Source organism: Lactuca serriola, chromosome 6 (assembly GCF_051521515.1).
Source record: "Lactuca serriola cultivar US96UC23 chromosome 6, Lser_US96UC23_V15, whole genome shotgun sequence".
Lineage (NCBI taxonomy): Eukaryota > Viridiplantae > Streptophyta > Magnoliopsida > Asterales > Asteraceae > Lactuca > Lactuca serriola.
In genome coordinates this window covers 172657123-172729211 of record NC_136413.1, presented here as the reverse complement: position 1 = coordinate 172729211, position 72089 = coordinate 172657123, and the positions used below count along the sequence as shown (strand labels likewise).

Here is a 72089-nt window from a genome sequence, read left to right as displayed (position 1 = left end):
AGTCCATATGGTTGTTGATAACTCATAGTTGTTATATATGTTTTGTTGTGATGTGTTGTATGTGATACTTTGAGGAACTCACTAAGATTTGTGTTTACAGTTGTGGATTAAATGTTTTTCAGGTACTTTATCAGTTCGTGGGGATGCGAAAACATGACAATATACACATGTCAACAATTTTATTATTGGAGATTCCATGATACTTTCTTTATAACTTTGATTTATGGATTTCAATTATGAACAAATGGTTTTGGTTTGAACGTACCTTTATCAAAATGAGTGTTTTGCTAGTTTAAAAATAAAATTTTATTTCGAAAAATTAGGACATTACAAGCTGGTATCAAAGCTCTGGTTTGAAGGATTTTGTTGAGCACTCGTGTAATTCCTAACTCAAAATAAGGATCTGAGGATTTTTACAAACATTTTGAAGGAATGAATTTAAAAGGGGGAAAAGAAGACACATTGTGTACTGTCAGGCGTCAGCCGAAGCTCGAAGGGAAGTGATCTCCTAATATATATATATATATATATATATATATATATATATATATATATATATATATATATATATATATATATATATACTAGTAGCGTATCCTAGCAATGCGGCGGTGACGAATTATTTTATTCTGGAAATTAGTTTTCGAAAGAAAGTTAGTTGTCGTCAATTTTTTTTTCCTTTCAATTTGTTTCATTTCGGCGGTTATTTTCCCGTCTATTGCTCTTCATTAGTATTAAGTCGGTGAATATATATGTTTAAATGATTAGCTGTCTCTAGACGGACAATAACAAAAAAAATTATTTTTTTATCGGCAGTTGATTTTCAGTTTCAGCGTTAAGTTTCTATTTTTTGGAGTCATGAAAAATAGTTGCTTTTTAGCAACTCAACGTGACACAAATTAATATATATATATATATATATATATATATATATATATATATATATATATATATATATATATATATATATAAAAGAACGTTAGGAATAGGAAACTTCTTAAGTGTTTGGCAAGATTGGTCCCTAAGGTTATGTATGTTTGTTCCTTTTTTTTGTCAATTTTATTTGTCACTTTTGGTCCTCCAACTTATGTTGGTTTTAAAAAACAACTTACAACATTGACTATTTATCTTTATGTTTTTGTTCACAAACAACCATTTCCCTTTCGTTTGAATTTTCATAACCCTCACCTTCTGTTACATGTTATTAGTATTTAGTCTTTTGGCAGAAATGGTCCCTCATTATTATTATTATTATTGTTAGACAAAATTACACGATTGGTCCCTATGGTTTACCAGATTTAACACATTGAGGACAACGATGGAAACTGAAATCACTCTTTTACGCCTAATCCTATTTTTTATTAATTTATATTTCTCTTTTTAGTTTTAAATGAATGTTTTATTTATTAGAAAATACATACTCAATACCATAAAGCCACCCATCAGCTGCCATCACCACCACCACCGCCGCCAAAATTACATAAATGGTCCATATGGTTTACCCGTCGTCACAAATTCAGTCCCTACTACCTTAAAAGACCAAATTACCTTCACATTAACGGACAAAAAACAACAGTCTATATTTTCCGGATTAGTTTTCCGGCCGCTGTCATACATGGTAATAAAGTTCAATTTGTGAGACCATTTCTTTATTTTCCTCATTTATTGCAAAAAATACTGATTTAGATTTTTTTATTTATGTAATTAGATGACATTGTTTATCTTCCTTTACTAGATTATCTCAATACAATTCAACATGCTATTTCACAAAACAATATGTTCCGACCCCGGCAACACCGGAGAATCTTTTCTAGTTACTATTATATAGATTCAAGTAGTTATTGAAGCCTAATTTAATTTTTGATATTGTGTAAATGTGAACACATATGTTTTTCTATTATTATTATTGTTATAATTATTGTCGTTATCTTGTATATATAATTATTGGTTAACTTAATTGTTTCCTAGGTTCTTTTCAAACATTCATGATTAGTTTGGTTTTATGATATTTGTTCACTTATACATAAGATATTGAATACTATATGTTGAAAAATATATATGTAAATTGAAAATATTAAGAATATAGATCACAGAAAGAATTTGTAATTTAATTATCATAAATATATGAAAATCAAATTAAATCTATTAAAATCAAATTTATTTTATAGTCTTATCATTTTTATCTAAAATTTATATTCATACTTATTTTGCTATAATCAATCAGACTAGATAACCAATATTTGATATATGACGTTCATCTTTCATGTATGTTGTTTAGTACATGTTCAAATATTTTTATTAATATCGAATATTCTTGACATTAAATACATTTTAAGCATACAAAATCGTAATAAATTAATATAAAATATGTTAATATAAAGCTAAATGATAATGTTTATTTTTAACAAATACGATAATTATATTTATTTATAATCTTTATAGAACAATGATATAAAACTATTTTCTAAGAAATCTTTAATATAAATATATAATAACAATAATATTTTTAATTATTAATATAATATAAGGCCCATTTTTTCAAATCTTAAAATAAATTAAATATAATAAAATTCTATATAACCTATTAAAGGGAAATCTCCAAAAAAGTCCCAAAGTTTTGGGCCAATTTATGATCTAGTCCTAGATTAAAATTCATTAATGAAAAAGGGCAGAAAACTGGCTATTGTTATCAATTTAACCTTTTTTTACCTTTTGTAGCAGGTTACTGCTGCTGTGGCATGCCAAATGGACTGTTTGGCTGAGTTGGCTGCTAATGTGGCAAGCTCTTTCTTTATAATTTTAAAAAATCTGATTTTTAGAGAAAAAAGGGGAGGGGAATCGAACCCGTGATCTCCCCCTCTCATACCTTACATCTTTCCATCTAAGCTAGAAGCATTTTTTGCTAATATTTCTTCAAATGTAATTATAAAGTCTTGATAATTTACCCTTAATTACCATCTAAATATTTGCATCTTCCTCCCTCTAACCCTTCTTCTTCCCCAAATCTTTCTTCTAACTTTGATTCTCTCATCTCATGCCACTCTTTTCACAGTCAAAGCCTCTCTCAAATGGGTTTCCAAGAATCGTAATGATTTCACCAGAACAAACATAGTCACCATCGATGTAGGTGGTGAACTCTTTCAAACAACCATAAAAATCCTAACCCTAGATGGTCCGATAATGTAACGTCCCAGAATTCGTACCAAAAATTTTCTTTAAATCATTACCAAAACCATATTCATAAAAACATATCATAAGTCATAACATGAATTCAGAGTATCATTTCCAAAACATATTTTCATTATCAGAGTAAAACATCCCAGGCTGACTAATCAACGGTGTGTGCCATGCGATCACTCCGAGCTCTTCCCTCCGCTACCGGAAGTACCTGAAACCAAAACTGAAAACCGTAAGCACGAAGCTTAGTGAGTTCCCCAACCTACCACATACCCTGCACAAACACTTACAACATATACTGGGCCACGCCCGCTACTATGGGCCTCGCCCACTAACTCGGGCCTCGCCGCTCCAGGCCCCGCCTGGCTTCGAGCCCCGCTCGGATACAGATCTGTTTCACTTAGGCCTCGCCTGTCACTAGGCCTCGCCCGCTAACATATACTAACACATAAGCATATCACAATACATAAGCTTAACATATACTAATGGATCCTATCCTAAGGCCTCGCCTATTTTGGGCCTCGCCCTTGTCCTGCTACTGATGAGTCATGGTACCCCGTCCGTGCTCCTACTGATAGTGAGATACGGGCCCAGCCCACACTCACTTTTTCCCTAACTTGGGCCTCGCCCCTGTTCTCCTGCTAATGAGATGTGGAACACCGTCCACACTCTGCTATTGGTGAGATACGGGACCTCGCCCACACTCACCTCCCTACCAGGCACATACAAGTATCACACAGACAACAAGTATACTCTATCATGCAAACCATTCCTTGGGCACCCGCCCGCTATCGATGGACCTTGGTCCTAATTATCACACTGGCATACCATGCCTAGGGCTAACCCCTGGGTCTTCCTACTCATATCTACATGGGTCGGCATTGTGGCCTTAGACCCATTCACACAAAGGGAAACTCACCTTGTACTGCTGAACTTGCTGGTAATCCCTTTGGCCGCTGTCTAACAACTCTCTTTGAACTGCTGCTCCACTAGCTCCCCGAGCTACCAATATCAATATAACACTTATTCTAACTGTCCTCCGAAAGTCAGCTAAGTCCGCTCTGGTCAAAGTCAAAGTCCTGGTCAAAGTCAACCTTCCAGGTCAACCCTACTCGCCGAGTCTGCTTACTGACTCGCCGAGTTCCTAGGCTCAGAATCCTTCCATTCGTGACTCGACTCGACGAGTCAGCCCCTGACTCGCCGAGTCTACCGATTTCCGAGCTTGTCCTGCCCAACTCACTGAGTCTCCACTCAACTTACTGATTCGAGTCTTAACTTGAAGGGTTTGGGGTTTTGTGACTTGACTTGCCGAGTCGAAGAACAGACTCGCCGAGTCCAAGAACAGACTCGTCGAGTCCAAGACAATCTTCGACAGACTCGCCGAGTTGTTCATCCGACTCGTCGAGATCCTCCTAATCTTCATACTACTCGTCGAGTCCACTCGAAGGACTCGCCGAGTCTATTCAGTCCTTCATACATTCAGAGGCTTTTTGAGTCATGCATGGACCCCAAACTGTAGATCCACTCCTCCAAAGCCTATCCCTCACGTAAAGGTGCAAACTTTATGTGTAGCTAAAGAGATCTAGGCCCAAAACACTCCAAACTCGGGTTTAAGACAACCATGCTTCACCTACACCCCCAAGACTGATACTTTATGATTCTCTAGGCTAGAATACACTTAGATCTGAAGTAGCACCTTCAGATTTGGGCTCTAACTCGAATTGGTTCAAGGACATGGCATAAAAGCCCCAAAACTCATAACCAAGGTAGATCTAGATGAAGAAGGGTGAAAATAACGACTTAATACCTTCAATAACTCTGAAAGGTGACCCAAACTCTGGATCTAAATCTAATCCTTGAAGCCCCAATGATTCCTTCCTTCCTTTTTCCTTTAAATCGCCCAAAAATGGCAAGAGACTTTAATATGCAACAATGAAGGCTGAGGGTTTTAGTTTCTGGATGAGAGAGGCTCTAAGGAACCCTAATGGATAGAATAAGACGCTTAAATAGTACACAAAGTCCTGGATTTAGGGTTTCCCTCTTCAGACCGGGCTCGCCGAGTCCTCTTTGCCGACTCGCCGAGTCGGCTACTTAATCGATCCCCCGGATCCCGCTTCGAATCGCCGAGTTCTTCCCTGGACTCGACGAGTTGACCCTTTGACTTAGGGTTTTCCTTTCCTTTCTTGGTGTTTCTGATTATGGGTGTTACAACTCTCCCCCACTTAAACTAAACTTCGTCCTTGAAGTTTCCCTACAGCCAAACACCTTGCAATCTGCTTTCAACACTCTTCTTGGTAGACCTAACATCCGCTGACTACCTTTGCCGGCCTTCCGCTCGGTCATTCTGACTAACATTAATCCTTGCGGATAATAATCTTGGGTCAACCCTGACCCTGAACATTTTGGGAACACAACTTACTCGACTGACAATCCTTCTGATACTCCCTGAGTACTGAAACTGAACCCATAGGGGTTCACCCCCTCTTTCCCCGTGTGTTTTCTGGCCTTCCCAAGGCAACGTTCCAACTACCTCCCTCTGCCAATGTGAAGGTCCTAACCTTCACCGAATCCGTTACTCCCGCTACATTCAGTGTGGGTCATACTGCCAGTACCCACAGGATACTTCCTACTACTATAACTTAGTGTTGAGTATCCATCGCAGCGAGTGGTTCAGATAATCCTTCGAGTAAAGGATTCATCCCTGCAACGGTTAGACTCAAACGAGAGCTGTGCAACAGGGTCAAACCCTTCCCTCTGAGATTATCCAACCCTGCTGTGAGATGCATAGCACCCCCGATCAAGTAGCTGCCTTATACCATAGTCTGCTTACCAACACTGCCACTGACTAAAATCCTACTGACCCTCGAGACCACCCTGGTCCCTACTAATCTCTCAACATTTGGATTACCGGCTCCCACCGGTCGCTAGCCTCAAGACAAACTCCTAGTCGCTCTCAGCGACTTCCGAAGAAACTTCAGCTATCAAATACTGCTCCATCTACTCAGCCACTCAGGCGCTACTAGACCTGGGATCCTCGATCCCCTAACTGGACCCTAAGGTCCTAACCAGGTCCCACCTGTGCTACTACAAGCTCACGGGCCTCGCCTACGGGTCTCACCCGAACCATACTACTGAGCAACCCTGCTCTCATGTCTCATCTACACTGCTACTCACCTACGGGCCTTGCCTACGGGTCCCACCCAACTACATCCTGGAGAGGCCTCTCCCAAGGTCTCACCTCTCTAGGGCTATATAGGCAAGCTCCCTACTATTCTCACCCACTACTTATTCTTGATCCCTACCTGATCACTAGGAGATAAGGGCCTCGCCCCAACTCCGCTAACGAAGCTACTAGGGAACGCTACGACTTACCCGTAGTCTTACAACACCTTCCACCACTGACCGCTAGTGAATGCTACGACTGCCCCGTAGTCTTACAACACTTTCCACCACTGACTGCTAGTGAATGCTACGGCTGCCCCGTAGTCTTACAACACTTTTCCACCACTTACTGCTGGTACGAAAGCATCCCATGCTATCAGTTCTCAAGATCCTCATTCCGACTCACTCGAGTCCTACAGGCAATCCTCCAACATGAATTCCTAACCACTTACTAACCATCACAATTACACGAACTAACCGATGGGGAGTTTCTCAAACTCCCAACCCTGAACCCCTCAGCCCATCAATCGTTGTGCCACTTCCATTCCTTCTCTACGGCCGCGTACTCATTCTGGATCAGCGTGCTCATACCCTTGTACGCTCGGAGGGTTATCCCCTACTTTGATCCTGCTTATATCTCGCTGCTCAATGCTTAAGAAAAATTCTCATATCTTCTCTACTATCCCGAAATTGATCTGCTGACAACCCAAGCTTGCCACAGCTAGGGATCTAACCAATTCGTTACCCGATAACACCTTCCTGAATCTAGCGGGACACTACTGATTCCCACATAAGCATGCTATAGCTACTGCATTCTAGGTGACTCGCTCCAATAGGGCACAACCCCTAACTACCATTATACTAACCCAGGCATGCAGATGGCATATAACTAAATCACAAGCAAGTCACACAATTCTAAAATACTTATATCCATAACGATGCTGAACCATAACAATATAATCATGAGCAAAAGAAATTAACAGAGAAGCGAAAGACACACACCTGCAACGTCCAGCGCTGCTCGCGCCTCCATGGTAGTCATCTGAAAAGCCCTGCCTCCTACCACAGGCGCCTCCGCTTGGCCCTGGCGGCCGTCTGTGATCCTCAAAGGTGCAGGGGCAGGTGCTATCACTCGTCCTGCCAAAAGCAAACTGGGGCATTGGGCCTTCTTGTGGCCCCGCTGACTGTAGTGAAAACATATCAGGTCTGATCCCTGTGTAGTGGTAGCAGTACAATCCCTGCTAAAATGACCAGTCCGGTCGTACTTGAAGCAGCCCGAATCTCCACCACTACCACTCCTGCATGCACCCTCGTGCGTCCTGCCGTACCTCCCGCATCGGCCGCGGCTCTGGTAATCCCTCGATATCGAATCCGACCCCTTGGGCCTTTTGCTCGAACCCGTGACTGCTTGAACCTCATCCGACTTCCTCTTCCGGATCTGCTCCAAATCAATCGCCCTCTCTCTAGCTCGTGCGATCATATCATCCAACGTTTTGCAGCTAGACCTGCTCACAAACTGCCTGATGTCATCCCTCAACATCTCGTGATATCGGGCCTTCTTTATCTGCTCGTCCGCGACATACTGCGGAACAAGGAGGGCCCTCTCCCTGAACTTGGCGGTGATCTCCGCCACAGTCTCAGTAGTCTACGACAAATCATGAAACTCCCGTGCCAGCCGCTGCACCTCAATAATCGGTGAAACTTAACCCTGAACCTAGCCGAAAAATCGCTCCATGTCATCGCGTCCAACGCGACATCATTAGCAATGGCATGAACAACCTCCTCCCACCAACCCCTCGTTCTGTCCTTCAGAAAATAGGAGGCGAGTCTTACCTTGTCCCCCTCGGGACACCGACTAGTACGGAATGCGTTGGCAACATCGGCCAACCACCTGCTGCTAGCGATGGGTCCCTAGCCCCATGATAATCTAGTGCTCCGCAAGCTCTAAACTCTCGGAATGTCATAGTACGCGCTCCCATTAAAGTCATTATCTCGGTACAAAAGGCTCCCAGCCTCTCATCCAAGATCTCCAATATACCCTCCTTGACCGTGCCAAAAATCATAGGAGTCTGATCTAAGATACTACGCGTAACCTCAGCTGATATCAACTCTCTCATTCGCTCCTCGAGCTGCTCGGCCCCTGAACCCGAGCCTGATCCCTCTCTGGCGCCTGATCCGCCCACTGGTCTCTCTCGCAATGTCACCATGCTGAAAACATATCGCAATACTATCAGAATACTCGTCACTGCTGAGGAATCATACACACACACTACAAGTTCCCCGGTCTCGTCTCGACCTTTCTCGAATCGAGTACGGATCCTCTACTCTCAGTAGTACGGGCCCATACTACCTTCCACATCTATCCGTACTTTCCTCAAGAACTGCTTCGATTCCACCAGGTCCCTTTTTCTACTACTACTGCTCCCAGCACTATCTCATCCTAGGCTTACCCTAGGAAAACCTCTGACTCCACCCAAAACAGTCCTCAGCTGCTGAAGGCCTCTTTACGATGCCAATTAGCCATCACCTGAATACCATCACATGTGAAGAGGCTCAGATAATCCTTCGAGTAAAAGAAACGAGAGCTGTGCAATAGGGTCAAACCCAGTACTCTGAGATTATTCAACCCTGATCACATGTGACGTGATGTATTCACCTAATGGCTAATTCCCATCACTCAGAATCCCACAATGCACAAAGCAGGCAACATTCAGACAAGGGAAAATCTAACCATAACATACTCAAGCAATCATAACTTCATATCAAGAATCTGTACTAGTATGCAACATAAGCTCATAAACTCAGGCATAACCTAAACAGGCTATCCTACTACTGTCTAATCAGCACTATCATGCAGCTCAAAGCACATATAACAGGCACATAAGGCATCCTCCCTAGATCCTTAGTCCTAATCTAGCATGCTGTTCTACTAACTGATAAACATAACATAAACTTGTATGGGTATTTTGGGGTACTTACTTGAACTCGGCTGATTGCATGCACCATGCCCTTTTCTGTTAACAAAATCCCTTTTCTTTCTGAATTCTTTTCGCTTTTCTAAAATTGTTTCCTTTCTAAAAACTCTTTTTACAAAACTGTCTTTTCATTTTGAAAACTTTTAGACCAATTCCTTAGTTTGACTTCAGACACACCCGAGAGTATGTCCGAATCCCTCAAACCAAGGCTCTGATACCAACTTGTAACGTCCCAAAATTCGTACCAAAAATTTTCTTTAAATCATTACCAAAACCATATTCATAAAAACATATCATAAGTCATAACATGAATTCAGAGTATCATTTCCAAAACATATTTTCATTATCAGAGTAAAACATCCCAGGCTGACTAATCAATGGTGTGTGGCATGCGATCACCCGGAGCTCTTCCCTCCGCTACCGGAAGTACCTGAAACCAAAACTGAAAACCGTAAGCACGAAGCTTAGTGAGTTCCCCAACCTACCACATACCCTGCACAAACACTTACAACATATACTGGGCCACGCCCGCTACTATGGGCCTCGCCCACTAACTCGGGCCTCGCCCGCTACAACGGCCTCGCCGCTCCAGGCCCCGCCTGGCTTCGATCCCCGCTCGGATACAGATCTGTTTCACTTAGGCCTCGCCTGTCACTGGGCCTCGCCCGCTAACATATACTAACACATAAGCATATCACAATACATAAGCTTAACATATACTAATGGATCCTATCCTAAGGCCTCGCCTATCTTGGGCCTCGCCCTTGTCCTGCTACTGATGAGTCATGGTACCCCGTCCGTGCTCCTACTGATAGTGAGATACGGGCCCAGCCCACACTCACTTTTTCCCTAACTTGGGCCTCGCCCCTGTTCTCCTGCTAATGAGATGTGGAACACCGTCCACACTCTGCTATTGGTGAGATACGGGACCTCGCCCACACTCACCTCCCTACCAGGCACATACAAGTATCACACAGACAACAAGTATACTCTATCATGCAAACCATTCCTTGGGCACCCGCCCGCTATCGATGGACCTTGGTCCTAATTATCACACTGGCATACCGTGCCTAGGGCTAACCCCTGGGTCTTCCTACTCATATCTACATGGGTCGGCATTGTGGCCTTAGACCCATTCACACAAAGGGAAATTCACCTTGTACTGCTAAACTTGCTGGTAATCCCTTTGGCCGCTGTCTAACAACTCTCTCTGAACTGCTGCTCCACTAGCTCCCCGAGCTACCAATATCAATATAATAGTTAGTCTAACTGTCCTCCGAAAGTCAGCTAAGTCCGCTCTGGTCAAAGTCAAAGTCCTGGTCAAAGTCAACCTTCTAGGTCAACCCTACTCGCCGAGTCTGCTTACTGACTCGCCGAGTTCCTAGGCTCAGAATCCTTCCATTCGCGACTCGACTCGCCGATTCAGCCCCTGACTCGCCGAGTCTACCGATTTCCGAGCTTGTCCTGCCCAACTCCCTGAGTCTCCACTCAACTTACTGATTCGAGTCTTAACTCGAAGGGTTTGGGGTTTCGTGACTTGACTTGCCGAGTCCAAGAACAGACTCGCCGAGTCCAAGACAATCTTCAACAGACTCGCCGAGTTGTTCAACCGACTCGTCGAGTTCCTCCTAATCTTCATACTACTCGCCGAGTCCACTCGAAGGAGTCGCTGAGTCTATTCAATCCTTCGTACATTCAGAGGCTTTTTGAGTCATGCATGGACCCCAAACTGTAGATCCACTCCTCCAAAGCCTATCCCTCACGTAAAGGTGCAAACTTTACGTGTAGCTAAGGAGATCTAGGCCCAAAACACTCCAAACTAGGGTTTAAGACAACCATGCTTCACCTATATCCCAAGACTGATACTTTATGACTCTCTAAGCTAGAATACACTTAGATCTGAAGTAGCACCTTCAGATTTGGTCTCTAACTCGAAATGGTTCAAGGACATGGCATAAAAGCCCCAAAACTCATAACCAAGGTAGATCTAGATGAAGAAGGGTGAAAATAACGACTTAATACCTTAAATAACTCTGAAAGGTGACCCAAACTCTGGATCTAAATCCAATCCTTGAAGCCCTAATGATTCCTTCCTTCCATCTTCCTTCAAATCACCCAAAAATGGCAAGAGACTTGAATATGCAACAATGGAGGCTGAGGGTTTTAGTTTCTGGATGAGAGAGGCTCCAAGGAACCCTAATGGAGAGAATAAGACGCTTAAATAGTGCACAAAGTCCCGGATTTAGGGTTTCCCTCTTCAGACCGGACTCGCCGAGTCCTCTTTGCTGACTCACCGAGTCGGCTACTTAATCGATCCCGCTCCGACTCGACGAGTTGACCCTTTGACTTAGGGTTTTCCTTTCCTTTCTTGGTCTTTCTGATTATGGGTGTTACAGATAACCTTTTCTCTAATCTCTTCAATTCTTCTAAACAACCGCACAATCCCTTTTATTGATAGAATCTGAATTGGTTTCGATTCTTTTATCTCTATTAAGAACAGGGAATCTTCCATCAAAAGCCAAAAGCTTTGAGATTCAAGATATTGTTTTTGAAGCGATGTTTTATGGGGTTGGACATCTTTTTGTTCAATCTCAATCAGTGTCGGTTTCAGATAGGTTTGGGTGGACGTACCGACGAATTAGAGAAAGAATTCGAGTTTCAACAAGGTTTTTGGGAAGAAAATGGAGGCAAGACTAAAGGTATATCGAATGGTCCTGTAGGCTGATGTGAGGAGGAAGACGAAGGTTATAAAACTTTATAAATAAAGTTAATGAAATAATAACAATTAAGCTTTCTAGTTCACATGGTAAGATGAAACGTTTGGGAGTGGGAGGTCACGGGTCGAGTCCCCTCCCCCTTTTTCTCCAAAAATCAGATTTTTTTTAATTATAAAGAAAGAGGATGCCACATTAGCAGCCAACTCAGCCAAACAGTCCATTTGGCATGCCACATCGGCAGTAACCTGCTACAAAAGGTAAAAAGGGTTAAATTGATTACAATAGCCGGTTTCCTGTCCTTTTTCATTAATGAAATTTAATTTAGGACTAGATCATAAATTGGCCCAAAACTTTGGGACTTTTTTGGAGATTTCCCCCTATTAAACACCATAAATGATCTACTATCTTGTCACGTTTAATGACCATCAAACCAGTATGCCAGAGACATCTTTTTGATAGTGTTAAAAAAGATTTACTGCTTCATTATATCTTTTTGCAGTTTTGAAAACTAGGGTATGTGACAACCCAAAGTTATTCCGTTACATTACCCCGTTACCGTTAACGGAATATTCCACTGTATAAAAGTTCCGTTAATATGAGGTCGTCAAATAAATAAATATTTTATTTATTTATATTATGTCGTTATAGTCGTAATAAAGTAAATAAAAACACTTAAGTTGCATTTCCATTTAATTGGAAAAAGTTAGTTTTTATTATTACGACCACTAAATCGGGTGCGACCAAAAGCCCCGTATAATGGCAGTATCGGGTAGAATTCCACTGAGCCTCAACTCGAGCCCCTATATAAGGGGGAGTGGACTTCATTCCACTCTTTTCCCACTCCCATATCACCCTCTCTCTATACTCTCTCCCATAAAACTCGTTTTAGCCTCAAATCCGCGAATTTCCGCCTCCTTAACGTAAGTCTCTTTACCCTAACCCATTCTAAACATCATGACTTGTTATTATAGCCCAAAAATCGAACTTAGAAGCTGTTGGAAAGGAGTTCACGGCCTAAGAGCATGCTTAGGCCGTAAACCCCAAAAAAGAGGCCAAAATGACCCAAAAATGTCCCTAAAAGCTTGGAAACTAAATGGGGATTTAGCCTAGGAGTGTTTAATCATCAAAACACAAGTGTTTAGGGCATAAAAGAGAGTTTACGGCCCAAGCACATGCTTAGGCCGTAAACACCTCAAACCCTTGCAAAAATGCCCCAAAACACTCCCAAACCACCCTTAGGCTTAAGACATAAATTAGGGACATGCTATTTCGGGTTTAGAACAATTAAACACTAAGAAATGAGGGGTAAAAAGGAGTTTACGGCCCAAGCAAGTACTTAGGCCGTAAACACCCCCAAACCTCACCAAATGAGAGTTTAAACCCCCTAATTGGCCTTATACCTTCACTAGAAAATGCTAGGGTTGAATCAAGGGCTTAAAATCAAAGTTTAAGGGGGTATATGAGAGTTCACGGCCAAGCCAAGAGCTTACGGCCGTAAACTCCCAAGGGGTGGTCATTTGGACCATAAACTCCAAAGAAGTGCACTCTTGGAACCCCAAACACCCATATAGCCTTGAATAATTACTAGGATTGATATAAGGGCCTTAAACTTCAATGAAACCAAGAGGGTAGGAGTTCACGGCCGTGAACTCCCATAGGGGTGGTTCATGGGCCGTAAACTCCCATATTGTCCCTTTAGAAGCCCTAAATCCCTTCATACAATTTAGTTTTGGACCTAGCAATATTCCACAAGCAAGTTAAAGCCTTAAAACACCCTAGAAACCCCTCACCATGAGTTTACGGCCGTAAAATCATGGGGAGTTGTCCCTGGGCCGTAAACACCATAAGGTGAGTTTACTCTTGGAGAGTAAACTCCATTCCTAAGCCATTCACACCTTTAAATGTTACCCAGGACACCCCAAACACTTAACCAAAGTGTTTTCCGCTCTTTAGGGTGCGTATTCTTGTTAAATTAGTATTAAATGTACTAATTATATGTGAACATATGTTATCATATGTTAAATAGGTCACTAAGTGTGTCCAAGTCTTCACTTGACACCGAGCACCCAACCGGCACCTTCGTCGGATCCACTTACACCAGGTGAGTTCATACTCCTGAATGAACCTTTTAAATGTTTTTACATGTTTTATAGGGGGGGGGGAATACAAGTTAAACATGCCAGTTATCATATCAATCACATGTGATTGATAACCCGCATGCACAAAGATTTACCACAATGTAAACTGTTTTTCCAAGTAGGACACTATAAATGGTTTTCTAAAAAGGTTTTCACTTGTTCAAAACCCTTACTCATACTGTTTTATCAAAGTTCATTTTAAACTGATTTATGAAAGGTTTCCAAGGAAATCCTTAAGGTTTTCAAACTTATTTTAACAAAGAATACCAAATTGTGATTTTCTTAAGTGTAAAGATTTTTCACGATTTTCAACAAAGTCCTCTTTCATATCGTATACTCTTACTTATTAGACATCGCTGTTTCATTTTCACTTAGTTTGAACTCCTACTTGATAATGTCTCCACTTCGGGATACACTTATATTTGGTAATGCATATACATCACGGTCCAGTTATTCACACACTGTTCGGTTATACATCTTGATTCGGTTATTAACACATTGTTCGGTTATACATCTCGATTCGGTTATTCACACACTGTTGTTTATACATCTCGACTCGGTTATTCACACACTGTACGTTTATACATACGATTCGGTTATTCCACATTGTACGTTTCCACTTGTTCCACACTCAGTCGTAGTTAGATGTATGTCTGTGCTTGTATAGGTGCATATAAACAATCATTGAAGGACTTAGCAAGGCTTGTCCGCCCTATTTCCTTTTCTTCGTTGAGATGTGGTCTGGTGGGATCGGATGGCCGTCCGAAGGTCGTTTGATTCATTAGTTATATTTTATGTATATGAACATAGACATATAGGTTTACTCTAGTCAGTCTAGTTATGAGTCTCTACCTCTAGTTCAACACTTACATATGAAACCCACTACCCACTATTGGGATGCATCTTCGGGACACGGCCTTCTCCGTCGTCTAGTTGGTAACCAGAGTCTCCTGTAGGGAGAGTGGACATTGTGTGTATAGATCTATATGGGATTGACACCCCCGCACCCTGACTGCTAGCTACAGTCCACGGGCCACCAAGCCAAGGGGTGACAAATGTCATATTTTATAGACGCTTGTAGGGCGTGTCACACCCCCGAACCAGGCGGCGGAAACGTTCGGGAGCTGTCGTGACTCAATTGAATACCATAACATTGAATATATATGAAACGTAACAACATTCGTCACCATGCATTAATATAGTACAACCAGTAAAGTTTACATGAAGGACATTGTTTAAACATTACGTTCCCAAAAATAAATTGTTCAGTTCGTTAATAAATAAACTGCAAGCCATCACTGTGTACGATTTCCTTTGATTCACTGGTTCCCTGAGAATACAAGTATTTTGAAAAACGTCAACATGTGAAATGTTGGTGAGTTCATAAGCGGTATTTGAAAAAAACAATGTTTCGTATCGTTTGAAAACCACCAGAAAATCCGATATTTTCTGAAAAGAAAAGCTTTTGAAAACGTTTGTGAAGATCCATAGGTATGCTTGTTTGTTTCTATACTTGTAAAAATTGTTCATAAAAGTGGTATGCATTTCGAATCTGTATGTATTGAAAAACCCTAGGAAAACCCGATGTTTTCCTAATTCTTTGAATTCCATGAAGTTACATTGAAACCATTGCAAAGCGTGTAGTGTCAGTCCCAGGCGACGTTGGATTATTTTTGAGCATGATTAATTGCTACAAACACGCATTACACAAACGACCAGTTTATAGCTATACTAATGATCCCGTAGGCGTCGTCCGTACTAATCACGTTATCCAACCGCCCTGACTACGTGTAGTCCCACATCCGAAGAGAAAGAGGACACGAAGGCCTCGATGACTCCATTAACCGGTTGGGGATAAAAAAAAATGTACGAGGGGTCCCAGACCCGCCTCGCATGAAATGTCGACTTTACTAGCAATACCAAAGGACCCTTGGGGACCAGTAGTATACAAGCCATTGAAAGTCCTTTTACGTTGTGTTAGATCGGTAAAACCCAACACTTCGTAAGATAGAGGTCTTCGGGCCTTAAGATCAGGTCATTGGGCTAGCTAGGCCCAACAAACAAGATTTTACACTTTTGGGGCCCAAAGATGGTGCGTAGACGTCTGTGCACACTCGCATGTATATTGAATTCCCAAACGTTACTTGTATGAATCGTAGTGTCGTGGTGTTAGTAGTTTCGGATTTTTATTGGTTCGAGACCGAACCAATTCGTTTAACAACGACTTTTGGTATTGTTGTGTATTGTATTTCGTCGATAGTTGCGGTGCCATTATTTGATCAAATTGCGTGTATTGAATTAGCCTTGGAAGTTTTCTGTTTTCAGCCTCTCATTGTTTGTAAAATTTACTTTTTCGACCCTTTAATTAAATAACTTTCCGGTTTGGTCCTTAAATCATTTTTCTTGACATTTTAACACCAAAAATTATTGAAATTGATATTTTTCAGCATATTTTTCATTGAAAACAGTTTAAGTCCCTGAAATTGCAGTTTTCTCGGTTATAACCCTTCTTTTTCGCAACTTTGACAATTTTGGCCCAAAATGGAAAATTTTTGCAACTTTGGTCCTTTTAAAATTTAAAAAGCATATTAAACCTTTGAAAAGTACTTGGAACACTAATAGTCCACTTTTTTACAGAAAAACACAGTTTTGGCCCTCCAAATCAGAAAGTTTCGCATAATGGGCCCTATTGGGCCGAAAATGTCATTTTTAGCCCATTAAGCTTGAAATTTATGTTTTTAATCCTCCAACAAGTATATTTTCAGAAAATACATTATGGAAACTGTTTTGACTCATATCCCCCATCAGATTTCGAAATATTTCAATTTGGGCCCTTTAACTTTATATTTTTAGCATTTTATGTCCAAAAATTGAGTTTTTAGCCCAAAGAAAATGTTACTAAGCCATTTAGCTATTTTTCTTGAAACACTTTGTATGTAGAAATATACTTGATGCAAATATCATTTCACACAAGGTATATCTCGGTTTTGAGGGGTTTTATGGCTAGATCCAACATTATAACACACAAAAACACACATATAAGCATGGAAATCATACAAGGCATACAAAACACATATAGATCTACACTTTCACTTGTATTCCCCCCCCCCCCTCCCCACAAAACTCATAAAAACAGAAAATAGGGGGTATGAAGCTCACCTTGTCTGAAGCTTTCGGTTTTTGAAGAAAAGATGGAAGAAAAATGAAGTGATTTTCGGCCCTAGCACCTTTCCTTGGTAGATCTCGAGTTTGGTGACTTCTAAGGTGCATGATCACAAGTTGGAATAGATTTAGAAGAGATTTTTGATGGAATGAAATAGCTAGATCATGGATATAAGTAAAAACTTACCTAAGATGATGATTAACTTGAAAGATCCTCTTGAAAGCTTCTAAATTTCGAGATTTTTGAGTGGGGAGGGAGGAGTGTTCTTGAGGGAGTTTGAGAGATTTTTGTGAATGTGAGTGTGTTTGAGATGGCCGAGAGTGAAGGAGAGAAGAGAAGAAGTGATCTTTGAAGTGATACTTGCATGGAGGTATGTGATATCTTGCATGGAAATCCTTTGGTTAATAGTGAGGTGGCATGAGAAAGTCAAACCTTCCTCTTGGGCTTGATTTGGGCCGAAAACATGGAAGGAAAAAGGAAAATTTGGGCTTTTTGCTCCTAAGCCCAATATTAGAGTTAGTTTGGGTGAGTTTTAACATAAAAGAATATAGTATGATTTTTTTTTCCATTTTCTTGTTGGACTAGTTTAGGGTATTCATGGATCAAAGCTTTAATTCATTTCATTCTAGGCCCAATATGGCCCAAAATTTTTGAAATAAATTAATGTGGGTCCAATTAGAGCCCAATTAGGGTTCTAAGCCCATGATAGTCAAATTGGAAGCTTATTGGTCCATTTGGATCCAATAAGGAAGTTCTAGTCCAAGGGGGACCTAAATAAGAACTTCTAGAGTTTCCGATTGTTTGATGACTATTTGTAGTACTTGTATGTGTAACAACGCAAATTTTCAAACAAATTTTTCATTTTTAAAATATAATTATTTCCATTCAAAACAAGGCATAAATAGTTTAAGTATTCTGTCAAACACAAATATTCAAAATCCCAAGATCATAAAAGCATTCTTCAGTGTGTATCGATCACGCCGGCGCCTTCCCACGGTCCTCGCTAGTACCTGAAACACATACATAACAACTGTAAGCATAAATGCTTAGTGAGTTCCCCAATATACAACTTACGCACATACGCCTTTCCAGGCCCTGACCTTCCGGTCATCAACACCACGCCTTCCGGCCCATAACATATTCGCCTTCCGGCCCATAACATATTGCCTTCCGGCCCACATAACATACATAGCACATACAACAAATATCTTACCACATATAGCATACATATCACATATCGTAGCTGACCTTCCGGTCACACAGTCAAACCCTTCCGGGTACAGTATAGTGAGAAGACTCACCTCGTGAATGCTGAAAGCTAGCAAATCCTGAAATCACTCGTGCACAATCCGACGAGCTACAACCTTCCTATAACATCACATATCTCATTAACACATATATCTTCTAAGTGTGACTATCCCTAAGAAGTCAGACTTAGGTCAACTCTGGTCAACGGTCAACGGTCAGCTCGACCAGACTCGGCGAGTACCATGGCAACTCGGCGAGTCTAGACGTCCTCCAACTCTCTGGGATTCCCTATCTACTCGTCGAGTATCCCCCTTGACTCGACGAGATCCTCGTGGAAGAATCGCAGGGCCACCCCGACTCCACTCGCCGAGTCTGAAGAACAACTCGGCGAGTCCCAGTGAATCTTCAAGCTACTCGCCGAGTCTGAAGAACAACTCGGCGAGTCCTAGTAAATCTTCAAGCTACTCGCCGAGTCTGAAGAACAACTCGGCGAGTCCATGCCATGCAGACGAGCAACTGCTTCCTGAAATACGTATGGTCCCGAGATATACAATCATGGGACTTTCTGGACTTCTAAACATCTTATTACTGGGGTATAAACGTCTGGGTAATAACATAATAACCCATCTAATCACTAAATGGGTTTCATAAACCCTAGATTCGTATACACATCAAAATAACACAAATGGTCCGAGTATTACCTGAAAACGCACTCTCTGTGTCCCCAAACCTCAGGACTCGATCCTCCTTGATATTCCTTTGGCCAAACTCTTCTTCTTCTTGCCTAACAAGCTCCTCCAAGTTCCAATAGCTTTCTCTCCTGCTCTAGACGTCCACAACGATTAGGGTTCTTCTCAATCGGCCAAAAGACGGACAATGACGGCCTAAGAGGCGTTATATACGATCCAAAACCAAACGGCTAGGGTTTCTGCTGAACAGCGTCGACTCGCCGAGTCCATATCTGGACTCGTCGAGTCCAGTCGCGAACCCGCGACCAAGTCTGCGGTCCTACTCGGCGAGTCTGGCTCCAACTCGCCGAGTCCCTTCCTAAAATGCCCCCAAAAATAGTTTTAAAGCAATACCTGAAATTCCGGGCTGTTACAGTATGATGTATTTGATTGAAGTTTTTGATGTCATAATCATAGGTGTCACACATGTTCTTAAATTTTTGATTCACATTAACTTGAGTGTATAGATTACATGACACAAAATTTTCAGTTGTGACATCATCCCCCCGTTAGAGGGAATTTCGTCCCGAAATTCTGTTTGAAAGCTAGATTTGAGAATGCTAGAATAGGTGAGGGTACTTTTGCTTCATTTGATCTTCGCGTTCCCACGTGAATTTTGGCCCACGCTTTGCGTTCCACCGTACCTTCACGATCGGGATGCGACTCTGCTTAGTACGCTTCACCTCCCTGTCCATGATTTCGATTGGTTCTTCGACGAACAGGAGATTCTCATTGATTTCAATTTCGTCAAGAGGAATGACAAGGGTTTCATCTGATAGGCACTTCTTCAGGTTAGAGACATGAAACACGGGGTGTACACCGTTTAGCTCCGCGGGTAGTTGTAGTCTGTAGGCTACCGGACCTATTCGGGCGACGATTTCGAAAGGTCCAATGTATCGTGGGTTCAGCTTTCCCCGTTTTCCGAAACGTATAACCCCTTTCCAGGGTGAGACTTTTAACAGTACTCGATCACCGACCTGGAATTCTAAGGGCTTTCGCCGTTTGTCGGCATAGCTCTTTTGTCGGTCACGCGATGCTTGTAATTGAGCTCTGATCTGGACGATCTTTTTCTGTGGTTTCGCGAATGATCTCCGGTCCCGTTAGTGCCCTGTCCGACGTATGCGTTCTTGCTAGCTGGGTGTCACCTACTTCAGCCCAACATAACGGTGATCTACATTTACGCCCGTATAGTGCTTCGAAAGGAGCCACCTTGATGCTCGAATGGTAACTATTGTTATATGAGAACTCGATCAACGGTAGGTGGGTATCCCAAGACTTCCCAAAGTCTATCACACATGCACGAAGCATGTCTTCAAGCGTTTGAATGGTTCGTTCACTTTGACCGTCCGTTTGTGGGTGATACGCGGTGCTCATATCGAGATGAGTTCCCATTGCCTTGTGGAGTGATTGCCAAAAGCGCGATGTGAACCTACTGTCCCTATCCGAGATAATAGATTTTGGCACTCCATGGAGTCTTACGATTTCTCGTAGGTACAAACGCGTCAGTCTCTCCATCTTGTAGGATTCTTTGATTTGGCAGGAAATGGGCAGATTTCGTCAGTCGGTCGATTATTACCCATATGGTGTCCAGTCCGTCTGACGTCTTGGGCAGCTTGGTCACGAAATCCATAGAAATCCCCTCCCATTTCCACTCAGGGATTGCCGGTTGCTGTAACAATCCTGAAGGTTTCTGGTACTCCACCTTTACTTTGGCGCACGTAAGGCACTTACTAACATAGGTCGCGATTTCCGCCTTCATGTTAGGCCACCAATAGTGTTGTTTAATGTCCAAATACATCTTGTCCGAACCGGGATGAATGGAGTATCATGTTTTGTGGGCTTCCTTCATAACGGCCTCCCTAAATCCTCCGATTTTTGGGACCCAAATACGGTTCATGAAGTAGTATACCCCATTCTCTCTTGCTTCTAGGTTCTTTTCCATCCCGCGCAATGCCTCGCTAGCTCTATTTTCCGTTTTCATAGCCTCCGACTGGACTGATGCAATTTAAGTGGCCAGATGAGATTGAATGGTTATCGAGTGCGTTTTCGTACGGCGATTAGAGTACTCCTTCCGACTTAATGCATCAGCTACCACGTTGGCCTTGCCTGGATGGTACTTGATCTTGCATTCGTAGTCGTTTAGAAATTCCACCCATCTTCGTTGTCTCATGTTCAGCTCCTTCTGATTCAAGATGTGCTGGAGGCTCTTGTGATCCGTGAAGATGATGCACTTTGTACCGTACAGGTAGTGCCTCCAAATTTTCAAAGCGAAGACCACGGCTCCCAGTTCTAGGTCATGGGTCGTGTAATTTACTTCGTGCGTCTTTAGTTGGCGGGACGCATATGCTATCACTCTTCCACGTTGCATGAGAACGCAACCTAAGCCCTGATTCGACGCGTCACAGTAGACCACAAAATCTTCCGTTCCTTCAGGTAGAGATAGTACAGGAGCGCTACATAGAGCTTGCTTCAAGGTTCGAAACGTAATCTCTTGTCGGTCTGTCCATTTGAATGGCACGCCCTTTTGCGTAAGCAAGGTAAGCGGCTTGGCGATCTTAGAGAAGTTTTGGATGAATCTCCTATAGTAGCCTGCTAGACCTAAGAACTAACGAATTTCTGTGGGCGTAGTCGGAGTTGCCCATCCTTCCACAGCTTTGACCTTAGAGGGATCCACATGAATTCCGTCTTGGCTAACTACGTGGCCTAGGAAATTCACACTCCGGAGCCAGAACTCGCACTTGGAGAGTTTGGCATAAAGCTTTTCCGTTCGCAGAGTTTCTAGGACTTGTCGGAGATGTTGGCCATGCTCCTCTTTGCTTCGAGAATAGACGAGGATGTTATCGATAAACACAATGACGAAGTTGTCAAGGAACGGTTGACAGATTCGATTCATTAGGTCCATGAATGCGGCAGGTGCATTTGTTAGACCGAAGGGCATTACGACGAATTCATAATGTCTGTAGCGGGTTCGGAAAGCGGTTTTAGGAATATCCTCTTCCCGGACTTTGAGTTGGTGGTATCCGGACCGTAGATCTATTTTAGAAAAATAACTAGCTCCTTGGAGCTGGTCGAATAGATCATCGATTCGTGGGAGTGGGTAGCGGTTTTTAACAGTGAGTTTATTTAACTCTCTGTAATCGATGCACATTCTGAAAGATCCGTCCTTCTTTTTGACAAAGAGCACCGGAGCTCCCCATGGCGAGTAGCTAGGTCGGATAAATCCCTTGTCCAGAAGCTCACTGAATTGGCTGGACAGTTCCTGCATTTCAGCAGGGGCCAACCGATAGGGTGATTTAGCGAGAGGAGTTGCTCCTGGAACGAGGTCGATTCGGAACTCAACCTGTCTCTCTGGGGGTACTCCTGGAAGATCTTCAGGAAACACGTCTGGAAATTCACACGCTACCGGAATTTCTTGGATGTTAGTTTCTTCTTTGGTCTTGTCCACTATGTGAGCCAAGAACGCCAAGTTGTTCTTTCGCAGGTGTTTTTGTGCCTTGATGCACGAGATAAGACGAAGATTCGTGCTAGGTTTGTCTCCGTAAATTACTAGGGTTTCTTGATTTGGGAGACGAAGGCGAACGGCCTTCTCGTGGCACATAATCTCAGCATGGTGGGGGCTTAACCAATCCATGCCGATAATCACATCGAAACTCCTAATTGATACTGGCATTAGGTCTATTCGAAAGACGTGTTGGTTAAGGGTTAGGGTACATCCGATGTAGATCTCCCCAGTGGATTCGGTTTTCCCATTGGCCATTTCCACCGTATACGTTTCATTTAGCTTCTGGGGTTGTTGTTTTAATAAATGTTTAAACTTCTCGCTTACGAAACTTCGCTCCGCTCCGGTGTCAAATAAGATGCATGCATAAGTGTGGTTTAGGAGGAACGTACCGGTCACAACTGCGGGGTCCTGAACTGCATCACTCTGACCCATAGTCAGCATCCTTCCTGCTCCTCTGTTTCCTGAATTGTTGTTGTTAGGGCAATCTCGGCGGAAATGCCCCGTCCTTCCACACCCGAAGCAGGTGTGGCTAGGCCCTGCATTGTTGCCGCCGGCATTGGTGTTGTTGTTATTGCGGTGGTTGTTGTTGTTGTTGTGGTTGTTTCCCTGACTTTGGTTCTGAGGAGGGTAAGCCCTGCAGAACCTTGCAGTGTGTCCCCTTCGGTTGCAAATGGTGCAATGGAATTCCCTGCATTCGCCAAGATGGTGGAAACCGCACTTATTGCATTTGGGAAGATTACCGGAATAGGGTCTTGAAGCATTTGAAGCAGCTGAGGCTGGAGCATGTGGTGTGGCTGAAACCGGTGCGGTGACAGCGTTAACTGCCACTGTTTGCTGCTTTTTAGAGGTCTCGGGGCCCTGACGCCCCTTTCTCTTGTTGTTCTTCCCTTTCCTGCCATCACCCTCCTTTTTCTTCTCAGTCTCCACTGGCTTCTCGCCCTTCTTGTTGTTATGATCATATAACCTCTTTGCCAATCTCTTCGCACTGTCAAACGTTTCAGGGTTCTCAGCTATCACATTCCCTTGAATGGGGGATGTCAGTCACCAGATGAATCGTTCAATCTTCTTTCCTTCTGATGTGATCATACCCGGGCACAGCAGAGATAGTTCGCTAAATCTCGATATGTAGGCATCGATGTTCGCATTCTGCACAATGAGATTCCATAGCTCCTGCTCCATCTTCTGTATTTCGCCTCGGGGGCAGTACTCAGCCATTAACATTTCTTTCATTTCTGCCCATGGTATAGAGTTGGCTACAGGGAGCGTCATAGCTTCCACGTGTCCGTTCCACCAAGTGAGTGCTTGGTCCACAAAAGTGCAGGCCGCGAACTTCACCTTCATCTGCTCGGGTCAATCGCATATCTCGAATACCGACTCTACCTTCTCGATCCATCGCTTCAGAGTGATCACCCCTCCAGTGCCGTTGAAAGTTCGTGGGTTAGCGTTTGTGAAGTCCTTGTAGGTGCACGTTTTAGTGGGTCCTTGATTCGTCCCGTTGTTCGAACTTCCGGACCCTTGCCTGTTGCCTCCTCCGTTGTTCCCTCGGTGAAGTTGTGCCATAGCTGCTGTGACCGCAGCAGACACGGCTGCCTGGAAAGCAGTGGTGTCAACTTCGGGCGGGGTTGGTTCGGGATTTCCGCGAGTAGCTCGGTGAGGCATCTTTCTGTCATGAAACGGAAAGATGTTGAGTGTATGTGGTTTCTGTGAGGTTGTGATCCTACTAACTAGGTGTATGGTATGAACCTAGACATTACTACCATCGGGCATACAATCATAACGTCTCAACACATAACAACTGGTAATATCATAGCAAAACACATAAAAGTTCATTAATATTATCCGCATTTAATACAAGAAAATTTGCTCATAAGAGCATACATAAGTGACACTAATTCGGCAGCATAACGGCTCCATGAGTAGTGTAGTCACTTAAACATAGAGCCGGAGTACATAACATAGTTCCTAATGGCCTACTATGATAAGTCTATCCCTAACCGCGATGAGCTGCGTCAGGAGGTGGTGCCGAGGTCATATGCCGAAATGTTGCACCAGTAGCTGCGCCATCTCTGCCATGTCTCCAATAACCTCATCCCTCTCATGCTCTGCTTGCACTGCCCGAGCTTCCATAGCATACAGCTGTTGTCGCAGTGCGGCGATCTCAGCTTCGAGGGAACGGTTCTCTCTTGGGGGGTTCACTGGTGGAGCGGGGTGATCTGGTTGTGCCTCGTTCTCGCATGGCGGGACGGGGTCCTGGTCCCCGACCTGACCTTCCTCGTCGTCGTCGTCGATCTCTCCAAATTCGTAGTCAGTGTCTACGTATTCGTCGGGTCCGACGTCGTGTGCTTCCCCTGGATTCTCTCCCGGTTCATCCTCAAGCATCCCGTGAGCTACTAGGACCTGATGGAACTGGATACCCTGCTGCTCTTCCTCCATGACGACTGAGGGAAAATATAAATTATCGTCACTCTCCTGACTATGACTTATGCTAACTAGACGCTCTCTTTTTGGTGATAAAGGGTATAGTTTTAGGTTCCCTAGCTATCCCGATCTCATCAAGACGTGTGTTAGTTTTACTTTGGAGAGAATGTAGTTGATCAGGCTACATTCACTCCTTGGTATTACTAAGAACAGTCCTGAGTTAACCGAGATACCAGCATTATTGTGTTTGATTCGGCGTTAGGTCCTTATTCCTAATGCAAGCAAGTGTGTTTTATTTACTTGTTTTGTTCAGAGTTACGTTAGTCCCTCTTTTTGGTTTATAGTTGCATATCAATGTGTGGCTCGACATGCTAGTTCACTATAAACAAAGCTCTGATACCAACCTGTCACACCCCCGAACCAGGTGGCGGAAACGTTCGGGAGCTGTCGTGACTCAATTGAATACCATAACATTGAATATATATGAAACGTAACAACATTCGTCACCATGCATTAATATAGTACAACCAGTAAAGTTTACATGAAGTACATTGTTTAAACATTACATTCCCAAAAATAAATTGTTCAGTTCGTTAATAAATAAACTGCAAGCCATCACTGAGTACGATTTCCTTTGATTCACTGGTTCCCTGAGAATACAAGTATTTTGAAAAACGTCAACATGTGAAATGTTGGTGAGTTCATAAGCGGTATTTGAAAAAAACAATGTTTCGTATCGTTTGAAAACCACCAGAAAATCCGATATTTTCTGAAAAGAAAAGCTTTTGAAAACGTTTGTGAAGATCCATAGGTATGCTTGTTTGTTTCTATACTTGTAAAAATTGTTCATTAAAGTGGTATGCATTTCGAATCTGTATGTATTGAAAAACCCTAGGAAAACCCGATGTTTTCCTAATTCTTTGAATTCCATGAAGTTACATTGAAACCATTGCAAAGCATGTAGTGTCAGTCCCAGGCGACGTTGGATTATTTTTGAGCATGATTAATTGCTACAAACACGCATTACACAAACGACCAGTTTATAGCTATACTAACGATCCCGTAGGCGTCGTCCGTACTAATCACGTTATCCAACCGCCCTGACTACGTGTAGTCCCACATCCGAAGAGAAAGAGGACACGAAGGCCTCGATGACTCCATTAACCGGTTGGGGATAAAAAAAATGTACAAGGGGTCCCAGACCCGCCTCGCATGAAATGTCGACTTTACTAGCAATACCAAAGGACCCTTGGGGACCAGTAGTATACAAGCCATTGAAAGTCCTTTTACGTTGTGTTAGATCGGTAAAACCCAACACTTCGTAAGATAGAGGTCTTCGGGCCTTAAGATCAGGTCATTGGGCTAGCTAGGCCCAACAAACAAGATTTTACACTTTTGGGGCCCAAAGATGGTGCGTAGACGTCTGTGCACACTCGCATGTATATTGAATTCCCAAACGTTACTTGTATGAATCGTAGTGTCGTCGTGTTAGTAGTTTCAGATTTTTATTGGTTCGAGACCGAACCAATTCGTTTAACAACGACTTTTGGTATTGTTGTGTATTGTATTTCGTCGATAGTCGCGGTGCCATTATTTGATCAAATTGCGTGTATTGAATTAGCCTTGGAAGTTTTCTGTTTTCAGCCCCTCATTGTTTGTAAAATTTACTTTTTCGACCCTTTAATTAAATAACTTTCCGGTTTGGTCCTTAAATCATTTTTCTTGACATTTTAACACCAAAAATTATTGAAATTGATATTTTTCAGCATATTTTTCATTGAAAACAGTTTAAGTCCCTGAAATTGCAGTATAAATTTATTAATATTGTAATGTATAAATTATATTTATATATCTAGATAATTAAATATTATAATTATTAAGTAACAAATAGACAATTGATGTTCAAAGCACGAGTGAAAGTGATAAGAAAAAAATACCCATTTTTTTATTAACTTTTATTAATTTTGTTATGAAAGTTTTATTTCTTATATTTAAATATTGTAAAATTAATATATATATATATATATATATATATATATATATATATATATATATATATATATATATATATATATATATATATATATATATATATATACCATCCAAACTAAATTTAATTAAATCTAATGGTTGAAAATTGTTCTTCTTGTTTTAAGACTTGGTCTTTTATGTATGTTGTTTAGTACATGTTCAAATATTTTATTAATATCGAATATTCTTGACATTAAATACATTTTAAGCATACAAAATAGTAATAAATTAATATAAAATATGTTAATATAAAGCTAAATGATAATGTTTATTTTTAACAAATACGGAAATTATATTTATTTATAATCTTTATAGAAGAATGATATAAAATTATTTTCTAAGAAATCTTTAATATAAATATATAACTAGGGAAGAACCCCGTTTCGCAAAGTTGGAAACACCAAAGAATTGAAAAAAAAAACAGAAAGATTTTATGAGATAATTGTCAATTGGATTGGTTAGTCTATAATTGAAGTGGTATATTACATGTCAAAAATGAACCCATGGAGGTTCATAACATAAATGACAAATTCTATAAAAACAAATCACTGCTAGTAATTAATATTTAAATAAAAACAAATTGAAGTGGTAACATTCCTAGTACTTTATAGTATTTTTTTCTTTTTCAAATTTAATTTAATTTAATTTTTTTAATGCTAAAAAATTTAATATTACATAAATTTTATGATTATTTTTTTAAAGACAAACACTTAATATTTAAATAAAAAAAAGTCACATTAATTTAAAACATAAAATATAATTAAAAGTTAAAACATTACTAACTACCTAAAACTTACGTAAAACCTAAAAACTCGACTTAATACTAGATTAAACACGACTTAATACTAAACCAAAAATATAAATTAAAACTACATTTAAGACATAAAAATAATATTACATATCCCATTGATATTTTTAGCAATATTCTTCTTTGCACTGTTAAAAATTCGACGATCCCCATCGGACAAATATTTTCCCGAGTTTAAGAAAATCTTTATAGTAGTTAAATTGTAATTTGAAATTTTAATGTTTAGAGGTAAAAAATATTTTTTTAATTAAAATCAAGTTTGTTTGTTGGATGAAATAAAATAATTTAGGTTGGAAAATTTATCTTGGTCAAAGCAATCTGTCACACCCCCTTCTACCAATTAATCTCTCTCTCTCTCTCTCTCTCTCTCTCTCTCTCTCTCGTTAAGCTCCTAACGATTCCACCGTAGCGAGCCCCCTAGCAAGAGCTAGGGAGCGGTGTTCCATCTTCTTGGTGGGCCTTAACGACCGAGTTTGATAAGCCCACTCCTTGCAGCCTTATCTGTTTATGGTTTCATTTATTAATACGCTCTAACCATTTATTTATACCCTCTAATAATTGTTTTTACCTTTTTTACTAATCATTACTTCTTTCAATAACTAGTTGTGAGACCTAGGGATGAACATTTGGACCGGGGAACCGACGGGAACATGTGCCGGAACCGGAACTGGAACCCGATGGAACCGGTCGGGCCGGGACCAGAATGTTATTTTTATGGATTTTTGGAACCGGGAACCGGTAGGAACCGAAACCGATATTACAGGAACCAGTAATATCGTAAAAAAACAGAACCATATGATGCTATTTTTTAAGGACCGGTTCTAACATTTGAAAATACGATAAGAACCGGTAGAACCGGGAACCGATAGAACCGTCAGGCCTGTTCGGTTCTTAATTTTGGCCGAAGCCGGTTCCCGGGTTGGGTTCGGTTTAAGCCGGTTCGGTCCTTTTGCTCATCCCTAGTGAGACCCATGTATTACATGAGTTAATTTAAAATAAAAGTTAAATATAAAGGTTCAGATATTTGAAAACTTTGAATTTGTAAGAAAATAAAAAAAAAATAATAAATTATTATAATAGAATGTTTTTATCTTTTAAATTTAAATAAATAAAAGAAACTACTAAGTTTTAATTTTGAGAAAATTTAAAATTAAAAGGTAAATTCATTAATGAAATCGATATCCATTTATTACAACATTTATTGCAATTATTATATTAAAATATTATGTGGAATTTAAAAAAATAGAAAAACTCATAAAATGACATGTGAAAAAAATTAATTTAAAATAACCACAAGATGACATTTGACAAATTGAAAGAAAATATAACAAGTGGCAAAAAAACATTCATTTATTAGAGATGATTAAGTTATGATTAAATAGTTATTATAAATAGTTTTCTTTACTATATATATATATATATATATATATATATATATATATATATATATATATATATATATATATATATATATATATATATATATATATATATATATATATATATATATAAAAGTTAAAAGTACACCATAACATTAATTTAATTTTTATCTATGTTTCTATGATTTAAAAAAATCGTTTATTTGTTTTGATACTTTTTTCAAATACATTATTTAATGTTTTGTAAAAATAATTTTTTTAGAGTTTTTCGTTTTATTCGTTTATTAGTTTTTGACGTTTAGTTCGAATAAAGGTTTCTGTTATAACACTTTGGCTGAAGATTTTTTTGTTTAAAATAGTTTTTTATCGGATAAATAACTTGATTTTTATAGCATGTTATTTTTTTTCACCTTTATAACTCAAAAACGAACACGTAAACTAGTTTTCATATTATTAGTTTATAATAAATTTAGATATTTGATTTAACATAGTGTATTTAAACATAGAATCTTTTAACTTTTTACTTATAATTATTAGTATTTATAAGTTTATGATTAATAGTTTTTTAATATTTAAATAATTAATATTTATAAATCTATTTACTAAAATATCCTTTATATTTTTAATTCAATAATTAAAACCCGTTTTATATTTTATTTAGTTTATTTACAGATAAGTTATTAATACTAATTTTATAAAAGATACATAAAATATTTCTAAATAAACAACCACCGCTCAAAACTCACAAATTTCTTGACAAGAAAAAGGTAAAAGAAAACATTATTAAATAATGGATTCGAACTAAATTTAAATGAAAAGGTTATTTTTTTTGTTCGAATAAAGCTTTAAAACAATAAAATAAAATTTCAAAATCATAAAGATAAATATAGTAATAATTAAAGTAAAATAACATATTACGACAAGCTAATAAATTTAAATAAAACATTAAAATAAATACTTTCTAAAAAAATCAATTCATATATATATATATATATATATATATATATATATATATATATATATATATATATATATATATATATAAACGATTGACAGGTATAATTAAAATAATAAAAAGTAATGATTGAGAAATAAAGAAGTAGTTTTGTGCTAAAAACAATGTCATATTTTTATTATCTACTAAACATGTAATAATTGAAGAGATATTGGTATTGAAAGTGGGGTATGTATAATATTTTCCTTTATGGCTTTTATCTAAACCGTCCATAAACTCAACTCTCTTTATTTGTTCTCTTTTAATTCACAAATAAAATTAGTAGATATCAATCATTATTCATCCTTAATTCTTTCCATCTATTACGACCAAAACCAACATGTGATGTCATTTGCTACCAAGCTTCGATAAGGTCTGTAAAAAGGATATTTGAATTTCGTTTTCAAATAAAAACTAAAGAGCACTTCATGATACATAGATATGGAAATCGAAGGCTACCAATAAATCAATAAATTTATTGTTCAATTTGAAGCTGTTAAAGGGTGAATATATATCATATATTTATTTCTGTCTACACAGTCATGCAAATCAATGGTTAAAGAAGAAAAGGGGATGAATATCAGATATCTGCTACCACAAATCTTGGTTCGATTATAGCAATCTTGGTTTGATTTTCTTTTCAAGGGGTATTGGTTAGGTTTTGATCAAGTGGCTCATCTGTATATGTCCTTGAAGGTATGTTGAATCTATACATGATCTTGAAGTTTCGATTTTCACAATTTGAATGTTCAATTTAGTAAATTTGAGTTATTTGTATGTGCTGTTGAAGGTTTGAATTTGTCGATGTGAGTTATTTATAATTGTTCTTGAATATCACATATATGTTACCACAGCGGCGGGACTTAATGGGAGCTCGGGGGCCGTGTTACCCTTCAAATTTTTAGGCGCAATGGAAATATTTTGTGAAAATTTTCAAAATACTACAATTTTCTCGGTGTGTTACCTCTAAAATTTACGTATGTTATCCCTGATATTGTATTCTAGGTCCTCCAGGCTACCTCTAGTAGATAGATCTTTGGTCTATTGTCTCTGATTTACGATACTGGTTTTGTAGTCTCTGATTTTGGTTTAGATATGGTCTTGTATTTTGGATTTTTGGTTTCGTGATTTCATGTATTTGATTTTATTTTGATGGGGGTTAGAGATGAAGCATGGGTTAGAATAAAATGATGGGAACTTGGTAGTGATGATAAGAGACATCGAAAGGTTGGAGAGGGAGATTAATTAAAATTCATAAAAATAGTAAAAATAAAAAAAAAATTTAATTTTATTTATGAAAAGATATAATCAATCGAAAGATATATAGACGACAAATCAGATGTAGATAATTTTTGCAACAAAAAATAACACGTTTCATGTCATATATATCATCTATGTAATTAGTTGTGCACTTTATTCTTCTAGTAATGGTATTTTTGAAATACTTCTCTTTTGAATATTTTAAAACTTAGAATACCATGAAAAAAATGTTAATAACCAAATATGATCAAAACATGGTACAATAATAACATTAACAGATAAAGTAACGTTTATGGGGCTACCGTGACACATTCAAACTCAAAACATTAAATAATACTATGGTTCTAAAGATTTCAAATTAGTTAATTAGATGCAATTTATCATTGATTAATAAAAATAGTAACCAACCACACTCGATCACTTGTCTCTAACAACTCATCCACAACCCCATAATCATATTCAATGAACTTATTGAGGTGTATCCAAATAAAATTATTACAAGCATATTACTTTCAAAATCTTCTTAACATAATAAATCGACGATTACTGGTCTTGCCGGTCATACTTCACGGGCACAAGGGTAAGAGGCGTTTTTCTAACAACAATCAAGGATCCTACCTCTTCCATGTCCAGTTCCTCGTTCTTCAGTCCACTTGGAAGTTGCCAATCAAAAGAGTAAAAAAGGTTTGCAATCGTATATTCCACAATCTGAGTAGCAACGCTTGCCGCTGGACAGGCTCTTCTGCCCCCTCCAAATGGAATCATCTCACTACGATCCAACTCAAGGTTTTCTAAGCGCTCAGGATTGAAGATGGATGCACTCTCTGTCCAGACTTTTGGATCCCTTCCTATTCCCCATGCATTTATCAACACTCTTGTCCCAGGGAAGATGTCGTACCCACCAATCTGACAATGCTTTACGCATTCTCTTGTAAGCAAGAATGGAACAGTCGAATGCAATCTTAGCGCCTCCTTCACCACCAACTTTAAGTATGACATATTTGCAACATCTGCTTCCTCAACGCTTGATTTTCTTCCAACACATCTTCGAATTTCTTCCTGTAGCTTTTTCATAACTCTAGGATTTTTAATAATCTCAGACATTGTCCACACCATTGTCGTAGTAGTTGTATCAATTGCTCCATTTAGCACATTCTGATTATAAAGTTTAAGATCATAAGAGTTAGCTTACATTTATATGGTCTTTTGAGAAACAATATTAATTTATATGGTATATAAATCTAAATAAGAAAAGTAAAAGTTTTTACCATCAAAAGGGCTTTCATTTCGTTTGTAGTCAACTGAGATCTGCATGCATCAACCATGTCGTTTTCATGGTCAATTGTTCCAGTATGATCGATATGCTCATCAAGAACCATTTGAAGGAAGGCATCAAAATTACTGAAAGTCTTTTCTAGCCTCCGATTAAACCCAAGTAGTTCGTCTAATATCAACCCTAATCTACCTGGATAAATATCGGAAACAGAACCACAAAGAGAGATTACCAGATCATCAAGCATCTCTTTTAATTTTTTACCTCTAAACGTCTCTTCTCTATAGCTCTTACCCACTGCAACCTTGCTAACAATGTCGGTTACAAGATGAAAGAGCCTCTCGTCTAGGTCAATGGTAGTATTCAAAGGCAGTGATGAAAAAGAATCAAGCATGCCCTTGACCTCAGTGTCTACCACTTTTTTGAACAATCTACTCCTCTTAGAACCTAAGAACTCGGTTACCAAAACCTTTCGCATCTCCTTCCATTGATCAGCATGAGGGGAGAAAGCAACGTCCATGTAGTCGAAGGTTAGTCGTTTGAAACCCTTGGAACGTGGACGATTACAAAGTATCTGATCGTGGGTTTTTAAGGCCTGGTTTGCAAATTCACTGGAGGAGATGATGACGTATGGTGTGGCACCTAAATGGACAGTCATAATAGGGCCGTATTTTCGGGAGACTTTCCATAGGATTTGATGGAAGTTTTTACCAATCACTTGATGCAAGTTTCCTATTATCGGAAGTCTAGGAGGGCTGGGGGGAAGGTTAGGGGCAGCTTTGGATGATTTCATCCATCGTAGAGCATATATGAAGATAAAAGAAGAAAAAAGAATTGATACCGATGAAAAAAGGGATGAAGGGAAGAAAGCAAAGATATCCATGTCAGTGGGGTTTTTTTCTTTGTTGTGTTTGTTTGGAAGTTAATGGAATCCATGCACCTCCATTTATAATGGAGCCTAAGATGACAATCCATCAACTTATTTTAAAATAAAAAAGATTGATGAGGTGCCAGCCGCCATCTCCTTCCTGTACAATGTTGAATATGTGACTATATTGACTATGTATTTGTAAATTAATTTTAATAATTCTATTGCTTCCTACCACAAAGTTGATGATTTATTTAATTTTCCAATGGTTAATTCATAGTAATTGCTTGGCACCACAAAATCGATTGTTTAATGGATAAATTGTAGGTACGTACCAATCTTGAAAATGACGAAATTAAAATGCGTTAATAAGTATCACCAATAAAATTATGTAGCTTAACGGTCGTAAAAGTTCAAATATGTAGGAGTTTATATATACTCAAATATAAAACGTTTAAGACTATTTTCATTTACGACTAAAACCAATCCAACCATTTATTAATTTTTTTTTAATCTATATACCCAACCAACTAAAATAATTTTTATCAACTCTATTAAAAACTCAAAGCAACCCAACATTTTAATGTTATAAAATAATTAAAATTATATAAAAACATATGAATATTTGTTTCTATTTGTAGAGAAAAAAAATTATAAATACGGGTCTATTTTTTATTTTTATTTTTAAAAACAAAAAGCCTAATTTATTATTATAAGATTTATTTAAGCAAAGAAAAAACAAAAAAACAATTGAAAGTTTAAGACAAATGTTCACAACTAAGTTTAAGTTTAGTGCACCCACCCTTTCCTCTTTAATTGGCCATTTTTCTTTAGTTTTCATTTTCTTTTAATCCATTTTTGGTGATCAATCAATGGGAGTAATCTAAATATCCTATTTTAAACAATTAGTTATGCAATTACACTGAACATTTTTTTTGGTGATGTCTTTATCTATCAAACTTTTACGCTACAAAAAGTAAAACCATTATTGGTGACAAAGATCATCTTTAAAGGTTCATTTTGTTTTCGTTAATAGTATTACGGACGACATGTTGCTGCTAATAGCTCATAATTAAAACCTTTTATGGTGTGTATTGTTGTTGTCAACAATGTTCATCCTCACCGTTAATACTTCTATTGCTAAAACATTTTTTTAAAAAATATTGCAGCGACTCTATATAAATAGTATTTAAATTGCTATTAAACTATATAAAAACAATATTAATATTGCAGATATACATATATAATCCACATTATCATATAATTTTATTAGTATAAACTCCATAAAATATTGAAGTCGTTAACAAACATACAACATTAACAACCTATAAAACTAAACATAAACTAGCAAGTCATCATTGTCATCTTCGCCGTCTCCGGGCCGATCGTTATCCTCATCTTTTTGCAACAACGATTGAAACTAATTTGCAAGTTTCTTGCTATATGTCGGGTTTTTATAATAGCGTCCACGGGATCGTCCGCCTACCAAAGAAATATGGACATTAATATTAATTCAACATAATAGCATCCAAATTGTCAACATACCAAAATACCAATAAAATTTAACCAAACTTCATATTAATTAACAAAACTACCAACATACCATATGCAAAATATAAACATACTAAAATCCCAAACTGCATATCAAACTTCAACCACCAAAGATATCAAAATACTAACCTAACATAAACCAAAATACCAAATTAAGAACATTAACCAAACCACATATCAAACATCCAATTAATCCCCAAAACTAATAACATATCATACTACCAAGTTATCAATATACCAAAGTACATATATCAAAGTTTCAATTACCGTAGACAACAAACTAACATAAATTAAAATATCAAAGTAAGAACATAAACTGAACTTCCAATTACCAAAGATCATAACAAATAATCAACGAGCATCCAAATTACTAAACTAAAGTGCATTAACAATCTTTATGTGAGAGTTTGAAATTAAAAATAATTTAGTTTATATTACGTTCACGCATAAGGTGCAATCATGATAAATTAATAAAATAAGAGAAACGTGTAATGAGAGGATATTGAGTAATCACTTCCCCTCCTCCATTTCTCAATATAAACGCCATGATCATATGTGTAAATACATATCCATCAGATTACCATTGAGGCACCATTTCAAGAAGTGGAAACAATCAAAATATGACACCATCTTCAATATATTGAATATGTTAATCCCTTCAGGTAAGTGTTCTTTAAGTACTTTAGGGTTTTTCATGTTTATGCACAAATTGATCATTGATTATGGCTATAAATCTACAAATAGGTCATGGACATATGAAATAGTTTGTTTCTATATTATGTGTAATGTCCCGATTTTCAAAGAAAATTTCTTACTTTTGTTTATTAAAATATATCAGAGTATGATTACATTGTGTGGAAACATGTTACGAATGCGCGTATGTACAGTCGAACATTGCTACAGTATATATACATGCATACATATAATGGCTCATGATCTACCAATAATACGTGTATTTATCGGTTATGCGTCATTTCATTAACACAGGTCTTTGTGTACTTACAACCTACACGTAATTTCCTTAACACGCAGGACTATAGGATCGCGACCTCTTTAACCGTTCCACCATTATCCCTAACTAAGTCTTTAATTATAGTAATTATGCACATAGAGGATGCACTTTAGATTCTACTAGTTTAGAGGTAATTATACCATCTACTCTACCAGTTTACACTTAAGCAAATAGAGACTAGTCTATTAGCTCTACACTATTAGTTCTCTATCCTAACATATATGAACATGTATTCTAATGTATAGTATAGTGAGATTACTCAGGTGGACAGTTTCCCAAAAGATTAACAACTTTTTGGGCGATCCCACTGGTAGTCAATGGGTATTAACCTATAATACTATACTTATTAGTCCTTATAGGAACCTGCACTACTAGAAAAAAGCCCTTTAATGACGCGCAAACAACGACACGCGCTGACAGTGGACACGCATTTGTGCGTGCTCTAAAAAATAATGTCAGCTTTGCAAAATGTGAAGGATAGAAGACACACATTTTTTGCGCCCCCTAAAATTAACGTCCAAAAAAAACACGGAGGGCTCCTACCGTAAAAGGCGTATCGTGTAAAGATGTCGTTTTATATTTTTTTTAGGAAGCGCGTTTTCGCTTTTTTTTTTTCAATCGGCGATGGTGGGAAATGAAATCCCAAAAAATTAAGCACCCGCCTAATGCTTCTTCTCCTTCAACAATCCTCTAACAAAGAACCCTAATTCTATTGTCAGGCCCTAAGCCGCCATCACCTGTACCGAACCCCATCACCAACATCGAACCCCAAAAAATGAAACACCCGCCTAAGCCCGTCTTCCAGTACCTTGATCTGCACTCTCTCTCCCTTCTTTTTTGCAAGCCCTAAGCCGCCATCACCAGCATCGTACCCCATAAGCTCTAAGCGGCCATGGATTCTGTAAAGAGTGCTTGTCTCGTATGTTTTCATTAGCGCCATCAGACACTACTCTTATCTATCCACGAAGTCGCCGAGTCTCCGTATGTTTTCATCAGCGCCATTCGACGAAAAGAACTAGGGCTTTGAACCACATCTCAATAAATTGTTCAAAGAGATCCAGCGGCTCCTCTCACTCAAAACACCTTCGATTGAAGGTTATGTGACTCCTTACTCTCCTCATTCTCTCCTCTTCGTTGTCGTATGTCGCCCTCCCTCGCTATCTCCTTCTATCTCTGCCCTTCTACTTCTCCCTCGCTGGGGGCCCTGGTACCTTCAATTTCTGTTTGCATTTCATCAGCTAATTTGTTGATTTCTTTCGGATGCGAATTCAAATCACATGTTCTTCTTTGGCAATTTGGAGGTGTAATTCAGGTTGTATTACAGGAGAGTGGAGGAAGGGAAATAATATCCAGTACTCTGTAGGAGATTAGCTAGCTTAAACGAAGAGTTCATTTCACATAAAAGTCCAACAGGTGGGTTCGATTTCATCGCCGTGAAGAGGATTGAACAAAAACTCATCGATTACAATCAAGAAGCAGAAAGATTTTGGGGTAATTCAAATTTCAGTATCATTTCAACATCTCTCAAAGATCTCTAATTCTCTTCCACTTCATTTAATCTCTTAACATGACTTGATTTAGGTTATGCATATGAAGAGGTATCAAAAGTCTCACCTTATCATCGATTCATTGCATACACCATCTATGACAAAGACAACGATTTCTTCAAATTATGTGTGAGAGATTTGAATTCAGGTTCTCTTTGTAGCAAGCCACAAGCTGATTGGGTCTGTAATGTTGCCTGGGCTAAAGGGGGTCAAGCATTGCTATACGTTGTCACTAATCAAAAAAAGAATCCTTACAGGTATCCTATATAAGTATATACAACTTTTTCTAAACTCTATATCTCTTATCTAAATTAAACATTTTATATTTCTTGTATATGATTTTAGGATATATTTTAGTATGCTTGGATCAAAGGATGAAGATGTGATACTCTTAGAAGAACCTGAAGAAAATGTGCATGTTAACATCAGACATACCAAGGATTTTAAGTTTGTGACTGTTTATGTGTTTTCAACCACATATTCAAAGGTATTATTATATACTAGCTTTAATTGTTTTTATTTCATTGATTTTTCTTTCAAGAATCATTCAAACTTCAAATTCTTTAGGTTTTTCTGATCAATGCAGCCGATCCTCTATCTGGTTTAACACTTGTGTGGGAATGTGAAGCTTGTGCACATTGCATTATCGAGCATCATCAAGGCTATCTTTATCTTTTTACCAATGCTAACAAAGAAGGGCAATCAGTAAATTACCATTATATCCTTCGTAGCCCTCTTCACTCTTCAAGTCCAAGAAAGTGGGAGGTTAGACTTTCTTTTGAGATATGATGTTTTTTCTTAATGAAAAAAGACTTTCTTTTTACCTTTTTTTTTAAATGTTACAGAATGTATTTATTGATGACAATGATTTGGTGATTGAGGATGTTGACTTTTGTGACACATTTGGTGCTTATTGTTAAAGAAGGTGAAAGATTCAGGCTTTGTTCAGTTGCATTGCCTCTTCTAAGAAATAAGTTTTTTTTTATAGTTTTATTAATGTTATGATGATTCAGATTTCATATATTGTTATTTTCGTTTATTGGGTATAAAAATTTGAGACATTTTTGCCCTTTTGTCTAACAGGATGTGTTCCATCTTAAAGAGCTGGGATTACATTTTCTTCCTCTTCCAGAATCTATTTCCCAAATATCACCTGGACCAAATTATGACTTTTATTGACCAATCATGCGATTTACAATTTCATCACCTGTGGTATGTTTTTGTTAAAATTTTATGACGAACAAGCCCTTACTTTTTGTTTACCATCTGAATTTGTTTTCTTTTCAGATGCCTGATGCAGTTGTTGATTATAATTTATCAAATGGGAAATTTGAAATCATTCAACAACAAAACCTGCTTCAAGAAAGAACAAGTGTTTTATATGGCACAACTTTTGTGGGACCCACAATAGATAATAAATCAAATAGTTATAACTATGGGGAGTCAAAGTCATGGAATGATCTTTCTGAGTTTTATGGTTGTGAAAATCATCAAGTGGTTTCTAGTGATGGAGTCAAAGTTGGTTTGACTATTGTTTATTCACATAAAGGAAAAAAGAAGGTGAAAATCCTGGATTGCTTCATGGACATGGTGCTTGTGGTGAGTTGTTTCATAAAAAATGGTGTAATGAGTCAAAAAGTCTTCTTGATCGTGGTTGGATTCTTGCATATGCTGATGTTAGGTTAGTTTTTTTTAATTATTAAATCTTGTTCTATAGTTAATATTGTTTTTTAATATATTTATATAGGGGAGGGGATTATAACAAAAGGGAAAAATGAAAGAAACAACACATTTTTATTTTACTTTGAAAAAAGGTCATGAAAGACCTTATATATTGAGTTTTTTCTAGATAAACATCATTTTTTTTTCTTGAAGATCTTGTAGTTTTCCATTTTTCCAAAAAAGCCCTCAATTTTTTTTTCTTCCAAAAAAACCCTCTTTTTTCTTAAAAAAACCCTCACATTTGACAAGTTTTTTGGAAAGTAGCTGCTAAAATGGCCAAATTGAAAAAAATGAAAAAATAAAAGGTGTTTTCTGAAAAAAAGTAACATTTAAAAATTGTACTTTTCATAAAAAAAAATTCTACTTTAAAAATTTACCAAACTACAACACTTTTAATAAAAAAAATTCTTATTAGAAAATTCTACTTTAAAAATTGTTTACATTACTATAATTTAAAAAAATAATCGAAAGTACGTTGCTATATATTGTATATAAGTATATAACCCAAAACAAAACATTATTATTATTCTTTGTTTTTTTTAATAGTTTTGTTGTATTTTCAGGAGTGGAGGTGGGAGAGGAAAGAAATGGCATGAAGATGGAAGAAGCATTGAAAAACAAAATTCAATTAATAATTATATTTCATGTGCAAAATTCCTAATTAACAATAAAATTATACACCAAAATAAATTAGCAGGTTGGGTAAATTGGTAAAATAACATATAATTCATAAAATAACATATAATTTTTAATATTAGATAAAAAATTAATAAAAAATTGATATACTCCTAATTAAAATATCTTTATGTTATATTATAATAAGGAAACACGATTCATTAAATGTGTGTGTGGGATATCAAACTTCTATGTGAAAAGTAAAAACTACATAGGCACCTGCCCACTGTTTTTGTCTTTTATTTATTTGTTTATTTATTTTCATTAATGTCTTGATTTGTTTAGTCTTATGACTTGGATATCTGAGGAACTAAAGTTTAGTTGATGAACAAACCGATCAAAATTAATAGAAAGGTTTGAAATCAGATTGCTTAGAATGACCAAAAGATTAGAAATCAGATTGCATGCAAGCTGTTTGATCAAATGCCCGAGAGAGATTACCTTCTTTATATGTGATTATATTTCCCATTTTTTTAAAAATTTAGCAAGTGAAGTTTCAATTTTACAATTAAACGAAAACAAAATCAACCGCTTGGATTTTTATTCATTTTTTTTTTATAAAAATGTACGTTTTTCTTACCCGCCATTCCTGACATTGGACCACTTTATTCCTAAGCCGGTCATGTATGAGTTGGTAACCACACGTTTCCGGTGTTGATAGTCCACAGTGAAGTCCAGAGTTGATCCTCAAATTTCATGTCCTTCCTCCTTTTTTTATTAAAAGACCAGAATACCCTCTTTTATGTATCTTGAAATAAATAATAATGAATGGTTCTTTACAAATAAGTAAAAAATTTAAAATTATTAATTTTTTGTTGTATTTATTTTCATCTCCTGCCAACCAAACACGTGACAATATTAAATACATTAAATACATGTATTCTAACATCTATGGCTTTTTGTTGTATTATAACAGGTTCTACTTGGAGTGCCTCACAATTCCTATATTTTTTTGTTGGATTTAATCTTCCCAAGGTGAATCTAAGTTCTAATATATTGCAACTAACATACTTGCAGTTTATATCATCTAAATCTAAACTGCATGCAAGGAATATGTATAGTGTTTTTTTTGTCGCTGCTATTGACTAGTTTACCCTTGAGTATCCTTTAATAAGATAATGTTAGTTAGTAGTTGTTAATGATTCAAATATTTGTAATATGCTTTTGCAGGGCAATTTGTTATATTGGGCAGCCAACAGCTCCCTAACCCTTGTTCAGGTTGGTTTTAGCTTTCTAATATAGTGTTCCTTATGATGGAATCATGGCTCATTCCATCACAACAGAAAAAAAATTATTTGTTTTGGGGGATATTTGCATAAAAACCCTAAAATTTTTTAGAAAAATACGGTTTTACCCTAACATCACTTTTTGGTGGGTTTAGAGGGTGCTGCTTTCCCATAAACACCAACCTCTGAACTCAACAACCAGATAAATTAGAAAAGGGTATAATGGAAAAACCAATACTTTTTTTGATTTGGAATTGCTTCTTCATTATTTGTTTAATGAACAAAAGGGTAAAATGGGAAAACCAATATTTTTGTAAGTGGAAAGATAAATTAGAAAAGTGGATGATTAGCCTCTGGATGATGAAATTGTTTTGGAGTTAGACCAAATGGAGAAAGTATCTGATATAGAAGATATCTTGAGTTACAGGCCTGCTGCTGAACATGAGCTTCAGGTATGATTATGATCATTGTTGTTAATATCTATTACATGTTCTTTTTACTTATACAATATGTTAAAGACTATGAACATGTAGGACTTGTTGGTGGATTCAGCATCTGGTTTTGGAAATAGTGAAGCATAATATATATATATATATATATATATATATATATATATATATATATATATATATATTAGTTTACAAACTGTAGAATGTGTTCAGTAGTGAATCTCATTGGGACAAAATGGTAAATCTGCAGGTGGTTCAATCAATGTCATTTAGTAATATTTGGAATTACAACCTCTGTATGTTTGACTAAAACCTTCTAATTTTGTTTACTTTTTAACTTTGTTTTAGGTTTCATTTAGTAATAAAGTATCAACTATCAACAGTTATGTGGTAGTAATCCTTCTGAGGGGGTGTTTGTTGGGATGCTTCTTTCAATGTCATTAACAACAGTGGTAAGTAAAATCTTACTATTATGAAAATCTTTTGCTTAAACCTACCTTATTGACCTGTAGATGATTAAACATTAATTTAATTATCCAGGTTTTGAAGTTTTTGATGGAAAAGAATAGTGTTAATTCTCTTCATAGAAAAGTATGTTGGTAGTTGATAGTTAGTTTTGTTTACTTCTTTTTATAGTTTATTTTAGCATATTTCATTCATAATTTAGATAATTTCCATGCATATTTTCCCTTTTGTTATTTTTATAACCATTTCGGGGTACTTTCTAGTTTCTTGAGCATTATTGCAGATTTTCTTGGAAACTAGCGGGGCGGCACTCTTGCGATGCGATTGGGCTTGAAGGGAATTGGAGATTTCATGCTTGATGGCTATGAAGGTGATTCATGGGGTGGACTTGTCAACTGCTTGAAGGCTTGGAAGAATTGAGCTTTAAATTTGAAAGATGCGGGGGAACATTCAAGCGTATGAAAATTATTAATCGGGCGAGTTCACGAGCTTTGGAGGATTTAGAGAGGTCAAATTGGGCTTTAAATGAAGAAAAACTTGAAGAAAATGGGCTAGGAGGTGATTGGATTCGATCTGGGCTAGTGGGATATGCTTTAGAGGCCCAAAATCTCAAAGGAGCCCATGTCAGGTACCACCCGCGCAACCCACCCGCGCAGCAGCACGCGGGTCGCGCAAGGCCCTGCAGGGGCAATTTCGGAAATCCTTCTTTTGAGCTATTTGAGGAAGGTTGGTGCCCATCTTTTGCATACTCTTAGACATTCGATTTTTGGAGATTCTCTCTGGAGTTTTGAAGACTTTTGAAGGCCAAGAATACTTGAAGAACATCATATTTTTACCTCTTGATTCTTGCTTAATGTTTGGTACAATTTTCTCTAACTTTGTTTCTTTAGGTTTAGCCATGCTTGGCTAAACTAATCTTGGTTGACTTTTGGTTAATCCTTTGAACTTTTGTTGAATGTTGAAGAATCCATGAACATGTTCTTAAATCTTTATGGGAATGTTTTGTGTTTTAACATCTTATCACCACTTGTATGTTTTAGTTCATGAGTTTAAATGTGTTTGTGGTGATTAGTTGGCTAATTTCTTGATTAAGTAAAGGATCCTCAAATTAGCAAGCAACAAATGATTTTTGTGTTGTTTTTGTTTCACACAATCATAAAAACATTTCCTCCAACATGGTGGTGAAAGCATTTGACCCCTCTTGGATTTGGTGACTTTTTGGTTCTTAATGCTAGTTGACTTTCACTAATTACATGCTATTTGGAATTAGTGACTTTGACTAAGGAAATTGTTATGAGCTTCTCTAGCCATTTCAACAATTAAGAAAAGTCTAGGTAATCTCAAGCTCCTTGGATTACTATAGCCAAATTAAGGATTTAAATCAAAGTATTGCACCATTGGATTCTAATGATATGTTCATCAAAAGTCAAAGTGAGGAAACTTTAAGTCAACCATCTCTCCCTTATTGATTTTACATCAAACTCTTATTTTTGTTGCATTTGTCTATTTAAATCATAGTTAATTCTAGTTTGTTTCAAGTATTTCAAAACACCAAAACCCCCCATTTTATTTTTATTGTCATTTTACAAGTATTTTTACAAAGAGATTTTTCATAGAGTTATAAATTGAACCAATCTCCGTGGATTCGATCCCTTTACCACTATACACTATTTTAGTGTGTAATATTTAGGGTTATTATTTGTGTTGGCCTCGACAACCACCAGTAGTTTAGGAAATTTGGCTAATAATTTAGTTAATTATATAAAAAAATGTTGAAATGTTACATTTGTCTACTATTGGAATGATTATTTGATGTATTACATTTGTCTACTATTGGAATGATTATTTGTATGACATTAACTTTTGTGCAATGTATTGTATTTTTTGTATTATGAGACATGAAATGCAAATTTAATTTGAAAATCAGTAAATCTATAAATAATTTTTTTTTTTAAATTTAAAATTACGATACGCAAAAATGTGTGTCGCCTTCATTTATGACATGGCCTTTCTTGACAGGGGCTTTCTTGATACGCATTGAGTGTCATTAACACGCGTGTCGTAAGGTTACGACACGCGAATGCGTGCCGTCTTCTATTATGACAGGGCCTTCCTTGATACGCATTGCGTGTTGTAAACGTGCGTCGTAATTGTGCGTCGTAAATGAGCGTCGTCTCTCTTTATGACAGGGCCTTCCTTGACGCGCATTTGCACGTCGTCTGAGCCTTTTATGACGCGCAATGAGCGTCGTAAAAGGCTGTTTTTCTAGTAGTGCTGGTAATGGAAGGTTAGATCTTCCAATAATCCCAATGAATATTAAGAGTTCTATCAAATAAGTATCATCCAGACAGGACAGTTGGGAAGCAGGACCATTTCGGCATATAGTATTTCTGAAATCTAACAACCAAACCAATATGACTATTCTAGACACTTCTCCCGTAACTAGATAAATCATTATTATAACTTGTAATTACTGACAAATCTAGAATTAATTATAGGTTCCTAATAATGATTATAATTATGAAAATTAGTTATCTTAAAAGCTTAGTAAGCGTAGCCTCACTTACAGAGGTTTTAGCAAACACCGGGAAATTTGCACGGACATAACTCTGACCCGAGAGCTTCTATTCTCTGGTTATTTGACAGCATGGGGCTTCACTAAAGTGATTGGGAACTAGAGGAAAAAAGGGCTTAAGGGTGGAAAGTTGTTCAGAGAGAATCCGAAAGAAAGGTGTGAAGCAATGAGGAGAATTCACAACATTTTATAGACAAATTGGGGATACATGTTGAGCACCAGGTCGGGTGCACACCGCGTACTTGGTTGGAGTTGCTGACGTGGCATCGTCTGGGTGGTGAAACGAGTCATGATCTTATGGTATGTCAGAGGTGTGTTGTGCACCTTATCGACGCACACGCCTACACAGTTTTTTTTATAAATCTTTAAAAATCCGTATCTTCTTCATACGAGCTATGTTTTCAATATTCTTTATTATCTATGCGTAGCTATCGACGAGATATACAACTTTCAATTAGACTATGTCGTCTAATTATTACTTTATTTTTAAAGCTATATTTTTTAACAGGCTTAGACAGTTAAAGTTCATATAAAAATCAGAACTTTCTCATACGATATTCGTTCTCGACTGTCTTTATATTGACGGATAGGTATTGATGAGATCTTCAACTATAGTTTAGATTGTTTTTCCTAACAATCGACTAATTTTAATTTCGGTTTCTAAGCCATATACTACTACGCTGAAACATCGAAAAATCATAACTTCCTTTCACTGAGTCAGATTTGGGCGTTCTCTATATGCACATTCTCGGTTTTACGACTACTGTGAATTTTGTTTAGATTGCTGAGGATAATAATAAACCTATCTAAAATTCACTCTTTACGATATGTTGAGCCGTGTCAGTTTAATCGCAAGACATCGAAGAAACATAACTTCTACATACGAAGTCGGTTTTACATGTTCTATATATTTATTGAAATCGTATTGACGATTATTACATATTTATGATGATTATTTTGGCTCAAAATTAATATATTTATACTTCGTATTTCATAATAATTTCTTAATATTACAATCTACGGAAGTAGTAAAAATGGGGTGTTACATCTTTCCCCCACTTACAAATATTTCGTCCCTGAAATCCTGCTCCAAGCGCCCCTAAACGTTATCTTATCAAAGTTATCGAGATCAACTCGTGATCTAATTCACGTTGTCGCATCTATATTTCCCATAGAACTTCATTTTCTACCTTAGACATACTCCTAAGCTCCGTGCGAAGTCTTCCGAAACCGGGAACACGTCGGTGTGGACTTTCTGAATTTATGTTTTACGACGAATGGTCACCTTCAGACATGAAATGTTGGTTTGTTCTATTGACTAGGAATACTATCGAATTGATATAAAGCAATTAATTGGGGAAATTTCCCAACGATATCCTAACGGAATCTACTTATTATGAACATGCCTCTAAAAGGATTACGTTACATCATTAAAACACACACGAACGTAAATTGTAAGTGGTTTCTCTACCTAGTTCAGGTATTCCATCATCCTGAATTTTAACCAAAAGCTATTATGACGGGTTTACTAGCTTGAAAACACGGTAACCAATACTATAATATTGGTGACAAACTCATTATAAGGTTTACTTATCCTTCAACCTTACTAGGTTCTAACTATATTTCTTGCATCAAGGTATGACTATTGCTCAAGTAACCTGCTTATGACACATCGTAATACTATCCAACTACTGAGGTTTTGATGCTTGATCTCTCTTGTTATCATCCTTCCTTGATCATAACGAATTCAAGCATCCTCTAAACTGACGAGGTATCTTTACAGCTGAAACTTGATGCTCTCTATGTACGAACTACAAAACCTACTGAATTCCTTGGTCCAGCAGCTCCTATGCTATCAAGCTGAATCTCATATCCCTGAGGGTATGAACCTATTGGGTTATCTTGGCTATCTGAGCCGCACTTGGGAATTCGGTTAAATCCTAAATCCTATCAAATGCTTGGAAAGACCAATCTTTCCTTTAGAAACAAGAAACTCAAAGCCTATGAGAAATCTTAGCAGAATACTTATTTCTTCTTTTACCTTGAATAACTAAACCTAAACAAACAATTTCTATCTACATGTGTAGCACCCTCCTTGTCCTTGACGTAGATACCGAAGGTCGAACATCTCTTTGCATTTTCGTCTTATGGTTCGGTTCTCCCCCACTTGCGTTTAACTCATTATTTGTTACTACTTGCCATTGATCAAAGCCTAAGATGGATTTGTTTATGTGATTTGTAGATTCTTTTGAATTTGAAGAAACTCGTGTTTTTCATGTCCATTGACATTTGATATTCCTATTGTAGTACTACTACTTATGCCCAATGTGTCACACCCCCGACCGATGGCGGAAATGTCAAGCCATGATTGGGTACGTTTAATTATCCAAATTACAGAGCATATGACAAATAAAATGTTTACATTGATTGTTACATAATGAAACTTAACTATTTCCATGATTTTATTCTCCTTTTCACCGATCTTTTCTTCTTCCGATTCGCTAGGAACACATGATTTTGGAAACAATCAACATAATGTTGGTGAGTTCACAAATTTTTAAGTTTTGTAACTATATTCTTTTCTATAAAGCTCTTTAGATAGGCTTTCGAGATTCTTCTAATTCTAGGAAATAGTTCTTTTTACTATATTTAGTTCATAACCTTTCCCATTTTGATTTGCTTCTTCCATTTATCAGAAAGGAATTTGGTTTATGCACTCGATTAGCTTAGGGTAGCTTTTAGATAAGATACTTAGGGAATTAGCACCAGAGGTTGCTTGACAGGATCCTGAGTTTGGGGTTGACTTCTCTCTCTTTTCTCGATGTATGGATGTTCTACAAAAGGAGCATCAAGCCATCTTACGAGCTCAACAGAGGATCATGGATTTTCTCGGGATGGATTTTCCACCTTTTCCTCGACCAGACCATGGTGCTGACCCTTTAGGCACACAACAAGGAGATGTTGGTGATGCCAATGGTGATGATGAGGATGAGCAAGATGAGTATGTGAGTGATGATGGTGACGGTGACGGTGATTTTATTTGATAGTTTATTGTATTTTGACACTTGTTCTACGAATTAGTTTTTGATACTTTTTATGTATATTATACTTTTGTTTTGGGCTGTATGATATGTTTATCTTAGTTTAGCAATTACAGAATCTAAATTCAGTTGGTGAATTGGTCCAGCTAGAATTAAAATAGGTGATCAGTTTATGTTTAGTTTTGGGTTTACATATGTAATGGTTTTGTTTAGTTTTGATAATGTTATGCTTGTTCAAGGGTTACACTAAAATGGGGGAGGATTGTTGCTGATTTTAGTGTCACCATGTAATTTTGTATAATTGGAACTTACATGTAAGCTAAGGGGCTTCGTAATTTGTACTCTAACACGTATTTGCATATGTGTGGAGTGCAGACATGTAGAATATTGAATTAGAAATCGGTTTGACGACAGTTCGGGGTCCGGGCGCAACGCCCCAGGTTCGTGTTTCGAAAAGGGCAGCGCCCCTAGTGGGTCCAAGGGGTATATAGTGGAAAAATCAAATTCTTGAGGGTAATTATGGTAAAACTGACTAATATCATCAGTTTTGGAAACCACTAATTTCCTCATTAATTTCAGATTCCCTTGACGTGTTTCCAAAGGAACTCATGACGGTCAACCCTAAAACAAAACCTTACATATTGTTTTCTATATAAATGACTCTCCTTTTAAGGGTATGAGAGAACCTTTTAGGTCTCGTTTTTCTTCATACGAACTCATATTTCTCTAGCAATTTGGCTTACGTTTTCTGTGCCTAGATTCATAAGTGTCCCCTTGGGATTATCATAAGTTGAATTTTTTGTAACCCGGGCATAGGACAGAAATATCAGTTCGGAAAGTGTTTACACAATCCAAGGTGTTTCACTATTCATGTTTAGAATGTTTATAAGTTTGTTTTGTTTTATGTAGGGGTTTGAGGAGTTTGGGTGGCCTATCTAAACAATAAACGACGTTGGTTGTATGTATACTGGTAAAAAGAGTAAAGTAAATTGTCATTTCTCACCATTTACCCTTTTTCATAAAAATAATGGTTACTATTATTTTATAGAAATCTCAAACACTACGAAAATCTACCAAATATAGAATCTTACTTTCACTCTACTTATTTTTAAATCATTCAACTTTGTTCAAGATTTTTTTAATAAAAAATATTGTTGTGTGAATCTTTATGGGTCTTTATATCATTTTCATAATAGTCGGATTCAGGTATGTTACCTTTTATTCCTTGGGATGATAATTTTATTGAAGAAAAAGGTCCATTCATACGTTGGGCGTACGCCTATGTACGCTTAACGCACATGAGCTTGCAGAGTTGGGACAATAAGCCACGTACGCGGGGAGTACGTAGCCAGTTGCTAAAACCCTAATTTTAGGGCATGAGCCCTATTTAAGCTCACTTATGACCATTGGACTCTCACTCTTATGAGCATCCACTACCTTTGAATGTCCCCAAAACCCTAGTTGCCATTGAGAGTGATCCTTGAACTTGAAAGAATCTTTTGTGACCTTTTTGGTGTGTTTGCAAGTAGAAGAAGTCGGTGAGGAAGCCTTGGACGTACTTGAGCTTCAAGATCATGAATCTACATTAACTTAGGAGGCTTTTGGAGTTAAAAATCTCGTATCTTGTTGATCATTTTGATAGTTAGAGTTAGGGTTAGCTTATAAGTTCATTTTTGGTCAATTGATTCTCTTTTGTGAATTTTGGCAACTACAGAAGCTATAGATACTAGATCTTAGTCCCTTTGGCATGTTAGAAGCGTAAAAATGTTATCTTGGTTGTGGATATGAAGCCATGCATGAATCTATGTCCTTTAAGTAAGCTTTGATGATCAAAAATAGATGTTGGACTCCCATAAGTCATGCTAAGGCATAAAGTTGCCAACTTTATGCCCTAGGACCCTCTTAATGACCGAGATCGGGTAGTGAGATTAAGTGGCTACATGATTTAAGCACTAAGTGGCTGAATGTGTTGAGCAGTGTAGTACGATGGGCATACCGATGTGTACGCAGTGCGTACTATATGGCGGGCTTATACGCTGAGTGTACTGGGATTATGTCGTGCGTATGTTCCCAGTGAGCGTTTGGGCTTGTGTTGGACTTTTGGGTCATTTGGGCACTATTTAGTTTTGGGTCTTGATCTGTTTAGAGTAGGTGGGTCTTTGAAATTGCTATTGGGCATTAAGTGGCATACTTAGGCCTTTTGGGGCATTGGATCCTGTTATTGCATTTGGGCCAGGAATAATTAGTTCCATTAAGTGGATAAAGCATTTGAACCCTTATTTTAGGAGTTGGCCTTAGGGCTTAGGCCCATAGTTTGGGATTGTGACCAACTTCTGATTAAGGCTAGTTGTTTGTGTAGTGTGGGATCTTCCTGCTTAGTAGTCTAGCATCTTGTTGCTTCCAGCAGACTGAGGTGAGTTTTCTCACTGTATCAATGGGTTGAAGGCCCAAGGCCGACCCATTATTTGTTTATAGGATATGGGTTACTTGTGTGTTATGTGTATGAAAGACCAGGGTTTCGCCCCTGGCACCTGTATGAAAGACCAGGATCTTACCATTAGAAGTTGCATGAAAGACTAGGATCTGGCCTCTGGCAAATGTGAAGACCGGGATTTGGCCGTCAACAACAATTATACTTAAGACTATGGTTTGGCCCATAGCAGAATTTGTATGTTAGTGTGTGGTACTTTGTGGAAAACTTACTAAGCGTTTGCTTACATATTTGTGTTTATGGTTTCAGGTACTTCTGGTACTAAGGGGAAGGTCCCGGCGTGATGGCACATCATTCTCTCCCATTATTTCCACGTTTTTGACATTGTAATATGATGATGTGATTTTATACATTATGATGGTTTTGGAACAATTTTATACTCGTAGTACTTGCTTCAAAAATGAAAAAAAATATCGCTTTTTGGGGTTGTTACAGATTGGTATCAGAGCCTTGGTTTGAGGGATTTTCGCACACTCTCAAGTGTGTCAGAATTCAAACTGAGGAAATGATAATCTTTTCAAAGAAAAAAGGATTGGATTTTTTTGAAAAAGGTTTTCATAAGTAAAAAAGGGAGAGTGCAATGCGTGCGATCGGCCAAGCTCAAGTAAGTGTTTCCCAAATTAACCATATGTGTTGTGATTAGTATGTTTGATATGTGATATTGCATGCTAGAGTAGGGCTAACGATAACACCAGGAGCTATATAATAGAATTGTATGACTTGTGTGATGCCTTATAGCCTAGGAAAAATTTGATGCCATGTATTACTTGAAATCGATGTTGACTCTATTAATTGCTAAGTGTATGCTTTCAAAGTTATATACGTTTAGGATTGTATAGCCCTATAATGATGGATTCTTCCTCATTTCCTGTTCCTTGTTTGGTTCTGGAATTAGGGTAGAAACTTTATTTGACAGTCTATGTGATTCTATATGTGTATAACTTGCATGTATAAGGAAACCTACGGTGTTGATTGAGGTTTCTGGTTCTGTGAGGATTGAGAAATCCTAGATGAATCTAGGATATGTGTGTGATGTGTTGTATGAGTTTATAGTTTGGTAAATTAGAGGAATTAGGTATAACCTTAAGGAAGGTACAGGTAGGTATGGAAGGTAGTATCGAGCTCACACTACTGGCAGCACAAGACTTGTACCCGAGGCGAGAGCATATCTGGAAACTCTAAGGAGTCCGGTGGAAAGGAATCCCCTCGAATTTCTTTATCAAATGTTTCTATGTTGTATTTTCAGTTTGAGGATGGTGATGGCTACACGAGGATGTTCAGGTTCAGGATCAGACTCTAGTTTAGGTTCAGGTTCAAGCGTTGAGCCGATTGACGAGAGGCTGCATAAGCTTATCACAGTCGAGGTTACTTGTGGCATCCTTGACGCTACCCCAGTGATTTTTGGTACCGTCAAGGAGGGGATTATGTAGATCATAGAGGAGCGGCTCAGGTCATTTCAAGCTGAGATTGTTGCAGGTCAGATTGCGGCTTGAACTCCCTCGTTCCGGGATTTCAAGGCGTGCGAAGTGCCCGAGTTCTTTAGGGCCAAGGACCCCATCGCTATCCACTACTGGATCGGTGCCATGGAGAATGCTCAACGCACGAGCTTTTTCTCCTAGGTAAACAAAGTGGGATTCACATCTTGTTTGCTGAGGGACAGAGCATGGGACTGGTGGGAGGATGTCACCAGCGCGGTTGGGACGACGGTTGTTACTGTGATGACCTAGGAGGATTTTGTGCAGAGGTTTTATCAAGAATTTGCACCAGCTATTGAGGTGCATCAGCTGGTGAGCGAGTTCCAGGACCTTCACCAGAATACAAAGACTATGGCGGATATCACCACCATATTCAGGTAGAGGGCATTATTGGTTCCGCAGTACGTTGCGGATGAGAAGATGAGGAAGACGAGATATCATGCTATGCCAAGGGATGATATTAGGGAGTTTGTAAGATTTTCGGGGTGCAAGACCCTGAATGAAATGATTGAGAAAGCTCATGAGCAGGAAATTTAGTTGGAGCTCTGGACGAAGCGCAAGCCGTACAGTGGAGCCTGTCGGTCTTTGGGCTCCGGATGTTTCAGTTGTGGCCAGGTAGATCACGTGAGAAGGGACTTCCCTAAGAGGGCTTTGATTTGTTTTCACTACAACCAGATCGCCCATAAGAAGGACGATTATCTGAGACTGACTGAAGGAGCGGTGGTGGATATGAAGCCATGCATGAATTTAGATCCTTTAAGTAATGTTTGATGATCAAAAATGGACGTTGGACTCCCATAAGCCATGCTAAGGCATAAAGTTGCCAACTGTATGCCCTAAGACCCTTTTAATGACCGAGATCTGGTAGTAAGATTATGTGGATTCATGATTTAAGCACCGAATGGTTGAATGTGTTAAGTAGTGCAGTACGCTAGGCGTACCAATGTGTACGCAACACGTACTACATGGCGGGCTTGTACGCTGAGCGTACTGGGATTACGTCACGCGTACTCCCCTAGTGAGCTTTTGGGCTTGTGTTGGACTTTTGGGTCATTTTGGCCCTATTTGGGTTTGGGCCTTGATCTATTTAGGGTAGGTGGGCCTTTGAAATTGATATTAGGCCTTAAGTGGCGTGGTTAGGCCTTTTGGGGCATTGGAGACCGTTACTACATTTGGGCCATGAATAGTTAGGCCCATTAAGGGGATAAAGCATTTGATCCCTTATTTTAGGAGTTCGACATAGGGCTTAGGCCCATAGTTTGGGATTGTGACCAACTTTTGATTAAGGCTAATTGTTTGTGTAGTGTGGGATCTTCCTATTTAATAGTCGAACATCTTGTTGCTTCCAACAGATTGAGGTGAGTTCTCTCACTATATCAATGGGTCGAAGGCACCAAGGTCGACCCATTATTTGTTTATACGATATGGATTACTTGTGTGTTATGTATATGAAAGACCAGGGTTTGGCCCTTAGCACCTATATGAAAGACCAAGATCTTGCCCCTAGCAATTGCATGAAAGACCAGGATCTGGCCCCTAACAAATGTATGGAAGACCGGGATTTGGCCCCCGACAAGAATTATATGTAAGACTATGGTTTGGCCCATAGTAGAATTTGTATGTCCATATGTGGTACTTTGTGGAAAACTGACTAAGTATTTACTTATAGATTTGTGTTTATGGTTTTAGGTACTTCCGATACTAAGGGGAAGGGCACGGTGTGATGGCACAGTATTCTCTCCCGTTATTTCTGTGTTTTTGACATTGTACTCTGATGATGTGATTTTATACATTATGATGGTTTCGGAACAATTTTATACTCCTAGTACTTGCTATAAAAATGAATAATTTTATTGTGTTTTTGGGTTGTTACAATTTTGTAATGTTTCATGTATGCATAATACAAGTATGATTAAAAAATCAGGTTAGCAAACTTTGTTTATTGTAAGAGTAAAGGTTATTTGTCTTTTCAACTAAGAGAACGATCTTAATGTGAGTAAATGGTCATTTTACTCCTCTGTTTATAAAATATTTTTAATGTGTCAGGTAAAAAAGGAATAGCTATGTATTTTTTTCCATTAGGTCATAATAAATAGTGACTAAGAGGTTGTTTCTTTTTTACTTAATGTAGATAGAGAGACTTAATTGGTTTTGCAAAAAAAATGCCCACCTAAAAGTTAAAATTGATGAATATTATGAAATTTGAATTTTGAAATATAATGATAAACTGGCCATTTACTTATTCATACATACATCATTATCTATTCAGTCACTTTATTTGTATAACACTTAATCGAAAAAATAGCCACCAACTATTATCCCCGAAAAGTCCATTAAGTCATAAAGAAATGACACATTAGTGTACTTTACAGATAAATACCCTTCTATTTTTGCAGTTATTGATAGAGCTCCATGGTGTTGACCAACGCGAGGGCGTGTACGTAATTGGTGCCACCAATATGTACAACACATTGTCTTTCTTTTCTTTTTGTAAATTACCTTATCGATGCCACAAGGAAAAACCTCAATGGGATCACGAGCCATTCCGTGTACCCGAAGATGTAAAAAGGTGTTAGGCCTGTCAAAGCCAGTAAATAAAGGGCTATAAATGACTCCTTAAACACTACTATTTTGTACTAAAAATGTAATACAAGGTAAGTAGGGTCGATCCACAGGGAGACGAGATAAGTGCTTATACCCTTTTTGCATAAGGTACAAATGAGATCACCAAAGAAGGGGGTTTAGATGCAATGATTCAATAAATGACTGAAGTAATAAGTAAGCAATTGATTAAATAAAATAAACTCAAGATTTGTAAGTACTCCAACTCTATGCAAGATTATTTAGCAATATGATTCCAATTATGAAATGATTTTTGTTCAATTCTACCTAAGTTGGTACTTGAAAATACTAATAAGTTCTAGCATTCCCCATTCACCACATTGATTAACCAAAACAAGCTCTTTGATTAATCATAACCTTAAAAATCTAATCTAAACAAGCTCTTAGAAGTAGGTTGAAAGGTTGTATTAAACTTTATGTGAATATTCCCAACAACACCCAATACTCCTTATAAGCTCGGGAGCGTAAGAATGTGTGAATTTGATTTACACTAGATTTATTCTAAGGAATTCAATTTAGTGCTTGTTACTTGTTCTATATTACAAAACAATTACGGATTTTGCATAATAGATAACTCGAATGAATCAACCGTAACTCAATTGGCCAAAAAGCACTAGAATTGAAACCAAACTTTCAATTAAAACAAAATCAAATTCACTAGATAGCATTTAAAACAAACACCAAGTCAAATGAGTGAATTCACACACACAATAGTCAATACATGAAGTTAGAGAGTTAGGTTTCTAGCCACTCATGACTAGAACAAAACACAAACCTAGAAATTGAAATTAAAGTCTTATAAATTGAAATCCAAATGAAATCCAAGTGTTTCCAAGTGACAATTGCTGTCAAAATGCTCCCCAAAATCGCCTCTAGAACTCACAAAATTGACTTCACTTCTAATGGAACCGGTTGCACCTTTTAGAAAGAAGAAAAACTGCTTTAAACTTACGACCACGTTTACCCAGCCCATGTAAACACAAAAAGTACGTTGCACAATTTGGTCAGGCATTCAAAGTACAATGCTCGAGAGTATGCGTTTACATGACCCATGTAAATACAAGGCTTCCATTTACACAGCCCGTGTAAATCTCTAAATGGCCAAAATCTTCATTTCATTGATATCTTCCTCCCCGGTGCTCCGCAAGTCCCGAAACTTCATCTACATGTCTTATTCATCTCTTTAAGTAAGATCCTACCTCTGAAAGTCCCTGAAATATCACAAAAGCGTGTGAATGAAATTACCTCATGAAAAATCCCAAAAAACATGCAAAATGCATGAGTCTAAGCCTATATGCAATGCACTTTTATGGAGTAAAACTACAAAATAGATGCATGAAATGCACCTAACAAAAGGTAAGGTCTTGTTATTATTTTTTTTATAGATTTCAATGTATTTCCCAATTTATAATTTTTTTATAAAAGCTTTTTGCTTATCTGAATCCATATCACAGATAGGCCTTTACGTTGAAAAATCTAACTTCAAAAAGTCAAAATATATCTATACTTATTAAAATTAATTGGGACTTATACAATTTTATTTGTTTTTATTGCATATTATGTGAAGGAAGTGATGCAATGCCTAAAGTGTAGGAAATTGAGAAATATTTTGGTATGTATGACTGGACACCGGGTAAGGATTTGTGTAATTTATGTAATTTTTAACTGGTTAGTTGCTACAACCCGAATCTTTTTTCAAATTACATTGTTGTAACACTCGTCTCCAGATTGGTTAAATCTAATTGCAGCAAGGACCTAAGGTGGAGTTAGGGGTGGGAATTATTTGGTCCAGAACCGAAAATCCCGAAAACCAAATCGAACCAACCATATTCAAATTTGGTTTTCGATTTGGTTCAAGACCAAACTAAATTGTGAATTTAGTTTTTGTTCAAGTTTCGGTCTCATGATGTTTGAAGCAAACTGAACTGAAAAAAGCCAAATTTCTTAAATTAATTAATTAAAAAATATATTTTATATTTTATATTAGAATAAAAGTATTAATTATAAACTAAAAATCATTTTAACTCATTTACTCTTTGGATCATTTTGTATGAAACTTTAGATATTTTTGTTTACAACTTTAGGTTTCTATGCTAAAAACATTTTAATTTATGTTTGAAAACCTGTTAAGTTTATATTTGGTTTCCTTGATTTTCAAACTGAACCAAACCAAATTAGAATTCGGTTTTCGGTTTGGTCTAGAGAAGTTGAATTCGATTTGGTTCGGTTTTTGAATTGGACCAAAAAAAAAATTCAAACCGAGGAAACCAAAAAACCGAATCGATTCCCATCCCTATGTGGAGTTTTGAAGGAAACTTTGCGCCACGATGTGGCCTAGGAAGGCCACGACGTGACAATGGTTAATTGGCTACGTGCTATTTTGGACCATGGCGTGGCAACTGTTCATGCCCAAGCACACGTATTTCTTGGGTTGCTCCCATATTTAAGCATCTTAACCCCTATTATTGGTCATCTTTTTCATCCTCCATCCCTTCATTTCGAAAACGTAGCCTATCTTCCATGAAAAAGAGCTTGGTGGCTTCATCTTTAGGTTAATGTCCTCTTTTGGTGAAAGATGAAGAAGAAAGAAGTTCATCTTGGTGTAAGGAAGAAAGGAACAAGCTTGGATCCAACATCTTCTCCACATTTCTAAATTATTGGAGGTATAAAGTTCATATCTTGACCTTTGTATTTCTTGTTTGATGTTTGAGCCCATTTTTGGATGTTTTGGTCACATTCTTGGATGCTCTTGGATTTTGAGGAACTCTAGAACTTGATATGGTTCTCTCATGGTCATGAACTTCAGATGTTAGTAAGAAAAAGGTCTTAGCATGAATGTTCTTGACCCCATGTTTGAGCTTTGGTCATAAGTGCTTATTGGACTTAGGGCTCAAGATTTTATCTTTGGATGAAGCCTTAATGGATAACATTGGAAAATTTATCCATTAAGTTGTTGAGAAGGAGTAGATCTGATCTTTTAGATTTAGATCTGTAAGGATTAAGTGTTTAGTGAAGAAATGGCACTTCAGACAGTTTCCCACGACATGGCGAAGGTGACAACGGTGTGGCGAAGTTTGACCTTGCATGTTTTGTCCTTGCATGGTCAAGGAAGGTCACGACATGGCAATGGTATACATGTTGACTGTTTGACTTTGACCATTGACTTAATGACTAGTTTGACTTTTGGTCAAATTCTATTTTTAGAAGGTAGACTTAGGGTTTACCTTATGTGGTTTAATAGGTGGTGCCAATAACCCATCATTTGGTAGGAGAGCAGTTAGTTGTTTTCGGCGGTTATGAGTTGAGTGTTAGTCAACTTGGTGATTCATGTGAGTCTCCTCACAATGTTTGGCGGGTCGAAAGCACCAATACCGGCCCATGATTTATTATGATTAGTGTGATAGATGTCTTTTTGACTCTTGCATGTATTCTATGTGTTTGTATGTATATCGGGTGGGGCCTGATGAGTGTGTTGGGCGGGGCCCAACGCATGTTACTGACAGATATGTTCCGAGCGGGGCCAAATGGTTTTCGGTCAAGACTCATTGTATGTATCGTATGTGATATTTTGGGGAATTCACTAAGATTTGTGCTTACAGTTTTATATTTATGGTTTCAGGTACTTCCGATATGAAAAAAAAGCCTAACATGACTACATAACATCCCCTAGAGTTTTCCGCAATGGCAATTAATGATATTACTTTGATGTTTAAATAATATAATTACTTTGATATGTTTTGGAACAACTCGTTTATATGATTTATTGTTTTAAAAATGAAAATTTTACGATGAATTTTTGGGATGTTATAATTATCGTAATAAAAAGAAATGGAGTTGTCGTGACCTGTAAATAACAAAAGTATGTAGCTATTTATTGCTTTCAACAAAACAAAACAATACAAGATACAAAAAAAAGTAGTCTCGTTGTGAAGCATGAGTTTCTTTAGTAGTTTATATGAAACATCGAATTAAAAGAAAGTTGCAACATTACTAAATTATATTGCAATGACATAGACTTCAATCTAGCACATTACTTATTACAAATTAAAGTTTTATAATCATTGTTTTAAAATTTTGTTTGAACTAGCCGGTTGAACTAGGAACTAGAGATAAGAACGGCTTAACAACGACCACTTTTATGCTAATTGTAGACCGGATCGAACCGAATGGTTTTTTCAAATATCAGGTTGAACATGTGTGGTAGAACCAGTAAAAAACATTTTGAACCGGTTTATTGGACTTGAATAGTTTTTTTAGTAAAAGGCAAAACAATAGTTCGCTTTGTCCTCACTACATGGCTAGTTGATTTCACTTGGACCATTAAAAACAACTCAAATCCAAAGTGTACGCATATCAAAGCTCAACGATGCACACCACTACTGGACACAACTTCTTATGGGTCTTACACAAAATAACATCCTATATGCTCATGCAAACCCTAAAGCTTGGATCTAGGGTTGTCTATTGTACATGCAATTCATCCAAATCTAGCATACGTATTACAAATTGTCATAAGAAAACAGATCTAGATGATTACCTCTTCTTCAATGGCTTGAATCTTCTTGTCTTGGAGCTTAAAGTCACAAATGTCGCTCCTCTAAGAGGATGATATTGGAGAGAGGGAGAGGCACAATTTTTACTATGAAGATTCTTAGGGTTGAAGTGGCCGAAAATTGGATGCCTTGGGGTCTTATTTATATTGGTGCTACTAGAGTTTCAGTGAAAACCCTAATGGACAGCTTAGGCCTTAAGCAATCCAAGGAAGCTTCAGGAATAGGACCCTCAAGGTTGTAATTAGGATGAACACATCCCTAATTTCGTCCATGCCTAGTCCGTGAGGCTCCTCAGCCCAGTATTCAACTATCACACATTTGACAGTTTAAGTCCCTGATATTAAATTAATGCCTTTTATCCACATAATTAATTCTCAATTAATTGTTGTATAATGTTAATTAAAATATATGATTTTTCCTTTAATATATTATTCATGTAATATAATAATAAACTATATTAACCTCTCTATTCTTAAATCACCCTGTCAAGTTGCTTTGGTGAAGCCAACCCAAAAGGACTATGCACAATTGGGTCAAGTACTTACCAAATATAGTTACGGGTTTAATTAGACACTAATCCAACAGTCTTCCACTTGGATAATCTAGTAACTACAAATGCAAATACAATCTGATTTACAATCGTAGCTCTCAAAGATGTTTTTGAACTCTGATCTCATCAATAACATGTCCTTCAGATAAGGGATCGTATAGTCCTCTGTTCTAGATATCGTGCAGACAATCACATAGAACATAGTCATACTTATTGTCCAGTAGTTTGTTTCTCGATCTCTGATTCGTCTGACATAGAACTTAATTGAACACATCAATTCAGTCATGACCGGGCCCGATACATAAGTCAAACCAAATCATCGAGGGGACCTGATATCGCTTTTACCCTCTTAGGATAAAAGTAACTGATAAACTTCGACTTATATGCAATTACTATTCATTAATCAAATCATACACAACAATGCGTTTTATAACATCAAGTTACTGATGCGTTTACGCATTATCAATGCACAACTAATTAGCAAACAACAAACCATATATCTAGGTTTTAAGACCATATGATATTACGTCTTGCGATCACTCGTGATAAATTCCATGAAGTGATTCCAGCAAGCGTGGGTTTATTCCAATGCTCAAATTAAATTCATAAGAACTCTTGAACGTTGTAGCAAACTTTTGCTATGTCTAATACACTTTAGACAATCTACACACCAATTCATGACAGTCTTCATTCATACCTACTTCCAACATATGAACGACTGTGGACCGTTCGAATAATTTTATTATTCAGGAAGTTAAAACATGCAAAATGAAACACTAGGTAAACAATTAACATAAGAGAGTAACTTTACTCATAAATAATACCCATTTATTTAATCATCGAATGTTAATTACAATTTATCTATTACACGTTTCTAAACTATCTAATCTAAACTAATATCGTCCTTCAGCCCAATGCTCCTAGTGTGCTGCAAGTGCTTAACCCTACTCAGTCCCTTCGTAAGAAGATCTGTTGGGTTATCCTCCGACGATACCCTTTTCACTACGAGGAGTCCTTCTTCTACTCGATGTTGAATAAAGTGATATTTTCTTTCGATATGTCAAGATCTACCATGATCCCTTGATTCCTTGGTCAAGGCAATCGTTCCTTCATTATCACATAAAATTTTCATAGGCTCTTGTATGGTTGGCACAACTCCAAGGTCTCTAATGAAGTTCTTCAACCATATTACCTCCTTTGATGCTTCACTCGCTGCAATGTACTCTGATTTCCACGTTGAATTAGCTAAAGTCTAATGCTTGGAACGTTTCCAAGTCACTGCTCCTCCATTAAGGGTAAAGACCCATCCCGACTGCGAACGGTAGTTGTCACTGTCGGTCTGAAAACAGGCGTCATTGTACCCTCACACCTTTAGTTCATCACTCCCACCTAGAAACCATTCCTTGGTCCTCTGAAGGTATTTAAGACTATTCTTGATTGCGGTCCAATGTGCTTTGCCAGGGTTCCCCTGATATCTGTTGACCATGCTCAAAGTGAAGGTCACATCAAGGCGAGTACAAGTCATAGCATACATAATCTAGCTAACTGCAAAAACGTATGGTACTCGGCTCATTTCTGCTATCTCGACTTCGGTACTCGGACTTTGAGTCTTACTCAACTTGGCATTACTTTGGATTGGTAACCCCCCCCCCCCCTTCTTGGAATTCTCCATACCAAAGCGCTTTAGTACCTTGTCCATGTAAGTATTCTGAAAAAGTCCTATTAGTCTTTTACTTATATCTCTCACTATCCTTATTCCCAAAATATAGGTAGCCTCTCCGAGGTCCTTCATAGCGAAGCACTTCCCAAGCCAAGACTTTACTTCCTGCAGCGTCGGGATGTCGTTTCCTATGAGTAGTATGTCATCGACATACAATACGAGGAAGCTAACTATATTCCCACTGGCTTTGACATATACACATGATTCATCCTCGCTTTGTAGAAAACTGAATTGTTTGACTTTCTCATCGAAACAAAGATTCCATCTGCGAGATGCTTGTTTCAGTCCATAAATGGACTTCTCTAGCTTACACACTCTATTGGGATACTTCACATTGACAAAACCCTCTGGCTGATTTGTGTAAACATCCTCAGCCAACTTTCCATTAAGGAAAGTGGTTTTGACATCCATCTGCCATATTTCATAGTCATGAAATCCAGCAATGGCCAACATCACCCTAATAGAATTTATCTTTCGCAAAGGTCTCATCATAGTCAACTCCGGGAGTTTGAGTGAAACCCTTCGAGACTAATTGCACCTTATAGGTGTGCACATTCCCATCCATGTCGGTCTTCTTCTTGAAGATCCACTTGCACCCGACCATTTTACGATCTGGTACATTGTCAACCAAATTCCAAACTTGGTTGTCATACATGGACTAAATCTCACCGTCCATCGCCTCTTTCCACTTCACAAACTCCAGGCCTGCCATGGCTTCCTTATAGCTGTTAGGTTTGTCCAAATTCACTAGTGTACTATCACTAATGAACGTATCCCCTTATGTAGTAATATGAAAACCATAAAACTGGGGTTAAACCCTAACTCTTTTGGAACATCTAAGAGGTAAGGACTCGTCAATTGGTTCAGCCGGACTTTCCTCCTCGGGTTGAGCACCAGTGTTAGAGGTTCCTTCATCGCTCGACTCTTGAATCTCTTCAAGATCGATTTGCCTCCTACTGTCCTCTTGGCTTATGAGCTCTCGCTCTCAGAAAACCCCTCTCCTCGCGACGAAGACAACATTGTCACTCGGTCTATAAAAGAGATATCCAAAGGACTTCTGCGGATAGCCGATGAAAATACACCGCTCACTACGAGGTTCGAGCTTGTCATGAGTCTCTCGTCTTACGAAAGCCTCGCAACCCCAAACCTTGATATGTGCTAACGAGGGAGCTTTCCCTGTCCACATCTCGTGAGGTGTTTTGGCAACCTTCTTCATAGGGACTAAGTTAAGGATATGGGCGTCTGTCTCTAAGGCATACCCCCAAAATGAGATAGGTAGCGAAGCACGACTCATCATGGAACAAACCATGTTTATCAAGGTTCGATTATGCCTCTCATCCACACCATTCAAATATGGTGTCCTAGGTGGCGTCATTTGCGAAACGATTCCGCATTCCTTGAAGTAGTCGTGGAATTCAAGACTTAGGTACTCTCCTCCTCGATCGGATCGAAGCATCTTGATTTTCCTGCCCAACTGATTCTCCAGTACTTCTTGTTTAAACTCCTTGAACTTTTCAAAGGTTTCCGACTTGTGCTTGATTAAGTAGATATACCCATATCTGCTATAATAATCGGTGAAAGTCACATAGAAACAGTTCGTATCCCTTGTGGTGGATCGAAAGGGCCCACACACAACAATGTGTATGAGATCCAATAAACCCTCACCCCTTTCACAAGTTCCATTGAAGGGTGACTTGGTCATCTTTTCAAGTAAACAAGACTCACACACGTCATCGTCCCTAATGTCGAATGACTCCAACACTCCATCCTCTTGGAGTTGGGCTATGCGTTTCTTGTTGACAAGTCTAAGGCGACAATGCCACAAGCATGCTTTATCTGAACCATTGGAAGAATCAATACACAACACATCATTTCCTAAATTGTCTACAACCATCACAGTTTCATATATTCCATTACAAGGCAATACTTCAAAATAGAAAACACCATTAAGATAAGCATTAATAGAACCCTTTTCATTATCAAATGAATATCTAAAACCTTGTCTATACAAACCAAGAAATGAAATGATGTTTCTTTCCATATCTGGCGAATAGCAACAATTATTTAAATCTAATCCTAATCCACTACTGAGCACTAAAGAGTAAACTTCAATCTTGGTGACAAGCGACGATCTTCTGTTCCCCATGATCAAATTTATCTTCCCATGCTCCACATCCCTATCTCCTCTTAGGCCCTAAAAATCAGAACAAATGTGAAAGGCACATCCTGTATCAAGTACCCAAGAAATAGCATGTGATGAATCATTAGATTTAATTGTGTAAATACCTGTGTAGGATAGGTTGATCTTCCCATCCTTGATTGCTTGCAGATACTCTGGGCAGCTTCGTTTCCAATGCCCTATCTTGTGGCAGTGGTGGCACTCTACCTCCTTGGGGTTGGAGTTAGGTTTAGCAGAACCAACCATTGTTCCACTAGAAAAGGTACCATCTTGGTACTTTCCCTTGCGGATGCTCTTTGAGGGAGCCTTCCTTTTCTTACCCTTCCCTTGCCCAATTTCCAAGACTGGGGCAGCAACAGGAGTAGGAGTTGATGCAACAGACTTATCTTTGAGATTGCTCTCAGCAAGCCTTGAAGCTTGCTCAAAGTGACATCTTCCTTATTCATGTGGTAGGTCATGCAAAACTGGTTGTAGCAGGGAGGCAAGGAGTGAAGGATGATGTCAATCGCCAGCTCTTCATCAAAATTAACATTTAACTTTAGCAAGCGATCAACATATCTCTGCATCATTTGCAGATGAGTGGTAAGGGACTCTCCACTACCCATTTGAGCAGTGATCATCGAAGTGATGATCTCGTACCTTTCTTGCCTAGCGCTCTGGTGGTACCGGTCCAACAAATCTTGATGCATCTCATAGGGATACATTTCCTCATAGGACTTTTGGAGTTCTACAGTCATAGTCGCCAACATGATGCAATGGACTTTCGTAGCATCATGCTCATGGGCCTCAAAGGCCGCGATCTCTTCAGCAGAGGCAATGTTGATGTTAATTTCCTTCAGCTTCTCATCGAGGACATACTCCTTGTCCTCGTAAAGAGTGACCTTTCAAATGTTACGGATCCAATCATTGAAGTTGGACCCGTCAAGGATCACTCTCCCACACAAGTTCATGAGTGAGAACGAGCCAGAGGAATTTGAGCCAGAAGCGTTGTTGTTGACGTTCAACATCTGAAATAGAAAAGAGACAAAGTTTCATTAGAAATGAATCCCCAACTAGACACCCAAATGAGAAATTAGGGCTAGGATCTAACAACATTATTTACAAATTAGAAGAGGGATGTCGTAATCTAACATGTAAATAATTTGAAGGTAAGTGAATGACGATTCACTAATTCTCCACCATGAAAAACGAAAAAGAGATTAAGTTTTAAATGTATTGAAAACTCCTAGATCTTTTGAGAATCATTGAACTTTTCAATTGCATGTTTAAATCTCGATATGCCCCTCAAGTTTGTGAATGGGATGTCGAGGATCACAAAGCGAGTGTGAATAACCATGCAAATGTACATGGTGTGCTCATTATTACAGTCACCTATTCGATGTGCCGGTTAACCACACACGCTCCATCGAACTATGACAAACAATGAGTCACCCTTTGCCACCTTTGCTTAGAACCCAATTTGTGTGCTGGTTAACCACACACGCTCCACTAACGTCTTAGCAAGGGTACAAAGTGTAATTTCATGGAATTGCATCAATTTCACTTTTTGCCCAAAGTAACTAAGATTGGGAATTTTTGAAAAACATTTAGTTACTTTTATAAATTCATTATACTTTTAATGAGGAAAGGGTTGCCCTATCCTACCTATTCGGATAACGACCCTCCACCAATCAAGGAAACAGTGGGTGAGAGTGTACATCCATTAAACGGCCATTTTATAAGCCATAACCTTATACCCCCCTTATAGATCGACTTCGTGAATGAGACCTACTAACGGTAAGACTAGCAGTTTAAGTTATATATATATATATATATATTAATCTTAGAATAAATATAGTATAAGGTTGAATTTTAAACTTGTAAAATTCTAAGATTTGAAATTTAAATAATTCAAATTAAACTTTTAATAAAAAATTTAAATTTCAAAACTTGAGGGCAAGTTTTGAACTTTTCAAAACACATAGGATCAAATAGAAAATAATTTAAACTAAACATTTAATTTAATGATTATCTAGATTTGATCTATTCTATTTTAATCACAAGATAATTCATCAAATAAATCAAATAATCAAATTTTATCACATAAGGAATTTATTATTCAATTAAATGGTAATTATCTTTTGTTTTAGTAAGGATAATCATATAGCAACAATAAAATCCGAATTTTATTAGTCAAAAACGATTTTAGTAATTATCCTTCAGCAAAATAGCAAGAAATCCTGAAAATCCCTCTATCTGACTCCCTGAATGGCCGAGTCACCAACTGGACTCGTCGAGTTGGGCTGACTCGCCGAGTGCAGCTAGTGACTCGCCGAGTCAGATCGGGCAGAAGGCAAAAAACTATATTTTTCAGCAACATGAACATACAAGGCATCAATACAATAGAAACCAAACAAAGCTCTGATACCACAGATGGGTTTTACACAAAATAACATCTTATGTGCTCATGCAAACCCTAAAGCTTCAATCTAGGTTTCTCTATTGTACATGCAATTCATCCAAGACTTATAAACCCTAAATCTAGCATACATATTTCGAAATTGTCATAAGAAAACAGATCTAGATGATTACCTCTTCTTCAATGGCTTGAATCTTCTTGTCTTGGAGCTTAGAGTCACAAATGTCACTCCTCTAATGGCTTACAAACACCACCCAAGCAAGAGGATATATTGGAGAGAAGGGAGAGGCACAATTTCGGCTATGGAGACTCTTAGGGTTGAAGTGGCCGAAAATTGGATGCCTTGGGGTCTTATTTATATTGGTGCTGCTAGGGTTTCAGTCAAAACCCAAATGGACAGCTTAGGCCTTAAGCAATCCAACGAAGCTTCTAGAATAGGGCCCTTATGGCCGAAATTAGGATTGACACATCCCTAATTTCGTCCATGCCTAGTCCATAAGGCTCCTCAGCCCAATATTCAACTATCACACATTTGACAGTTTTAGTCCCTGATATTTAATTAATGCCTTTTAGCCACATAATTAATTCTCAATTAATTGTTGTCTAATGTTAATATATGATTTTTCCTTTAATATATTATTCATGTAATATAATAATAAACTATATTAACCTCTCTATTCTTAAATCACCTTGTTAAGTTGCTTTGGTGCATGCAACCCAAAAAGACCATGCAAAACATGGTCAAGTACTTACCAAATATAGTTATAGACTTAGACACTAATCCAACAATTTCAACGCATACCAAACTCTAGTTTAACATCAATCTTCTCAACTTGAAGATCGATATTTCTGATAGTTATGTCTATAACTTTATAATATCAAAATCTTGGTTATGTAAATTTATGATATAAATTCTTTGTTATATATATATATATATATATATATATATATATATATATATATATATATATATATATATATATATATATATATATTATGGAAAACGGGTTAAACTGGTGGGCAAATCAGTTAAATCAGTCACCAAATCGGTTCAACAAAAAATATGTTTTTTTTTAAATATGTTTATAACATAAAGAAATTCACTCATCATTCAACATATATTTATAAATTATTTAGAAAGCGAAGTTAAAACATGAAGTGTATAAAGTTATGGTTAATGTTAGGATATCATCATACATTATGATTTTATTGATTTAGTTTCAATTTGGTCACTAAATAATTTTTGTGTATTATGTGTACATAAAGTTATAGCCGAATTAAATAAGATATGGAGTAGCTTTATTCCAGGATTGATGGTTTCATTGTTGTGGCTGACATATATATTTGATTCAATCTTGTAAATATAAGATCCATAGTGGTACATCTTATTTAACTAGACTTTTTTAGATCAAAAGGAGTGGTAACATTTCTAACATCTTGTTATATCATTTTTTAAATGTCATGTTATTTTTTTAGTTTTAGTATCTAATTCTTAGCATTTCATATGGAGTGGTAACACTCTTAGCAATATATATATATATATATATATATATATATATATATATATATATATATATATATTCTTTTTCAAATTTAATTTAATTTTTTTAATACAAAAACATTTAATATTACATAAATTTTATAAGTATTTTTTTAAAAGACAGACAATTAATATTTAAATAAAAAAGATCAAAACGAATTTAAAACATAAAATACAATTAAAAAATTAAAACATGACTTACTGTCTAAAACTTACGGAAACCTAAAATGTTGATTTAATACTTGAAGTAAGACTTAATACTAGACTAAAACACGGCTTAATAATAAATGAAAAATATAAATTAAAACTATATTTAAGACATAAAAAATAATACTACATATCCCATTGATATTTTTTTTAACAATATCTTTCTTTGCATTGTTAAAAATCAGACGATCCTCATCGGGCAAATACTTTAATGAGTTTAAGAAAATCTTTATCGTAGTTGAATTGTAATTTGAAATTTTGATATTTAGAGGTAAAAATACTTTTTTAATTAAAATCAAGTTTGTTTGTTTGGTGAAATAAAATAATTTAGGTCAGAAATTTATATTGATCAAAGCAATCCATTACACCCCATTTCCACCAATCATGCCTTCTAACCTTACTCTTTCTTCTCTCGTTAAGCTCTTAACGACCGAGTTTGGCAAGCGCTCTCCTCGCAGTCTTATTTGTATATGGTTTACTTTATTTATATCCCTAACCACTTATACATACCCTCTAATGATTGATTCTATCCTTTTACTAATCATTAATAATTAAGTTATAATTAAATAGTTATTATAAATAGTTTCTTTAATATATAACTAGTTAATATTTGTAACTCTATTTATTAAAATATTATTTATTTTTATATTATTTTTTAAAAGATACATAAATATTTTTATTTAAATTAAAAAAAAAAGTTAAAGTACCACATAACATTAATTTATTTACTTTTATCTTTGTTTCTATGATGTAAAAATCGTTTATTTGTTTTGACACTTTTTTCAAATACATTATTTAACGTTTTGTCCGAATAATTTTTTTTTAGTGTTTTTTTATTCGTTTACTTGTTTTTAACGTTTAGCTCGAATAATGTTTTTTATTAAAACGCTTTGGTTAAAGATTAAAAAAAAAAAAAAAAAAAAAAAAAAAAAAAAAAAAACTAGTTTAAACAAATTGTTTTTTTATAACGTGTTATTTTTTTTCATCTTTATAACTCGAAAACAAACAAATAAACTAGTTTTTATATTATTTAGTTTATAATAAATTTAAATAATCGATATAATATAGCGTATTTAAACATTGAATATTTTAACATTTTACCTATAATTATTAGTATATATAAATTTATGATTAATAGTTTTTTAATATATAAATAATTAATATATTTTTTATATTTTAATTCAATAAATAAAACATATTTTACATTTTAATTAGTTTATTTATAGATAAATTATTAATATTATTTTTATAAAGGATATATAAAATATTTCTAGACAAACAGCTACCGCTCAAAACCCACAAATATCTTGACAAAAAAAAAAAATGAAAACAAAATAACGGATTCGAAATAAATGTAAAAGAAAACATTATTTTTTTTTTATTTTTGTTCGAACAAAAATTAAAAAAATTAAAATAAAATTCCAAAATCATAAAGATAAATATAATAATAATTAAAGTTAAATAACATATTACGACAAACTACTAAATTTAAATAAAACATTAAAATAATTAATTTAAAAAAAAGTCTCTCTCTCTCTCTCTCTCTCTCTCTCTCTCTATATATATATATATATATATATATATATATATATATATATATATATATATATATATATATATATAGGGAGTGGTTCAAATATGAGAACCCCAAAAGGTTAAGAACCCTAAGAACTATTTTTTAAATGTTTTCATTAAAGACATTTTAGACAAATTAAACATTAAAATTATATAAAACAAACTTTTTCATTCCTTTATTTACAACTAGTTGTCACTTATTCTTGGAAGTTGCCGGACCACCATCAGACCGTTGTCGTGCCGATGTCGGACCACCGCCGGACTAACATTAAGTTCAATTGTATTTTTAGGTCATATTCACAGCTTAATAAAACAAATATTATAGTTCTAATTTATTTGGTAATATTTTTTAATACATACCCTTTTATTTTTGCAACCAAACATACAAAATATTAATAAAAAATAGATTTATGCCTTGACAAAGTCAAATTTTCTTTTTCTAAATTTTAGTTTTTCTTGAAAAACCTGTCTTGTGTAATGCGTATTTACATTTTAAAATTTTCATATTCACAATTTAATCAACATATTAATTCACTAATACACAACTATATTTTCATGCATACATTCATTCATATTTTAGGGCAAAATTTATATAAAATCTACAACTTAATACAGTCCATTTACAGTTTAATACACAAAAATTCACAACTTAATACAATCCATTTTACAATAATTTAAAATTTCAAAAAAGACAAACTCAAACTCTACCATCACCACCAACTACAATACGACATCACCAGCCACAATTGTCACCATCGCAATCATCCTTCCTTCTAAATCAAAAATGTATATAAAATCGTTAATTAACAGCTTAAATATTATATTTATAATTTAGTAAACCAATTAATTCACTTATTATAAGTTTACTGCAAAATAATTATAAAACTAATATCTTCTTACATATTTATACAACACAAAAAATAAATATTTTCATAAGAAAACTAAAAAAACATTCTCACATAAATCATTTATATTTTAACATAAAATTCATTATAAATTCACAACTTAATACAGTCAATCACAAATTAATGCAATTAATTCACATTTTTAAACATAAAAATAACAATGTAATACAAAAAATTCACAATTTAATACAGTTAATGCACAATTTAAACAAAAAATTCATAGATAATGCAGTTAATTCACAGTTTAAAGCATAAAAATCATAGCTTAATACATAAAATTCACAAATTATTACAATACATTCATAATTTAATACACAAAAGTATAAATTCACATCCATATTATCAACCTAAAATTCTTAATACAGTTAATTCACAGTTTAATACACAAATTCACAACTTAGTATAATAAATTTGATGTTTAATACATAAAAATTATACATTCATTACTATATTCTCAAATTAAAACTCATATTTCAAAACTTTACTTCACAGTTTAATAAAGCAGTTTATGACACTCATTTAAAGTGTTCACAACTTAAAGACACTTTTCAAAATTTATAATTTTCATTCACACAAATCATCAAACACCTTGTGTGCATCAAAAAAACCATTCACAATACTTATACAACTTAAACTATTCATAAATACAAAAAAAACACACACACAGACACACAGTAGGATTTAGGTTATTCAAATATTAATACATAAGTTTTATACACTTATTCACAACTTAATGTACAACAAACACTATTTACAGTTTCAAATTTTCATTCAGGAAAATCATCAAACACATTGTGTGCATCATGAAATGTTTCTTAATTCTGATTTTTACTAAGCCTTTTAACACATAATAGGTAGCAAAAATGGTGTAAGGTGTAAAAAAACAATAAATAAACATGAAGATAATTGTACAGAGGTTAAAAAAACACTCATATAAGCTCATCATAATATACCTGATGTTAAGAAGATGATGAGTGACACATTGGTTGTAACAACAACACCAAATCTTAAAGATCTTGCTTTGCCACTCGCAAGATCTCATATATCTAGTCTCGTCGGATGTTTGTGCTCGTGTAACTGGCCTCTTCAATAGTCAGTGACATTGTAATCGCCGTTGCTGGTGGCGATTAGTAGCAAAACTTATAGATTTGGAGTAGGAAGACACTACTGGTGGTTCTATAGTGGTTGAATGGTGGTGGATCTCATAGATCTACAGCGGAAATCGCACATCTAGATGGTGGCACCGGTGTTGGCTTGGATTCCACCGGAACTCCTTTGTCTGAACATTAGATTTTCTCGGAACTCCTTTGTCTGAACATTAGACGGAAATCCTTCCACGTCTCGAGATCCCATCAGAACTCCTTCCACATCACGAGATCTAGCTGAAAAACTTATAGATCTGAATGAGGAAATTGTAGATCTAGCATCAAAAATCATAGATCTGGAGGTGGATCTCGTAGATTGGTGGTGGAGACATCGTCACTGGTGGTGGTAGTGGTGAAGCCACCGTCACCGGTGGTGGCTGTGGTGCAACAAGGATGAGAGTGGTGGTGTTCATCAGATTGGTGGTTGAAGGATATAAATGAAGGTTTTTGCTCTAAATGTTAAAAGGGAAGTTGAAGTTAATAAGTTTTAGATGCATTAGGTAATGGTTTTTATGGTTCTTATTCTTTTTTGGTTCTCATTTGAACATTTACCTATATATATAATTTAACTATTAAAAGGTATAATTAAAATAAGAAAAAAATAATGATTGAGAACGAAAGAAAT

The 72089-nt window shown here is 36.9% G+C and overlaps 1 protein-coding gene and 1 pseudogene across 1 annotated transcript; one reads left to right on the top strand and one right to left on the bottom strand.

Annotated features, from left to right (window-relative positions):
* Positions 1–32058: 32058 nt before the first annotated feature.
* LOC145057387 (eupatolide synthase-like) lies at positions 32059–33898 on the bottom strand. The gene is made up of 2 exons (XM_079005211.1): positions 32969–33898; positions 32059–32855 (listed from the first exon to the last, which is right to left on the bottom strand). The coding sequence occupies exons 1-2, from the start codon at positions 33854–33856 to the stop codon at positions 32244–32246; spliced, it is 1500 nt and encodes a 499-aa protein (XP_078861337.1). The 5' UTR covers positions 33857–33898; the 3' UTR covers positions 32059–32243.
* Positions 33899–37296: 3398 nt separating this feature from the next.
* LOC145060418 (uncharacterized) lies at positions 37297–42155 on the top strand (annotated as a pseudogene).
* The last annotated feature ends 29934 nt before the right edge of the window (positions 42156–72089 follow it).

Bases quoted from the DNA above. Each gene is read 5' to 3' on its own strand.
- LOC145057387 (XM_079005211.1), bottom strand. From the start codon at position 33,856: ATGGATATCTTTGCTTTCTTCCCTTCATCCCTTTTTTCATCGGTATCA. The intron at 32,856-32,968 runs GTAAAAACTTTT...CTTTATAATCAG, and splicing joins AAATGAAAGCCCTTTTGATG to AATGTGCTAAATGGAGCAAT.